At 37.9% G+C, this 61999-nt stretch overlaps 3 protein-coding genes, 1 long non-coding RNA gene and 1 pseudogene across 5 annotated transcripts; 2 read left to right on the forward strand and 3 right to left on the reverse strand.

Annotated features, from left to right (window-relative positions):
- Positions 1-1596: 1596 nt before the first annotated feature.
- Positions 1597-2175, reverse strand: LOC126584373 (uncharacterized). The gene has a single exon (XM_050248775.1). The coding sequence runs from the start codon at positions 2173-2175 to the stop codon at positions 1597-1599; it is 579 nt and encodes a 192-aa protein (XP_050104732.1).
- A 5649-nt stretch (positions 2176-7824) lies between these two features.
- On the forward strand, positions 7825-9911 carry LOC126584812 (uncharacterized). Of its 2 annotated transcripts, none has more exons than XM_050249164.1 (4): positions 7825-8199; positions 8295-8516; positions 8936-9100; positions 9424-9911. In XM_050249164.1, exons 1-4 carry the CDS (start codon positions 8191-8193, stop codon positions 9472-9474), a joined length of 447 nt encoding a protein of 148 aa, XP_050105121.1. In that variant the 5' UTR covers positions 7825-8190; the 3' UTR covers positions 9475-9911. The 2 variants fall into 2 exon arrangements, with proteins under 2 accessions (XP_050105121.1, XP_050105120.1); XM_050249163.1 differs by having other exon boundaries at positions 8020-8199; positions 9421-9911.
- An 11121-nt stretch (positions 9912-21032) lies between these two features.
- On the reverse strand, positions 21033-21636 carry LOC126584374 (uncharacterized). The gene is made up of 2 exons (XM_050248776.1): positions 21582-21636; positions 21033-21448 (listed from the first exon to the last, which is right to left on the reverse strand). Exons 1-2 carry the CDS (start codon positions 21634-21636, stop codon positions 21033-21035), a joined length of 471 nt encoding a protein of 156 aa, XP_050104733.1.
- A 4311-nt stretch (positions 21637-25947) lies between these two features.
- LOC126584759 (uncharacterized) lies at positions 25948-28095 on the reverse strand. Its single transcript, XR_007610105.1, has 3 exons — positions 27571-28095; positions 27004-27053; positions 25948-26006 (listed from the first exon to the last, which is right to left on the reverse strand). It is a non-coding gene; the product is annotated as an uncharacterized LOC126584759 (long non-coding RNA).
- Positions 28096-36895: 8800 nt separating this feature from the next.
- LOC126584375 (MLO-like protein 1) lies at positions 36896-60181 on the forward strand (annotated as a pseudogene).
- The last annotated feature ends 1818 nt before the right edge of the window (positions 60182-61999 follow it).

Here is a 61999-nt window from a genome sequence, read left to right on the forward strand (position 1 = left end):
TGCGGCAGGCGCAAAGCAGGTCCAGCAATTTCAGCTTAATCGTAGGACAAGGCAAGCCGAAGTCACCATGGGTGAAGTAAGGTGGTTATAACTGAAGGCCGCTCTTGAAGCCTTCCTTCATTTGACCCCTTAGGATTTTGGTTTAGGAATATTTTGTATCTTCGTTTGTACGTTTCTTTGCAAAATCAATGAAATGATCTTTTATTCTCGTATCTCCCAAGTGACTAGATAATATTTCTTTAAAAATTTCCCGTTGATTGGTAACTTGTGCATTAAACCAGTTCGATCCTTGAGGTGGTATGCCCCATTACCGATAACTTTGTGAATGATGAATGGTCTTTCCCAATTCGGCGACCATTTGCCGAACCTGGGGTCTTTAATTCCTACGAGCAACGCAGTTTGCCAAACTAACTCGCCCTCTCTGAATGTTTTTTGTCTGACTTGCTAATTATAAGCTCACTCGACGATCTTTTTCTGTGCCACCAATAAATTATAAGTGTCAAGCCGATTTTCTTCCAAATATTCTAACTCTTGCCGCATGGCATAACTGTACTTGGCACTGAACAAGCTACTTTGTTCAATCACTCGCAACTAGTTTATACTTAGCTCGACTGGTAACATAGCATCGTGGCCATAGGTTAATGCGTATGGAGTCATTTCAGTGGCCAATCGGGGTGAAGTTCGATAAGCCCATAATGCTTCCTTTAACTTTAAATGCCATATACCAGGCCTTTCCTTTACCATTTTCTCGAGAATACCGATTAAAACCTTATTACTTGCTTCGGCCTGTCTGTTCGCCTGTGGGTAATACGATGTCGACTGCTCAAGCCGAATTTTTAGATTTGTCGTATACTCTTGAAACCTGCCAGATGTAAAGATCGTACCATTATCTGTTATGATTGTTTCTGGTACGCTGAATCTAGTCATGATGTTTTCTACAAAATTACAGACTTCTTTAGTCGTTAACTCGGCATATTACTTGGCTTCGACCCATTTGGTAAAGTAATCCGTTGCGACAAGTATCCACGCATGCTTTGCCGACCTGGAGGATGGTGCGATTTTGCCAATTACATCCATGGCCCATCTCATGAACGGCCATGGTTTGGTGATCGAATGGAGTGATTCGGTCGGAACTTTTTGTATAGGCCCATGAATTTAACACTGTACACATCCTTTTGCGTACTCGATACAATCCTTTAGAATTCTCGGCCAGAAATAACTATGTCGCCGAAGCAACCAACCTATCTTTTGTCCGGATTGATGAGCCATGCAAATACCTTCATGGACCTTTGTGATTGCTTGATCAGCTTTTTGAGGGCCAAGGCATAATAATAATAGACCATCCTCACCCCTTCAATACAATTCGTTTTGGTACATTACATAATTCTCGGCGTGAACCCTTGTCTTACGGTCGTGTTTGCCATTGAGATTATCAAGATACCGTATAATTGATTTTCTCCAGTCATCCGGCATTGCCTCTACTGCGCAAACTTCTATAGGGTCATTTTGCTCTAACAACGATGGTAATGACATGACTCGTGTACGGATCACGTAATCATGATGGAGAATTTGCTGATTAACCAAGGTCAGGTATGCTCATCGGGTCACAGGTATTTCTCGGCCTGGTTTGCCCCCCAAGAGTTGTGTTCCAGAGGCTATTTGAGCTAATTCATCGGCGTCAGTGTTTCGAACTCGTGAAATGTGTTTGAAGGTAACCCCGTCGAAAGACTCTGCCAAATACCTGGCAACTATGTGATATGGTGCCAGAGTACAACTCATGTAACAAAAAGTCCTATTAAGTTGGTTAATCACAAGTTCGGAATCACCGAGAATAAGGACTCGAGTTGCCCATAAATCGTGCAGGACACCAAGGCCAATGATAAGGGCTTCGTATTTAGCCTGATTATTCGTGTACTCAAACTTGAGCTTGAAAGAAAAATACCAGCGGTTGTGATTGGGGGATTGAATAACGATCCCAACGCCAGCCAAGGCGAAAGTACGAGAGCCATCAAAGTACATTGTCCAGTAACTGTCACGTGTTTGCACCATGCTGATGTCCACGTCATTGCCCCCATAATCATATGGTGAGGGATGTTGGGCCAACAAATCGGCCAATGCATGGCCTTTGATAGCTTTCTGGGTCACATACTGCAAACTGAATTCAGACAGTGCCATTGTCTATTTTCCAATTCAGCCTTTTACTATCGGCTGAGTGAGCATGTAACGAATGACATCGGTCTGGGTGATGACTAGAGTGACCGACAGGATCATGTAATGCCTAAGTTTCGATGTGGTGAAAAATAAGGTGAGGCAAAGCTTCTCGACGACGGAATAATTAATCTCTGGTGGGTTGAGATTTTGGTTGAGATAAAAAATGGCATGTTCGCGCCCAACATCATTGTCTTATGCAAGAAGGCATCTGATGGACTCCTCGGCCGCGAAGATGTATAGCTTGAGAGGTCTGCCATGTCGTGGTGAGACTAGGACGGGTGGAGTTGTGAAGGAGACCTTAATTGTGTTGGGCCAGCTCGTACATATCTTAGAAGTTTACCCTTAAGAATTTCTTTTTATATTCCATATCTAAGTAGTTTAGAGTGATTCTAACGAATTCAACTTCGGGGAGAGGTACTCGACACTAATTTCTGGCCGACTTGAATCTCGTTAAGTATTCCATTGGCGACTCGTCAGATGCTTAAGCCATCTTGGCCAGTGATGAAACTGACATTTCCATCCCTGGCCGATAGAATTGTTCATGGAACTTTTCGATCAATTCCTCCCAACTTTGGATGGAGTTAGGCGGGAGGTTGATGTACCAAGTAAATGCTGAACCTGTTAGCGAGAAGTTGAATAGTCGCAGTTTATGGAAGTCACTATTAACATCTTCGCATTGCACAGTAAACCGAGCCACATGTTCTAAGACAAGGACGTCTAGCCAGCAAAAAGGCTGAAGTCGGGGATCTTAAAGCCTTTAGGATATTCAAACTTTTCCACATAAGCTAGATATGGATGGATGACTTTCGGGAACCTCGGCCCCTTTTTTAAGGCCAAGTCAATCATATTTTGGACCTCGATCATATCGACAGATGCTGTTTCCTTTCTTGGATCAGATCTATCTAATCTATTGCTCGATCCTTATTTTTTTTCCAATTCAATTGTTTTGAGCCAAACAGATCCTGTTTAGGCTTTTAGCGAATTACTCCTAAATAGATGTTGTCGGAGCTGACCAACAGGTCCATCTTCGAAGGCTTTACTAACCAATAGCTCAAGCAATCTGGTATGTGTGTCACCATTACTTCGTATCACATCAAGCAAACTGTTCATTTTTTGGTTGACTGACTGTTCAACCTGCCGAGATTGCTCATCAAGTCATCTCCGAAGAAACAACCTAGTCGGGGGATCAGAGCCTTTACCACCATCTTCATCCCAGTCTTTCATTATCCCTTCAATTAAAATTCTTGTGGTTTTGTCTAGAATTTCTGTGTTGCGAAGCTGACCGTCGAGGCAGACTTCCCTCTCTCGGTGCGTTACACTTGTAGCCTAAGGTGTCGCAGTGATAAGAGGATTTTGTACCTGTGATAAATCTTGTCCAAGGCCCTGAACTGACAAGTTTGTTGTTGACTTTCCCATGACTGTTTTCTTCTTTACTGACCTTGTCTCAATGGTCATAAACTCCAAAGTTTTAGCATTGGGTCTCACTGGGCGTGTCAAAATGTTGACCCTAAAAACTACCAAGTCTACGTGGCGCGTAGGTCGAGTAACTAATGAGCTAACTACCTCCTTTGGTTATGTGCGGGCGTGCCAACTCGTCGGCCGATGAGTAAAATATGTTGATGTTGCGTTAGGTGCACTGTTAACGCCTGATGAAGGAATACTCTCGGCCTTTGGGCTCTAGAGCTTGAAGACAAAGCTGCTAGTCTTGCAAAGTTCATGGATCGTTAGCACCTGGTTCAATCATGGTGATTATATTAGTGAGAGTATAAGCATGCCGAACTAGCTCCAAAATGTACAGACATAAGTACTTAAAGGAAATATATATGTCTTGATAGTAAACGTGGTTTAACCGTCAGAATGCTGAAATCTAAACACTACTTGTGAGTAACCAATCATAAACAACTCGGCGTTCAATGTGCTGAGCCCAGTAGTTTGTAACACCTCACTTTGCTAAGAAGGCTAATGAGATGACCTTTACCAATAAGGATTCGAAAATCCTTCTCAGCCGAAACTTGGATAGGTAACCAGTCGGCCTTGACGCAGTGCTATTTATCCAAACTGAAGATGTTCACCGGTTGCCTTCACAGTGCTGTTTATCCAAACTGAAGATGTGTTGGCGGAAAAGAAAATGAAAAAATCTCAAGGTTGTTGAGAGGTTTCATGTAGAGCGAGAATTTGCGCAGGACAACTTGTGTGTTAAATTGGAGAGGCTGAATGTGTGTTCATCCTCTGTATTTATAGGAGCGAACCTACTTCCCGTCGAGTTAGAACCTCACCTAGACTAGGACTCCTCATCCTGATCTAACTAAGACTCGGCCAATCCTACTTTAATTAGGACTTTGAACACATCTTCACAACGAACCAGGTTTTTTCCGTGCTCCTTAGTGCCTTTAGCTTTAACACTCATGAGGGTTTAAAGATTCATCCTTCATCTTTATCCAAATCAGTCCTTCTCACAAAAGGACTCGATCAACAAACAACTAGACAACCCCCAATATCCAGCTGGCCCATGATCCCCCTTACTACCACTAGATCAGGAGTCTCGGCCCATTTGTTACTTTCGGCCCAAAATATCGTTTTGGACCCAAACAGTGGGTCAAAAAGGGCAATATCATGGTGAATACAGTGTTTCGGCAACAATTCTACACCAAACAAAGTAAACAGAGAGGGAGAGAGAAGAAATCAAAAATTATTTTTAAGAAGATTGTCGCCAATCCCAAAGCTAAGAAAACTCTCAAAAGTGGGATTTTTCATGAAATTTGTGTCATCTCACAATTTTGGCACAATATTTCATAATAGGGCAATGCTAAAGAAATCAAATTTCTAAACAAAATGTTGTCGATGTTAATAATTAGATTATTGCTTAAATGTTGATTAACGTACTTATTTTTTATTAATGACAAATTATTTAATTTAAAATTTTAATCTTTATAATATTATTCTTTATAATATTAACATTTAAATTAACGTTAAATTCTGAAGTGAGAATGAATTCGTGAAAAACATATATTTTGAGATAGTCTCCTCGATATTTCTCAAATAAAAATCTGAATTGACAAGCAAATACCGCCAAAACCATGAAAGTCCAAAATGTTTAGGGACTAGAGTTGAAAAGCCTATTATAGGCCACACCCTCCCTCTATTTCATGTTGTATGTTCCCTAGGCCACGATAGGGTAGGCTGCTAGTGTTTTTTGACCTTTAGACTTCTTATCTGATGTTAATTAAAATACAATACAAAATTAATTGTCCTCAATATGCTGAGAACTGATCAGCTTGTCTACTACTGCATGTGCACCAGCAATCTGCACTCCCCAGGTTTGAAACGTTAAGTCTGCAAGTCCAACATGCTGATGGCAACTGCTTAATGTCCTCAGAAATCTGACAAATGTACTACTGACTTGTCTTAAATCAAAAACTAAAATATTTAAAAATTATTATTTGCATTCTAAACTTTTTATTTTACATTCTAAATTTGGAAAAATGATCATCTTCATATTTCTTCTTCTTAATCCACTAAATTAGAAAATTCGTGCTATTAAAATTTGGTTCAACTGTTATAAAAAATGAGTCACTTTAAAAATTATAATAATTTTAACTGTTTGATTAAATTTCAATGGCACGAATTCTCTGATTTGATAGATTAAAATGAAGGGATATGAAAATGATTCCCTTCCCTAATTTTTTTAATTAAAAAAAGTACACTTTTAAAGAAAGCAAAATAATTTTTTTAAAGCGCCAATACCTATTTCTAACATTTAACAAATCAAAACTATTATTAAATTTATTTACCTTCCTGCCACTTAGTATTACGATCGAGTGATATTTCTTTTTCATTAATAATCGAGAGATTTTAGATTCGATTCTTGCTAAAAGGGAATTTGAACCACATTATTAATTGTCCATTGTTTGGTTTAACTCACTCATTCACTCCTTATACAATCTCCAATCATTAGATTAAAACCTAAAATTTTTAACCCTGAAATAGTTTTTCTCTTCTGACCTTCTGGGTTAAATTTTTTGTCGGAGAGTATTAAAGAATAAATTTAGAATTATTTTTTAAAGTAACTTTAAAAAAAATTATGTAGAATATCCTAATTTAATTTTATGAACATTTTAACTGAAAAATATTTAAATTTCGAGAAATATTGAAAAATCTCTAAAGCGACACCATGAAACTCATAGAACACTATGAGGAATACGAAACACAATTTTTTTCTTTAAATTACTTCAGCCATTGGATTTAAATTTGGACTGTTAGATCTTTTTTTTTACTGTTAGATTTGAATAAATAGATCTTAACCATTAGATTCAATTAATTTATAAATATAAAACTAAAAAAAGTACACGTATATAGTGGACCAGCTCTACTAATTCAAGGGGAAGTTTAGGTTAAATTTGCCTCAGAAATGCGTTTTGAGTTAAAACTCATATTTGATCCAAAGATTAGAATAAGTTAAGATAAATTTAATGTAGATAATATCATTAAAAAAAATTCATTTAGTTTGTGTTCAAAACTTTGGCTGGAGCGTTGGAGGAAGCACCAAAAGTTAATTAACGCACAGAGCACTATGTTCACTCTGGTGCGCGTGTGGGGTTAAAAAACAGGGTAAAGCCAAAGTGCCCAAACCGGCAAACCCTATTGGCATGAGGGTGAAGAATCCAATTGAAAATTCTTGTAAAAAGCGAGAGATTTTTTAATATGATCAGCGCACGAAGTGGTATACCACATATCACTATATATAAATGATGAGACATGTGTTTTAAAAATTTAATAATTTAAAAATTAAAATTTCTCATCACTTACATAAAAACATTAATATACTATCCGTATTTCCGTTACAATAAAAAATTTCTCTTAAAAAAGCAAAACCCAATTGAAAATTCATTAAAGAAAGCAAGCAAGACTCAGTTGAGAATTCTTATTAAAAGAAGAGATGTTTAACCAATAAATTGTTAGTTGAGAGTACAATGAGTAAGATTTAACGGTGAAATTTTTTTTGTAATCCGGTACACTGAATATTGAAGAAATTTCATAAAAAAGACATTTATTGATTTGATTTGCTCCTTGAAGTCTTTTCATCCTACTTTACTGTTAAAATTCGATTTGTCTCAATTTGTCGAAATTGCTAAAATCAAGCTATTTCACTCAACTTCTGTCAATTCTATCTCATATTAATTAAACAGATGGACAATATGGGCATTTCATACTTTACTGATTGAGATGAGCCATTTTGATTGACGAATGAATTTTTTTTAAGACAAATTTAGTTTTAGAAAATAAATATAATTATAAATCAACAAATAAGCCATAAAAAAAACCCAAGTGAAAATTGAAAAGAAAGAAGGGTTCTTTTTCAGGCTTTGGAATATGCGTCATCTGGTGAGAGCAGAGACAAACCGGGCAAAGCAAAAGACCTGAGAAAAGTAAAAGAGAGGGGCAGAGTTCGAAAAATAAAAACCAAAAGGGTAAAAGGCTCACTCAGCAGAGCATTCTCTCATCCCTTACTTCTTTGTCTCTCTGTCTGTTCATGTGAAGCTTCGATTTTTATACTCTATTGGGTTTCATTTTTACCATTCTTTCCCCTCCTTTTCATTTTCTCCCTTCTCTTCTTGCAAATTACTTTTTTTTTTTTTTTTATTAAAAAAATAACACAAAATATTGACGTGATTTAACTTTAACCGTCCCCGTAAGATATGAGAAAGAGGAGACTAGCAGAGGATGAAAAAAAATGACCAGAAAGCATTGACTTGGCTTAATAACCTTTGAATGCCTATATACCCCTACTTTATTACCCTCTCTCTCTCTCTCTCTCTCTCCAGCTTTCCTTTTAAATAGGTTATCAGAAACCCACGCTCACGTTCACCCAACGGCAAAGGAAGAGGAGAAAGAAAGAAATCACATTTAGCAACCCTTTGAGTTTTTGAGGTCAAAATATCTCCTCTTCTGCTTCTTCAAAGCTCATAACTTTCACACTCAATGGATCAAGTAAACCTTGTCTTTAATACCCTTTTGGAGTTTAATCTTGAAGATGTTAAATTTCTTTTTTCTGATTTGATTGTGTGGGTTTTGTGTATAAACAGGATTTTAGGATGATGAGGAGTCAAGTTCCAGCGTTTGGGAGCTGGGATTGGAACCAAGACCTTCCATTTACTCAGTGTTTTGAGTCGGCAAGGCAGGCTGGGCTTCTGCGCTACACTACTTACTCTGATGAACACGATGAGGATCATGATCTGTATGTTGCTGGTGATTTGTACGAGAATCATGTTGTCACACCTACCATGATTGTTGTTCCTCGCAGAAGGGTAACTAATAAACTCCATCCATTCTTTTTTTATACAGCTTGTTTAATTTCCAAGTCCCAATTTTGCTTCAAATTCCGCATTGATCATTCATGACCTTTACGATTTAATATCAACTATAAAATCGTATTTTATCGAAAAAAAGTTAGGGAAATACAGACACAAATAGAACCGGTCATAAACGTCGTAAAAATATAAACAAACATAGAATTGTGGGGACACTAAACAGATTATAAGCCGTTTACAAACCACAATTTAGCGCACTTTATTGACCTCTTACTGACTCTCGTGTTTTATTTTTGATTAACTTTTCTCTTAACATGTTTGCTGTGTGTATAATTTCCAAAACCAAAATAATTACATTGTTTCATGGATGGATGATGAATGATTGATTGTTTTTCTATTGGTGGCAAATTCTGCAGAACAAAATGCGGCAGTCGCATGTGAAAGAAGTAAAAGAGCAAAGTTGGATGGTGAGTGATGTGAAGGAGCCACCAAGCCCCCCACCAAGCCGCAGGCCTACACCAAAGCCAGTGGATGAAGACTTGTACAAAATCTCACCACACCTCTTTGCAAAATCCAAAAAGGTAAAAGGCAGTTCTCCAAAGTCTCTCCTTCTCCGTTTGATAAATTATTAGCAACTTTGAGTTTTAACGATAAGGATAAAATAAAAGATAAAGGAAATAGTATTAAGATTGATTTTTTAGTATAAAATTGTGATTTTTTTTGTTAAAGTGAACAGTATCGAGAGTTTTTCGTTAAAGTTTCCTTATTATTATCATTATTGCATGTCTAAATAAATTTGCACCTACAAATACCTCTTCTTTTTAACCTCTTTGTTGACCTTAATGCATAAAGTTCTTATAATAATTTTGGTTTTCAATTTTTGTGAACCTTTTGGTTGCAGAAGAGAGGATTTGGGTTCTTTTCAAGCTGCTTGCTGCCAACTTGTATTGCTTGATGCAGTAAAGAGGAGAATTTGGGCTCGTTAAAAAACTCTTTTAAGACTGAAAGTGTTTTTTGAAAAAATGTTTTTGAATCCAAAAGGATTTTAACGGTAGAAGAAGCATCAGTTATAGACTTCTTGTAAGAAATACTTTAAGTGTTTTCTCAAGATTTACTTGTATCTTACTAAGTATTGATTTCAAAAATATTTTTATCAAAATCACATTCAGTCATTATAAAGACACTTCCAATCGAGCCCGTATCAGAGTTAGTAAATATTTGAGGAAATTAAAGAGCAAAGTGGTTTAGTGTTTTTATTTAGTGTTCCACTTTAATATTATGAACATATTCAGCTACTGAATGATTATTTTGTCTTTCTAGGCACAGGATTTGGGGAGTTTGTAACTTTGTTTTTACTGAAACTTTATATATATTTATTTCGTTGTGGGATAATATTGTTCGAACTTGGAATTTTAATTTTATAAGATATTGTAAAAGTAAAAGAAGGGCTTTCTTTTTGTGGGGTTTATTTTTTGTCAGTTAAGATATGTGGGGTTTAATATTTGAATATTCCAATATGTCGTGAAAAGAGGGGAATAGGGTTGTTTGGATAAAAAGATTTTACCAAGGAAAAATGAGTAAGGTTTGTTTTTATATCACATTTTTATACCATCTTAAGTGATATCTGAGATGGATAGTCGCATCATTCAAAAAATTTACAAAATTTAAAGAAAAGAAGGAGAAAGACTCATCGTCTATCACGATCATCATTTAATTAACTAGTTTTTCTTAATCAAATGATGTGGCTGTTTATATCAAATATCATCTAAAATAGTATGAAAATATGATTCAAAACATTGTATGAATATCATTATGGCATCACATGTGGGGGTATGGGGATATTTCCTTTTCATGATAAAAGGAAAAGGAAAAGAAAAGGGTGAGGCACACACACTGTATATAACACCCACTCAGAACAGTGATTGATACAAAAGGCACTCAACACACGTAAATTATAACTTCAAGTTTTGGGAAATCGAACAAATATTAAAATTATAATTTAATATGAACTAGTGTTTTTTTGTAAAAAGCATCAGTTAGATGTTAGGTGGTTGCAATAAGCATTTTAAGTGTTAAGGAGATTAGATAGGCATCATGATCTCTTACTCATTATGGTTGCTTTAGAGCAACTCCACCCTTGGAGCCATCCTCCCTGGCAATCCACTATTGAATCCACCCTATTGAACAGTAACTGCCTTTAATGAATAGTAACTACCATTAATGAACAGTAATTACCTTTTGCATCTCCATCCTTGGAACTCTCCCTCCTGGCAATAGGTAATAAAATAGTAGTTTTTTTTGTTTGTTTAAATAATATAAAATAAAAAAAAACAGGGAAATGGGGCTATAGGGCCTTGGGCTGACACAAAAAACAATAAAAAAATGCCTTGGCCCTCGGGCTGCAGGCCTGTCAACTATCCACCCCCTTTGTGCTCGGGCTCCCACTCTCACTTGGGCCCTCCATAGCTGGAGAAGAATCAATAGGCCCTCGGGCCCCTTCCTGCAGCCCGTCCCCCGTCCAAAAACGAAGGCTGGAGTTGCTCTTATAATTCTCCACTTTCTCTCTTTCTTTCTAAAGTAGGATGCATGTGGGGGTTAGGGAACTAAAGGGGATTAAGGAGTTCAAATTCTAAAAGCATCCATCCCTTGTACTCAAATATGTGACTTCAAAATACAGAAAAAAAATTGGGAACTTTAACGAAAAGCACCCAGTACTGTTTACTTTAACGAAAAACCACATTTTTACACTAAAAAGTCAATCATGGTACTATTCACTTTACCTTTTATTTTGTCCTTATCATTAAAATTCAAAGTTTTCAAATCCTTTTTCATTAGTTTTCCTAAAAAAATTAGGTAACATATGTAAAGGTTTGTTTGTAAATGTTTTTAAAATAGCTAGAAGTATTTTTTGTGAAAATATTTTTGTAATCAATTTTTAGTAAAAATACAAGTAAATCTTGAAGAAGTACATAATTGGTATTTATTGCAGAAAGTACTTCAAATATTTTTAAAACCTAAAAATATTTTTCTTTTAAAAACACTTTCAATCATTTTACAAGCCCTTCTAAACAAATTCCAATATATTCACCAGTCACTCAACATAATACAGGTTTCGTTTCCCTGTCATCAAAAAGCAAAATTTTTGTTCGGTTACGTTTGACCACCCTTTAACTATTTAGAAAATCTTACTTGGTCAAACCTGTAGTAAACTAACCACTTGGTATAAATTTAGCACTCCATCTGTGGAAAAACTAATCATTCTTTAGCAACCCCTTTATTTCGACCTTCTCCTTCTATTTTTTTGGATTGGGATCCTCTCCTAAGCCAATGGAGAGGATTCTCCTGACCAAACATTGTAGGTCATTGGATTTTCATCAAATAACTATAATTATTATAATTTTAAAGGGATCTTCCTATTTGTAGTCGTTGAATAAAAATTCAACGGCCCACAATGCTTAGTTAGGAGGATCCTCTCCATTGGCTCAAAAGAGGATCCAATTCCGATAGTTTTTACTCCTTTTTAATCTTGTATTGTTACTTGATATCCAAAATATCGGAATTGGATCCTCTCCTGAGCCCAAGGAGATGATCCTCTTGACCAAGGATCTTGGACTGTTGGATTTTTATCCAATAGCTACAAATAAGGGGTCTCTTTAAAATTATAATAATTATAATCGTTAGATGAAAATCCAATAATTCAAGATCCTTGGTCAAGAGAATCTTCTCCTTGGGCTCAGGAGAGGATCTAATCCCAAAATATCTACTTTTAGGTTACTCTTAATCATTTTTTTTCCATAAAAAAACTAGGCCTAATCGGATAAATGGTCCCCGTAGTCATAAGGTATTCGGATGATAACCCCTGTGGTAAAAAAATTCGGATTTAAACCCCTGTGGTCTAAGTCTGTTAGGATTTATGCCCTTTTGTTAAATAATGTTGACGTGGCTGTCACATATGACACGTGGCTGCCAAATGTCTGCCACGTGGCATAAATAATAATTTTTAATTTTTTTTTAAAAACCTGAATTTTTACAAAAAAAAAAAAAACCGAGAAGCTCCCCCCGCCCCCCGCCCTCCGCCCGTTCCCCCCCCCGGACTTCTTCTTCTTCTTCTTCCCGCCGGAGCCCTCTCCCCGCGCGACCCTCCTCCCTCTCCTTCTTCCTTCTTCTTCTTCCCGCCGGTCTCCCCGCGCGACTCCTCCCTCTCCCTCTTTCTTCTTCTTCTTCTTCTTCTTCTTCTTTCCGCCGGAGACCAGCTCCCCCCCTCGCCGGAGCCCTCTCCCCGCGCGACCCTCCTCCTTCTTCTTGCAGATCTGGGTTTTTTTTTTTTTTGTAAAAATTCAGGTTTTTTTAAAAAAAAAAAAAAAATTATTATTTTTGCCACGTGGCAGACATTTGGCAGCCACGTGGCATATATGTGGCAGCCACGTCAGCATTATTTAATTGAAGGGCATAAATCCTAACAGATTTAGACCACAGAGTTTTAAATCCGAATTTTTTTACCACATGAGCTATCATCCGAATACCTTATAACCACGGGGACCATTTATCCGATTAGGCCAAAAAACTAACTAAATTAAAAACTGTTTAGTATGGAGCGGTTATTTGGAGGCTGCATTTATACATTTCATGACGTGGAAAAACTATCAAAAATTGTAAAAGTTCATAAATAAATGCTTAAAGGTTCATCTCAAGACTAATATTTACAGCTCCATGTGTCTAGCAGGTAGCGATCTATTAGTTTTATAGAGGATCGACTTAGATTAAAAGTAGCGAACTTTAACGAAAATCTTCTGGTATTGTTCATTTTAACTAAAAACCATATTTTACACTAAAAAGTTAATTATGATACTATTCACTTTACCTTTTATTTTGTTCTTATTGTTAAAATTCAAAGTTTTCAAACCCTTTTCATTAGTTTTCCTTTAAAAGTATGGCTGTCTTCTTTAATCTTACTATTTATCATCCATTTTTTTCTTTAAAATATCTTCAATATGATGAATAGTCTTATCCAAATCAATTCTTTCTATCAAACGTGTGATATCAATCTTGTTAACTACCTTTTATTTACAGTAACCTAGCTATGAAGTTTAAGTTTTAAGCATATGTGTGTCTGTGTGTGTAGTGTGTGTAAACGGATTTGTGACATCACTTTTTTACACAATTTTTTATACACGTTTTTGTAGAGTCTACTCCGTAATATATATACTCATTACCTTTATTATAACATGTCAATTAATTAAATATTGAGTAATGCTAGAGACACCAAATTTGTAGACTAAATTAGCAAACCAAATGAGGTGCCACCAATAAAAAATGAGCACGTTTATCAACGATTAAGTAATAATCTAATTATCAACTTCCATGTTATTTCGTTTACAAAATTTAGTTTACAAATTGAGTCTCTCTAGCATTACGTAACATTGTAAGACCCTAAAATATTTCAACACCTCAAACCATATAGACCATTATGCATCAAACTAATGAAGTGGAACAACTATGACTGCTAAACTAACTCTCACTAAAACGTTAATTAAAGCAAGTAATTGTAGCTATGTAGTTTTTTTTTTGTCAACTAAAGGCAGGGACCTTTATTAATTGAGAAAATTAGAACCCCCTACAACTTTTTTATATCTTTTAAACTAAACATTTGTGTCTTTTTAAAATTTGATTAAAGTGTTTTGACCAATAGACACCTCACAATTTTCTGTTAAATTAAATTACATATCATTATTGTATTTTCTTAAAATAAAATGTTAATTATTAATTCTAAATTTATCCTCTTAAGTTTTTAATGCGTTTTCCCCTTATTTAATGGAGTATTAGTTATTAACTCTATTATCCCTTTTTCCAATTATAATTTTTCGATCAAAATATTTTTTTTGTTCTTCAAACATTAATATTATTTATTTTTGTCAAATGGTTGGCTATCCAACAAAGCACTGTGTAATTTTTCCCCTTTTTTTTGTCAAACTATTTTTCTTTGTTTTTTATTTTTTATTTTTTATTTTTACTTATAGTTGTTGACAAACTATTATTAGGTACAACATATTATGTGTATACTGCCGTTAGGTATGTTTTAATTTGTAAAAAACATTGATTGGTACGTTTATTTGCAGTTTTGGTACGTTTGATTTGGTACATATTGTTGATATTGATACATTACTTTTGATTTTGGTACGTTTATATGTTGTTAGTCCTATTTTCTCTTAATGTATTGATATAAAAAATTATATTGGTACATTTGATTTTGTGAGATTTAAAAATATTTTCAACCATTTTGGGAATAAAATATTAAATCGTAGATAATCATTGCTAAATTGTAGGAAGTATTGTGAAAATAAATTGTATTTAACTAGTGTTTTTTTGTTTACAATTATCTCCAAAGGGGGAGAAGGTAATCAAAATGCTAGATTATAGGAAGTTTGGTTCAATACTGTGCACTTTTTTGGCGTGAGATTAAGAAATATGGAGTAGTGGCAGGTCATGTAATTTTGGTATAAAAAATGATTAATTCTAATATATGTAATGATGAGAAGAAAGTTTAAGCAAATCTCTAAAAGGCATATATGCTTAGTCTATAAAATTCAAAAATAAGGCACTTATTATATCAAATCTTCCCTTATTAATTACACAACAAAAATTTACAAACCAAAAAGAACCAGCCCAAAAAACATAGAAAAAGCCCAACCAAAGTTTGAGCCCAAACCAGAAAAAACCAAGAACAACCTAGATCTCTGCTGCAGCCATTTCCACACCAGAAAATCCCGTCCAGCAGCTTGCTTCCATGCTTTTGACGAAGCATCCCCACTCCGGTCGCCTCCATCAGCTGAGAACAGCTCTTCAATTGCAACCACAAGCTGGAAAAACCAGCCATGAAGCCTGTGGAGATCCACATGCAACCCTGCCAAAGGAAGAGAGAGAAGGTGGTGGTGTAGATAACACTCAAACCAGTGAGAACACAAAAATTTGATACACCGACTCCATAAATCGTGACGAATCGCGATGAAAAGTGGCTACATATGAAATTGGAAATGACCCAGAAAAAGGGATGCCAAAGAATTGTGGAGAACTGACTAGAAAGGGATTGGTAGGAAAGGGAAAACGCAGCAGAAAATCTCAAAGGAAAAACATAACGAACAAAGAACAAACTGCCACCGACCCCAGCCAGAGCTAGGATCGGCGACAATGAAAAATGACTAAATTGCAAACACTCACACGAGACGGTAAGAAAGGCTCTCAAGCAGAGAGATAGGAAAGGAAAGTTTCCCCTTGCTGTTTGGGTCGAGAGAAAGTGACCCTCTCCTTACTTTGTTACATTGTAGCTATGTAGTTACGTACATTAATTTTTCAGTGTCGTCTGAATTGTTTGAATACCATTCGATATTGTCTTCTTAAATTTTTGAAAAGTAAAATTTGAGCTACGACATAGTGAAATTGCTGACACTCTTCACGCAGCCAAACTCGGAGAGGATAAGAGCCGAGACCCGGAGAGAGCACTGATTATACTAGAGTTGTTATAGGACCATGCCAGTACTGATGTCACTCTGATCATTCACTATATGCCAAGTACGAGTCTTTGTAACGCAAACAAGTGTTACGTCTCTGTGCATTGCATGCATGAACGTGTTGCTTCTTGATTGGCCTGATTTCATCACTCACTCTCTCACTCTCTCTCTCTCTCTCTAGAAAACCAATCCAAATCATCTAAATACAATCCAGACATCCCTTCTTTATGAGAAGTCCAAGCCATAGCCATATTATTTCAAAGTTTGTGTGCCCACATTCAACAAATCTATTACTTTTGAGCCTTTTTCTTAAGATCTGTCCTTGAATTATTCTTTCTTGGGGTTTCAAGAACAATCTTGATCTTTCGACATCCAGTTCTATTGATGCAATAACAATGCCGGCTGATGAGAATAAGGAGCCCAAGCCCATCCCTCTTTGGTATGTTATTATTATTTTTGTGTATTTTTTTTGTTCTGTAATATATTTTGATGGGAATTCTCATCTATCTCAATTCAACTGCTATATCTTGTGTCACTTTTTCGAAGTTGCAACTTTGTAAAATTGGAAGCCATAAATAAATTTTCAAATTGGGTGTTATTACCCAATTTTTAAGGATTCCCTTAGCTACTATATTAACTTCTGGCCTTCTGGACTTTCTGAATTCGAAGAAATATAAGGTGCTGAGGTGTTTTCAGTCTGACTGATTGTTATGGGTTTAGGCCAAAACTTTTAAGAATTTAGAAACTGGTATATATAAAGCTTGAATCAGGTTATAGCACTAATTTGGTAAAACAAGAACTTTTAGATGGTTCATGATTTCATCAGAGATTGGATTATTTCCTCTTTAGGATCCCAATTGTAATTTTCAATTAACCTGTTTTGCTAATGCAGTTTGTCTATTGATCAAGCCCTTTCAACCACTTGCATTGCTTTGTTTCTATCTTTTTAGTTAATTTGTTCGACAATGTTTGTATCCCAAGCATCCTTAATTTGAGAATGCATGCATCAACTTGGGACACATTTTTTTTCCGATGAAAAAGCTTCATATTCGGGTTTCTTTGCTTCTATATGTTGCTTAATACTACAGAGCTGTGAAACAGTCTAACAGTAACGTATATGCTTCTTGTCCTTGTAATGGATACTCCCAATCCCCCCTATGTGTATGGTTTACTATTACCAGGCTTGATAAAGTGAAGGGTACTCTACCTCGTCGAGAAGATGAATTAGCCAAGGCTATACAAAAGAACATTGGAAGGAAGAATACGACCGAAAGCAAACCAACTAAAAATGCCAGTAGTTCCAAGAATACTTGCATATGCGCTCCAACAAAACACGAGGGCTCGTTTAGGTGCCACCTCCATCGAACAAGCTTGGTAGCACAAAATACAAACAAGTCAAACTTGAATGCCAAGAATGGTCATCATGATGTGGTTGAAAAACACGCAAGGCTATCAAGATTCGGCAGGGCTGCCTCTGCAAGAAATTGCCATGGAAACCTTTCTTTTGTTGGAGCATAAGCATGGCAGCTGGATCAAGCATTCAAGGTTGCTGCAATGTGAAAGAAGAAGAAGCTCAAAAATGTCTAAGTGTTGTTCTTAGCTAAGTTTATATATGTGTAATAAACGGTCAAGATTATATCATTCAATGGTGTATAACTTGACACGTGTCCAGTTTGTTATATGTTAAGTGAATCCATGTGAGTTGCACATAATCATAGTCACTTTAGTGGATTGGCAACGGCTATTTAGCTGGTTTGTAGCCGAGTTTCATGGATCGAATCCAATGTAGATTCAAGGAGCAACGTACTCCTTCTTCCCCAAAAGTTCATCTCTGATATTCAATCTTTGAATACATTTCAATTACTTGTTGAATTGATTACAAATACATAGAGAAATTTAGCTCAAAAGTAGCTCAAACACTAACATGGTCTTAGAGCCGCGTTGGATTTGAATCTGGGAGTGAATCTGTAAGTGTTCATCTGGGCTTTCAACAAAGAACTCAGAAGCATAAAAATGGCTGGATCTAGCACCGATCTTCGTGCGCCAGTATTCATGGGAGTCAATTATGAATTCTGGTGTATCATAATGAAAACAATATTCAAGTCTCACAATTTGTGGAGCTTTGTTGAAGATGGCTTCACATTATCGAAGGAATGGAAGGAGACGGATGAGAAGCAAATTCTTATTGATCAGGATCTCATCTCCAGAGATGCAAGGGCGTTGGGATTGATACAAGGAGTTGTGAGTGATGAGATCTTTCCTAGAATCGCAAATCAAGAGACTACAAAGGATGCTTGGGATGTCCTTAAGCAAGAATTCAAGGGTGATGCTCAGGTCATGGCTGTGAAATTATAAGGTATTCGCCATGATTTTGAATATGCTAGGATGAGAAATAATGAATCTTTGTCTGATTATCTAGCTAGATTATCTAGTCTTGTGAATAAGATGAAGATGTTTGGTGAAACCTTGCCAAACAAGAGACTAGTTGAGAAAATGTTAATTAATCTAACTCCTGCATATGATAATATTGTTTTTGTCATTGAAGGAACTAAGAAATTGGATGAGATTGATCCAAATGAGGTTGTTGCAACTCTAAAAGGATTTGAGTAGAGGTTGAAAAGGCATACTGAAGATGAGGAAGTGAGTGACAAGGCATTTAGTGTATTACCCTAAATTTTTTAAATATATAAATTAATTATACATGTTTATGAATAAGTGAAGGAAATAGGAAAATAAATCAATAAATGGTTAAGGAAATTTTAGTGGGAAAAATGTGAAAAGTCCATTCCTGGATTTGAATATTAAAATAAGTATTTTGTGGTCGTATTCATAATTACGACGTATTTATTGTTACGGCGGATATTTGTATTGATAAGTTAAAAAGACAAAAATGTCCATAGTTGGCTTAACGTAATTATACAAGGACATATTTTATCCTCATATATTATATCGTATTTTTTGATATATTTGGATACAACTCGACCTCACGAGTGTGCAAGCGCAAACCGTTATAACGAAAGAGTTATTAACGTTTGAAGTTAGAGATATTTTATAAATTTAATCTTCACCTTAGAAGGCTCCAGAAAATATAGAACAATGGGTCGTGCCACGTGTGTGGCTGGGATGAAGGGAAAGGAAGAGAAAGGAGGGGGGGGACTGCCCAATCAGAAGTGGGGAAAAGGAGGGGAAAGGAAATAGGGAGAAAAAGGGGAAACCGGCCGACTCGTATACCTATCGGACCCGGTTTCGACCCGGAATATTTCCCGGTGAAATTCGTCGATTTTTCGACGGATTGACAAGAATTACCACCACCAATCATTATTTTGTTGCTCCCTTTTCAATTTTCCACCTAAAATCGACCTGATTTGGTCCTGTTTCACGACAAGGTGGGGTTGTGGGTGTTCCGAAGCCACGACATCGATTCCGTCATTTCTGAAACAAATTCCATCAACCACCATAACCAATAGACTCCCCTCAACCCTAAGAACAAAGCCCAAGCACTGGTTGGGGCGTCAGAACTATTCTGGAGTCGAATCAAGAACACCCAATTCAAGGGTTATCTGGAAAATATGAGTAAAATTGGGGCTTTTCCAGGCCGACTTGGACCTTGGCCCAGGTATGAAAGTTGTTCCTCTCATTGAACTCTACAACCTTGCAAAATTTGGTAATTTTTTGTTATAATTGAATTTTCCGGCGAATCAGAGCGATCGACTACCATCCGCGGCGACACGTGGCTAGTGAGCCGATGTCGTCTTTTTAAGCTAAATTTTGATGTTTTGAAACCAAATTTGATAAGCATTTGGTGTGATTCACTTGTTTGAAGCTAGATGGTGATTGTTAGTCACTTGTAGAAATTTTGGAATTTGAATGAATTTGAATTGGTGAACTACGAGTGGCTTGATCCCTATTTAGGGTACGTAGGAAGTTAAACGAGAAGTTAGATGCAGCCATAAAATAAACGAGGGTAATTAATCTAGTTTTGACCTCTTGTTGGGAATTAGAGTGGAGAGGAGAAATTTGGGCTAAATGAAAAATAATAAACGTATGTTCTTTATAGGTAAATTTAGTGGTAGACTTTTATAAGGAATTAAGGAATTTTAATTAGACAATAATGCGTAATGGTAGCAAATCAAACAAGAGTTTGTTTCGGGCCTATCATCGGAGCTATTTCCCAAAAATAAATATTTTGGGGCGTGGCGTTACATTTAGCAATCTTAGTATTCAAAACAAAAGTGGATCACACACCACTGGATACAAGGGAAATTAGCCTTTCAAATTTAGAGATAAGAAGGGTGATTGTAAGGCTAATGATAGGCCTCAATATGCTGCCAAACCCTGGTTTAATAAGGAGAACACAAAAAGAGGCATGTAAAATCCATGGGAATATACACCATGGTGAATGTAGATTCAAAGGGAAGGTTCTGCACTAAAAGTAAGTACTGAGGGCAAGGTTCTAAAAAGCGCTAGGTGCTAGTCGGCTAGGCGGGGCCTAGGCAGATTTAGGTAAATTTATTGTGTATCGTGTAATGAAGTAGAGATTACATAAAGTACACGTATCCAACAAGCTTACAATTTGAAAACACATTAACCATGTAATCAATCTGAGTGTTTTTGGATAATACATGTATCCATCAAGTTTGCAATCAAAATGAATGTTCTTGGATAATACCTGTATGCAATAAGCATCCAACAAACTTCCAATTTAAAAGCACATTGTCATTAAGCATATAATCAAAATGAGAGTTCTTGGATAATACATGTATCCAACAAACTTACAAATTAAAAGCACATTAAGCATATAATCAAAATGAGTGTTCTTGGATAATACATTTATCCAACAAGTTCACAATTTAAAGATTAAATACACATAAAATGCAAAATGAAAGGGATAAGGATATAAGATACTTGCAAAGTTTTAAAGCTAGGCCTCAATCTCTTCTTCTCCATATCCTTCCAAGACTTTCTCAGTGTCGGACTCAAACTCCATTTCTTCTTCATCATCTCCTTCTTATTCCATGTCCTCATCCGATACAAAATCTTCTTCATGAAGCTCTCTTACTTCAACATTTCTAGAACTCCTCCTAGGCTCTAGGGAACTATCCACCTCTAATTGCTCTCCATCCATTCCCGAACCAAGCTCAATTTCTTCATCAACACGCTCCACAATCCATCCTTGCATCATACTAGCTTCACTAGCAAGTAGTATATCCACTTTCTTCTTGTTCATGATCCTCGCATTGAATTGGACATAGACCAAATTATTCAACCTTGTAATATCTAGTCTATTCCTTTTCTTTGTATGTATCCCCTCAAAAGTGCTCCCATTTCTCTCACACCCGGATGAACTTGTAGTAAATGAGAGAGTTTTGATAGCAATTCTTTGCAAATTAGGCACACCATTGCCATAAGTAAACCACCATGAAGCTAAAAAAGTACAAAGTACACAATTTGAATTAGACTAGTAAAGAAAAACAATTATAATTAGACTAGTAAAGAAAAACAATTACAATTAGACTAGTAAATAAAAACAACTAGAATTACTTAATTAGAATCATACCTGGATCATAGTTGTCATCATTCTCAACGCATCCAATGTCTTCCAAATCCACCATTTTTTTTCTTGTACTTCGGCATCTCTATATTAATAACTCGGTTTTGGACTTCAAAGTCATCGGGGAAGAACTTCTTAACACAAGTGAACATGGCGTCCATGACAAATAAATCATGTTGAATGCTTTGATCTTTGAAGAAGTAATAAGGATTCAAGAAGTAGGCCGTCAAATGTAATGGACCATCAAGCCGATCATGAGCTTTTTCATCAATAATTTGTAGGATTGGTCTATAATGTGTCTCATTATTTTTTAATGCCCCTTTGATCTCATTCCTCGCTTTTTGTAGCTCCCCATACAAAACCCCTATTGATGGATTTTTATCCCCATCCACAAGTCAAAGAACCTTAAACAATGGTTCAAACACTCTCAAGCAAATTGAGATCCCATTCCAAAAATGTGCACGCACCATTGTAACATATGCCGTTTTACCCTTTGTACTCTTGGAATGTTTGCATTGTTCCCATTCATCACTAGCAACCATAATCCTCAAGTTTTTTTTTCTTATCAACCAAACTTTGCAAAGTTAGGAAAGAAGTTGCAAATCTTGTGACTCCGGAGCTCACTGTCTCTTTTCTTTGTATACTTTCTCATCAATGCTAATGTTTTATGATGAGCATAAATGAAGATAGTAAAATCCTTTGCTTTTTCAATCACTCCTTTGAACCTAGGTAGGTTACCAATTCCTAAAGCATGAGGTTCAACGTGTGAGTGGCATATGATGTCCAAAACATGTGTGGCCTATTTTCCATCATCTTGGTTGTTACCATGGAAGAAAATATCGGTGATATCGGAAATATCGGTAGTCCAAAAACACGGAAATATCGATGGAAATATCGGTAAAATATCGATATCGATAAAAATTACATGGAAACCACGGAAATTGTAAGAAAAACTTGGAAATTTTTATTGAAACTTTGTAGGATGTTTATTTAGTCAATTATCTATTAGTTTATCACAAAAAATTGGAAGGAAATGCATTGCATGATGGATTTAACATTATCAAGTTGATTATATAGCGATCTGACAAACATTATGAGTGTAGAAAATATGTAGTAATTAATGAAAGAAGTCTAAACACACCATAATCATTTATATATAATGAATTAGTACAATATTTTATACTTTAGAACCACATAGAGTTCCTATGAGGTTCAAATTTGTCACTATCTTCATCATCTCTATGTGTAGAATGAGTGTATTGTGAAGAGTAGTTATCAAATGATAAATCCCCAAAATAGTTTTGCATGTAATTGTTAATATGCCACCCATATGGATCCGAGATTGGTTGAGGTTGTCCATAAGAAAAATCATTTGAAAATTGAGGCTGGGATTGATTCCATGAGTCGCTCGATTCCATCCCAACAGGAATGGGATATGAAGGGTAGGGAAATGGTTGGTTATGAGTAAAACCATAGTTACTACTTCCCAATCCAACAGAGTCTGAAGTTCTAGATAACGAGTCATCTTCTTGACTTGACAAAATCCCTTTGCCTCTTTCTCTGCGAGTATAGTCCTTCCCTATGGCACCAATTCCTGGTCCTGCCCGCCTACTGCCATGGTCATCATCCTGGGTTGCATGCGTGAAGTTTGCCTCACCAGTGAAGGGGCTCATATATCCGGGAGGTGGTGGTCCATAATAGTTTCCATATCCACCACCACTACCTCCAGCTCCATTACCTCCAGCTCCACTATGTCCTTCATCATTCCCACCTCCGGTGGTAGGTGAGTCTCCTGATCTTGTACTAGAGCTATCATTAGTATCAGCACGATGTTGTGGTTGTGTAGGATTGGAAAAAGGTGGAATTCCAGTGTTGGTTGGTCTTGGGTGCAAAAGTTCTTCGAAAGAGTCAGCGCTGCTAGATCCCACCTCCTCCTCTAATACTCTTTCTACATTTATCCCTTCATTACGTGCTTCTTCAGCAACTCTGGGAGCTGGGCTGCCTTCATCATCATCTAAATGAAGAGGTCTAATCCATTGAAAAAGTTGGTTACCCTCCGTATCATCATCTTCACCAACAATATCAAACACATCTAGTGGGTCACCACGGTCGACATGATCGATTTCTGCTTCCTTATCTCGAATTTGAAGCTTCATGTTGTAGTAGCAATAAACTAATTTTTCCAAGCTACTATGAGCCAACTTATTTCTTTGCTTTGTGTGGATGAGTGCAAATGTGCTCCAATTTCTTTCACAAGCAGATGAGGAAGCTGTTTGTGATAATACTTTTATTGCTAACTTTCTCACAGTTGGTGCATCGGTCCCATACATGATCCACCATTCAGCTACAATGAAAAATAATGTTGATAAGCCTAATAACTCCAACAAATTCTATTATAAACTTATAGTGAAATATGTTTATACTCACTAGGAGACATATTTGTTCGAGCAGCAACTGATGTTGGTTCTCCAAATGTTCTTCTTGCATCTTTAAACCATGTTAGCTGAATACAATAAATTGTGTTAGTTTAATCCAACAAAGTAATTATTATAATTTAAGTAATTGTGTACCTCATTTCCAAATTGGCCAACTGCTGGTGATGCAGGGTCTAATTTAGAGTATACATTATGTACAGCACGTATAAGGTTACCATCATCTCCAACACCGGGTCTGTATTGGTATCGGGGATTCAAATAATATGCTGTTCAAAGAAACACATACTCTAATAAGATAAATAATACTTATGCAACTAAAGAAATGAATTGCAAATTATGACATAATTTATACCTGCTGCATGCAAATCGTGGTATAATGTTTTATACCATCGGTCTTCAATTATTTTTACGACCCACCTTGCACCATGTTTTCTTTCCAATTCATCCTTCACTACACGCATCAACTCATATACAGCCCCCATAGTAGGATACACTTCTGTGTCAACGATCCGTAAAACTTTGTAAAGAGGTTCAAACACTTGACACACATGTTCTGTTTGACTCCAAAAAGCATGATCAAGCACTATACTTTCCACCATACGACCTGTATTTGAGCGGCTGAAATTGTGGTTGGCCCAATCGTCACTAGTGAATAGTTGCTTCAACCCTGCTTTCTTCTTGAGTAGGCTGTTTAATGCAATATAGTTGGTGGCGAATCGAGTGGTAGCTGGACGAATAATTTCTCCTCTGCAAAATTCACGCATCTTTGCCAACAACCAACCGTGATTGTAAATATAATTAGTGATCGTTCTAGCTCTTTTGACCACAGTAGCAACATTCTCTCTCTTCCCCATTGCCTCAAACATAAGATCAATACAATGTGCTGCACATGATGTCCAAAACACATTATGATGCTTCATTAACTTTTTTCCAGCTTTGACAAATGCAGAACCGTTGTCGGTCACGACTTGGACAACATTATGCTCTCCCACCTCCATGATTACATCCCTCAATAATTTGTAAATATACTTGTAATTCTTTATATGGTCTGAAGCATCAACAGACTTCAAAAAAATTGTCTTGCCCTTGGAGTATACCATGAAGTTGATGATAGATAATCTGGTCGGGCCGGTCCATCCGTCACACATGATTGTGCAACCATTAGTTTCCCACTTTGACCTCAACTTGTTAACATACTCGCCAATGTCTTTATACTCCATATCCAAATATTTGTTTCTTATCTCATAGGGAGTGGGAGGTTGTACTCCAACACCGGCCTATTGACATCCCACTACCATATTTTTGAAATGATGTGATGAAGCCTTCGCAGCAGGGACATTTTCATAGATAAAGAACTTGCTAATTAGACGCCCCATTCCCTCCTTCACATTACCTCCCTTGAAATAACTCCAAACACTCTTTTGACGTGCGTTGGATGACTTATATAAACTTGGGGCTATTGGTGGTGTTGGTTGTGATTCTCTAAGACTGCCTCCCCGTCTCATTTGTGCACCACCACTTGTCCCGGAACCTTGTCCCCTATTAGGAATTTTATGAAGGTGTTCTCTTTCCCATGCTGATTGTTTGGAGGCACGTAATGCTTGTTTCAAACTGCGTCGTTCTTCAGGTCCCATGTCATCATCACATTCGTCCTCATCGTCATCATCATCACTGTCAACCGCTTGGCCATAGACTTCTCCCCGTAGCCCAGCTCGAATATTTTCCATTCCTTGTGTCATCTTTTCCTTCTGCTGTTTTTTATTTTTTAATAATGTGCTGATGAATGCCTTCACTTCTGGGGGGACATTATCGCATCGTTGGACATTTTTTGCTGGATCTAATCCACTAAGATGGTACTTAAGTCGTGTCACTCCACCACTCTTCATTACCCGACCACAATATTTGCAAATTGTGCCATGTTTGTTTCCGTCTATTAGGTCGCCATGTTCCCAAGCTGGATCACGTTTACTAGCTCCACTAGACATCTTAAACGTACCTACATTTATTTTTCATGAAAATTAGACAAAAGAATTAAATAATAAAGTTATTCTACAGAACCTAAATAATAAAGTTATTCTACAGAAGAATACAATATGAAGTAAAGAAAATGATTGTAAAAATTTAAGTAATTAAAAAATTAATATGGAATAATAAAACCTAATATTAATGAATAATAATCCAATTTGATAAAAAAATAATCCTAATATAAATGATGAATAATATTCCTTTTTGATAATAATCCTAATATAAATAATCCTACTATAAATGATGATAATTATGTTTCATGAAAATAATCCTAATATAAAACATAGTGAAGAATAATATTCCTTTTTGATAATAATCCAATTTAATAATAATCCACTTTAATAATAATTCAATTTAATGAATAATCCAATTTGATAATTAAAAAAACCTAATATTAATGAATAATCCAATTTGATAATAAAAAAAACCTAATATTAATGAATAAAAATGAATAATTCGTTTTTTTTTCCTAAGTTTTGGACCTTTTGGTTCAACCCAACCCAACCCAAGTGTGGTTATGTTTGAGATTTGGGCCTAAGGTCAAGTTTGGAGACTACATTGAGTGTGCTTTAATGAATAGTCCAATTTGATAATAAGCCAATTTAATGAATAATCCAATTTAATGAATAATAATCTAATTTTATAATAATCTAATTTAATGAATAATAATCCAATTTGATAATAAAAAAACCTAATATTAATGAAGAATAATCCTATTTGATAATAAAACCTAATATTAATAAAATAATAAATAACATTAAACATATTAAAATTATCGTAGGGAATAATTATACAACATTACTTAATTACTTACAAAAAATTAACAAGTAATTGTTAACATTACTTAACTACTTACAAAAATTAACATGCAAGTATTAATTACTTAAAAAAATTAACATACGAGTCCACACAAATTTATTTGTTGTTGTATAAATTACAATAATATAAATATAAGTTTGTAAACTTACCTTAAATATGGAACCCTTTGTGTTCAAGCTTTGGAATGGATCTGGAATGGCTTTGAAAATGGTAAGGGAAATAAAATAATAAATAACATTAAACATATTAAAATTATCCTAGGGAATAATTATACAACATTACTTAATTACTTAAAAAAAATTAACATGTAATTGTTAACAATACTTAATTACTTACAAAAACTAACATGCAAGTATTAATTACTTAAAAAAAATTAACATGCAATTGTTAACATTACTTAATTACTTACAAAAACTAACATGCAAGTATTAACATTACTTAATTACTTACAAAAACTAACATGCAAGTATTAATTACTTAAAAAAAATTAACATGTAATTGTTAACATTACTTAATTACTTACAAAAACTAACATGCAAGTATTAACATTACTTAATTACTTAAAAAAATTAACATGCAATTGTTAACATTACTTAATTACTTACAAAAACTAACATGCAAGTATTAATTACTTAAAAAATTTACATACGAGTTCACACAAATTTTTTTGTTGTTGTATAAATTATAAGAATATAAATATAAGTTTGTAAACTTACTTTAAATATGGAACCCTTTGTGTTTAAGCTCTGGATCTGGAATGACTTTGAAAGGGGTAAGGAAAATAAAATAATCGAAAAGGCTCCTCTGATACTGATACTCCACCTCTTGAAATTTTTTCACAATGACAACTTTGAACGAGTTCACACAATAACTCTGAAACTCCACCTTTTAAAACAATATTGGCACACGGTTTTGAATGAAACCACCGTCCATGGTTTGAAAAGACTACTGATGATAATGGTAAAAGCTGCATAAAATTGTCCAAATAATTGTTCGTGTTGTCGAGAATATGGAGTGAGTCATGTGTCCTCCTGACAGGAGGAACCCACACACACACACACAAATGACCACCATTCATGGTCTGAAAAGAATACAATTGATAATTGTAAAAGCTGCATGAAATTGTCCAAATAATTGTAAAAATATTGAGTGAGTTGTATCCTCCTGACAGGAGGAACCCACACACATCATCACTGTCAAAAGACACATCGCACGCACACACAACGCACGCACGCAGACCACCTCAGTCTCTCTCTCTCTCGATCCTTCTCGTTCTCTCTTCTCCCTTCTCTTCTTCCAAACACACACACACACACACAGAGCTCCTCAGTCTCTCTCTCTCTCGATCATCCTTCTCGATCTCTCTTCTCCCTTCTCTTCTCCCACACACACACTCACACAGAGAGCTCCACAGGTTGACATCGGATCTAAGTCCAACACACGCACACACAGAGATCGGACTCACAGAGATCTCCGATCTCTCTTCTGCCAAACACACACACGCACACAGAGATCTCTCGATCTCTCATCTCCATTCTCCGATCTCTCTTCTCCCTTCTCCGATCTCTCTTCTCCCAAACACCCACATACAAAGAGAGATCTATGATCTCTCTTCTCCCAAACACACACACACACACAGAGATCGCCGTTGATCGTGGCTCAGGCGAAGTCAGAGGTGCGCCGCTGAGCAAGGATCGTTCGTATTCCGCTTCGTCAGGTGAGATTCCATGAAACCCTAAACCCTAATCTCTCCGACTTCACCCTGCCTTGAATCGTTTATGCATGCGTGAAATCTGATGTATATTTGTGAAATTGATGTTAAGATTCGTGTTTTTGCAAGGTTTTTGGGACGAAACCGGCCCGGGAATCGCCCCACCGTCTCTGGCGTTCTTCTCCGACGTCGCCTCGGATTCCGATTCCACCGTCCATGGATATTTCGCCGATAATTTCCAAATATCGCGATATTTGGCCGAAAAGCTTGCGGATACCACTTTTAATATCGCCGTCCCGAAAAACCGATAATATCGGCGATATTTCGCCGATATTATCGGCATTTTCTTCCCTGGTTGTTACCGCCATATTGTTAGAAGCATTGTCGGTTACTACTTAAACAATATTTTGTGGACTAACTTCTTTGATACAGTTGTCAACATATTCAAAGACTTATTCCCTGGTGTGTGCTTCACTAGAGCATTCCTTGGAAGAAAGAAATATTGTGCCTTCTTTGCAATTCACACACAAATTCATTATACTTATTCTTTTTCGGTTGCTCCAAGCATCTGTCATAATTGAGCAACCATTCAAAGCCCATTCTTCTTCATACTTCTTAAGAGACTGATTTACCCTATCCACCTCTTCTTTAAATAAAGGCTATCTCAAATCATATTGACTTGGAGGTTGGTATCCCGGGCCAAATTGACCAACCGCTTCCACAAAGCATTTAAAGCTGTCATTATCAATGGCATGAAAATGAATACCGACTTCGTAGACCCGTTGAGCTAGCTATTGATCAACCTGATGTGTTATATCCTTCCAAATTGCATCATGGAGATTTTATTGCCGCTTACTCTTGCTTCCATCATTTGATTTTGAAGAACCGGGATTGATAGAGGATGCAAACCTAACAATAGGCCCAAGAGTTTGCGACATTTCCCTTGACCCAACAACTTCAATATCTTCATCTTCTTCAATATGTGGAAGTTGAACCTCTTCCCTCACTTCCTCACAGTGCTTATTTCTTTCTTTTCCTCTTTTGCTTTTTCTAATGCGGCTTTACATTTTGCTTAATCTTCATCTGAAGACTTTGTGCATCCAGCTATGTTTCCCTTAACATGGGCTGTGTGTTGTTTCATTCTATAAATGCCACCACTGATATTCTTTTACACAACTTACATTACACTTTATCTGAGTTTGGAGGATCCGCCAACACCCCATATTCCCATCCCACATCGTTTGAAGCACGCTTTAATGGATTATTTGATTGGGTGGACGACATTGGATTAGATACTTCGGATAATACAATGCTTGTCATTTAAAAATAAAATTCTATTATCAAATTCACTACAAAGTTACAAACAACTGAACAAGATTATCAAATGACAAATGTACATATACTTCATTAGTTCATCAACTACACAAATACTTCAAATTCAATAGTTCAAACATTCCATTATCAAACTTTCAAATGCACAAACTTATGAGATACTTGTATTCAGTACCTACTTGAGCACTACCTATAAAAATCATACCATTTGCATTATTGCATATCAATTCATGAGCTTGTATGTTATGCAAGTCGGAAGAAACTGCAAGTCTGCACCTAAGACTAGTAAACCCAATATGACAGATACCATTATTTCATCTTCTACTGTATATATGTCATTTGTAGTTAAGCACAAAGGTACCAAACTGGTAGATTAACCCCCCTTTTCTGTAAAGCTCAGAACCCCACAAACCTTTACTTTGGATTAAGTAAATTTAGTTCCATACACTTATCCATAACCATTTAGACATAGACAATATATTAGCATTGAAATCAATATGGTCATTATTTCTAAATCCCAACTCGACGGTTCAACCCCATCATGTGAAATACATTGTTAACAAGGTTTGTTTCGTTTCTACACATTCCTATCTCAATTTTTGTAAATTCTTTTTCATCACAATTAGAGTTATTGCTGGTGGTATACTAACATATATGCTTCATTCAACCCCATAATTCAATCACATGGACTCATAGTGTAATGAAAAAAATATAGAAGACTTGTCGCACTACCAAAACAAATATGAAAAACCAGTATCCCAGATTCATTTAAGCATCTTGATTCCTTGTAGAGACTCAATATTATATATCAAATTATCAATGCAGAGTAGCAAATCATCGCAATCGACATCAATTAGATTTTCGAATAAAATATGGGAAATGCTAACATGCAACTGCAAGAGGTGGACCGTGAAAATCTGGAAAGGCGAGATGATTTGCTCAATAAAGAAGTCGAGAGATGATGCCTAGCGAAGGATTCGAGACGGCCGACTACTAGGAGATAGATGCAGAATTGAAGAAACTTCAAATGTTTAGAAAATTAGGTTAACAGGGGATTAGACACATGAACCTTTAAGTTAGTTTATTTAATTTTTAAATTAGAATTAAAAAAAAAAAAAAAACCGCCTAGCCTCTTAGCTTTCAGCTGATTTTTCCGAACCCCTTCCCAAAATCGGGGCGAGGCTCCACTACCCAACACCTAGGCCGATTTTTAGAACAATGAAGTCTAAGGGTGATGCTTGGGAATGGCACAAAAGACTCGAGCATTTGAATTTTAATAGCTTGCAATTGTTATCTGACAAGGAAATGGTGTTGGGATAACCAAAACTCAAGAAGTCATATGGTGTCTGTGAATGGTGCATTGCAGGAAAGCAACACATAGATGCTTTCAGTAAAGAGCTGATTTGGAGAGCAAGCAAGCCTTTAGAATTAATTCACTCATATGTTTGAGGACCAATGCAGGTCACAACATTTGGAGGAAATATACACTTTTTTACATTCATTGATGATGCAACTAGAATGTGTTGGGTTTATCTTCTGAATCACAAATCAGAAGTGTTCAAAGTGTTCAAGAAATTCAAAGCCATGGTTGAATTGCAGAATGGCTACAAAATTCTAAAGTTAAGAAGTGACAGAGGTTGAGAGTACAACTCTCATGAGTTTAATCAATCATTTGAAGATTTGGGGCTTGAGAAACAGTTGACAGTGGCTTATTTCCCATAACAAAATGATGTTGTTGAGAGGAAGAACAGAACCATTGTTGAAATGGCTAAAAGTATCAACAGAACCATTGTTGAAATGGCTAAAAGTATCCTTCATGACAAGCATTTACCCTATGAGTTCTGGAGAGAAGATGTTAACACAGTTATGTACTTACTCAATAGGTGTCCAACCAAGGCTGTGGAACACAAAACTCCATTTGAAGCTTTCAATGGCAGGAAGCTAGGTATTCAACTTTTAAAGGGATTTGGGTGCATTTGTTATGGTCACATACTTGGACAAGTAAGACAAAAACTTGATGAATCCTCTATGAAAGGAATCTTTGTTGGATATTGGAAGATGGAGAAAAGATACATGATCTACAACTTGAGTACCAAGAAGATTTTTCTGTCAATGAGTGTTGTATTTGATGAGAAGGGTACTTAGTGTTGGAATGCAGCAAATTGTGATAAATTATGATTTCATGTTAATCTCAATCTACCTGAGATTGATCAGAACATTCAGCTAGACGAGAGCAAGTATGTATTACATGAATTCACTAATTCTCAAACTGAGAGTGGTGTCTAGTACTGCTAAAGCTACACCAGGTAAAGAGAGATCACTGAGTGAAATTTATGCTAGATGTAATGTAAGCATGATTGAACCAGAGAATTTCACTGATGTTGCCACTAATGTAGCTTGGAAGAAAGCAATGGATTCTGAAATTGAGATAATAGAGAAAAACAAGACCTGGGAATTGGTTGATAAACCATTAGGCAAACCTATTGTTGGAGTGAAGTGGATATACAAGACCAAATTGAATCTGGATGGGACAATTCAGAAACACAAGGCAAAACTTGTTGCCAAAGGTTATACACAGAAGCCTGGTGTTGATTTCAATGAAACATTTGCTTATGTTGCAAGATTGGATACCATTAGGACTTTCATTGCCTTAACAGCTAAAAAGAAGTGGAAGCTATTTCAATTTGATATGAAATCATCTTTTCTTAATGGAGTGTTGCAAGATGAAGTTGACATTGATCAACTTGAGGGATTTGTAGTGCAGGGTGTAGAAGACAAAGTCTATAAACTAAAAAAGGCCTTGTATGGGTTAAAGCAAGCCTCAAGTGCATGGTATGAAGGAATTGATACTTATTTGCACAATTGTGGATTCACCAGAAGTCCAAGTGAGGCAACCTTGTATATGAAGTCAATGGGAGAAAGTGAAAGCATCATTGTCTCTATCTATGTAGATGGCATTATCTACACAGGTAGCATCACTGAGTTGTTAGAAGAGTTCAAGTTTGACATGATGAACATATATGAAATGACAGATTTGGGTATGTTATATCATTTTCTTGGCATGAGAATATTACAATTCGAAGATCTTCATTAATCAAAGAAAATATGCAGTTAGTTTGTTGCAGAAATTTGGATTGAAGGACTGCAAACTTGTTAGCACTCCATTGGTGGTGAGTGACAAGCTTAAGAAAGAGGATGAATGTGTGAAAACAAATGAGAATGTATATAGGCAATTGGTTGGGAGTTTGTTGTACTTAACTGCAACAAGACCAGGCATTATGTTTGCAACTAGCCTACTTGCTAGATTTATGCATGGACCATCAAAGAAGTATTTGGGAGCAGTAAAAAGGGTTCTCAGATATATACAAGGCACATTAAACTATGGGATTGAGTATGAGAAATGCAAAGAATCAATTCATAAGCTATTGTGACAGTGATTGGAATGGGGATGAAACTGATATGAAAAGCACATCTGGATATGCTTTCCCTTCTGGAAGTGGGCTTTTCTCGTGGGCCTCAGTTAAACAACATAGTGTTGCTCTGTCAACAGTTGAAGCTGAGTACATGAGTGCAACCGAAGCAACCACTCAAGTTGTGTGGTTGAGGTTTGTGCTTCAAGATTTTGGTGAAGAACAAATTGAAGCTACTCCTATCTAATGTGACAATACATCTGCCATTTCTATGGCAAGAAATCATGTGTTCCATCAAAGAACAAAGAACAAAGAACATCGGAAGCAAATATCATTACATTCAAGAACCATTGCAGTCAAACATCATCAAGCTAATCTATTGCAAGTCTAAAGATTAACTTGTAAACATTTTCACCAAGGCCCTACCAAAATATCGATTTTGCATACTCAGATAGAAGCTTCGAGTTAAACCAGCTACCAGCTTAAAAGGGCGTGTTGGAGCATAAGCATGATAGCTGGATCAAGCATTCAAGGTTGCTGCAATATGAAAGAAGAAGAAGCTTGAAAATGTCTAAGTGTTGTTCTTAGCTAAGTTTATATATGTGTAATAAACAGTTAAGATTATATCAACGGTGTATAACTTGACACGTGTCCACTTTGTTATATGTTAAGTGAATCCATGTGAGTTGCACATGATCATAGTCATGATGCTTTGGTGAGTTGGCAACGACTATTTAGATGGTTTGTAGCTGAGTTTCATGGATTGAATCCAACGTAGATTTGAGGTGCAACGTACTCTTCTTCCCTTAAAGTTCATCTCTGATATTCAATCTTTGAATACATTTCAATTACTTGTTGAATTGATTACAAATACATGGAGAAATTTAGCTCAAAAGTAGCTCAAACACTAGCATCTTTCACAATGGCTGAGCAAGTCAATTAATTAGTGATGTAGTTTTTTTGTTCCTTTAGTGGTACTTTGTAAATGACCAAAGTTTTAGAAACGTTTTGCAAATAGTCTTTCATGCTTGTTCTTTTCTTCTTCTTATGATTAGTTAGTAGAGTTTGAACCGAAGGGAATAATCTCAAAGGCGTCCATCGGAAAAAGTTGTAATTTTGGTCTAACTGAATGTACTAATCTCAAAGAATTCCATCAGAAAGAGTTGTAATTTTGGTCGACAATATCTGAATGGAAGAACAATTATAGTTTTCATTATTCTGTTCTCCTCTCAAATTTAGTTTTGACTTTGTTATGAAAATTGTTAATATTATTTTCAAATTTGTTATGACAATTGTTCATCATCCAGAGGATGAATTAGGAGGTGTAGAAGAGAAATCATGGAGATCAACATACCAGAGAGAAGTTCAGGAATTTCATCAGACAAGTTGTCTCTATATAAATTTACAAAGCTTATATTGCTGGTCAAGAGCATTCATATCTTGCAAAAGGTCATTTGATAGAGACAATTGTCTTACTGTCAAGTCCTTGCACACCAAGTGATGACGAATATTGGACAAGGATAGTTTTAGAGAAAGATCCAGAGGATATAGCTTACTGCAATTAGTGGGCGATATTGTGCTGTGAACTATGGTGGAATCAACGAGGGACTTGTTAAGGGTTTTTAGTTTTTACTTGCCAAGAAAGATACCAACCACTCTCTTGGTTTAAGGATTTCAAGGCGTCATTGAGTGAGGGCAATTGGTTGTTAGACTCCGATGTAAAATCAACTAGGTTTAGGGTTTTCAAGGTGTCAATGAGTGAGGGCAATTGGCGGTTAAACTCGGAGGTAAAGGACTTGGGGAATAGGACCCTATTTTTGCGTGATTATATATAGTCCATTCTCTGTTGAGGGATCCCTCTGCTTTGGATGCAAGGCTAATTGCATAACTCTTTTCCATACCTATCTCATGATCGGAATAATGGACTCAAGATAAAGATGACTATTTTTAATATGAAAGATGGAAAAATCAGCAACTCTCTAGTGGGATACTGGATTCGTGAACTCAACCGAGTTTCTATTAGGGATATCTTAATTCTATAACAACTACTAGAAAAGTTAAAAGATTAATTTTATCATGTAGCAAGTGATGTACTAGTTCACTTTCTAAGAACGTGACAAACGTTTATTGAATAAATGATGCCATTATAATGGTGCATTGATTGCTAGACGTTTATCCCTGATTATAGGATAGGACCTACCAAGACACTGCACCTATTAGAATGAGTTCACCTGCTTTAGGAGGGCAATGGCAAGGCAAGGGCAAGGGTAAAAATTATCCTTACTATTCATTCTAAATAATAATTATCTTTGTGCAAATGTACCTATTTGAAAACAAAAAGGGCAAGGACAGTAGTATTCGCAAATATATAAATATATAAATATATTATTTTGTATGCCTCGTAAAATGTGCACTTAATAGGTTTTTTCTTTTGGAAATCCATCGGTCTAGATGAGAATATCGTTAAAAATCCAATGACTGAGGGCGAGGCTTTTGGCTCGGTGGTTTGCACGTGGGTGGACCCGCTCTGTCTGCTGCCTAACGTCAGCTGTGACGTAGACCACTGCTGGCAGGTGCAAGCCCAAGCTTGAATTGGCACGGCAGCCCAACGGGCTGCTGCCCTTGCTCCAATTTCCACAATGATATTGGACCGGTGGAGATGATTTCTTTGAGTCGAGGGTAATTCAAGCCACATGCTTGAACATTGAGCACTGGTGGAGTTGCTCTAAGGAGCGATGGTTGCATGAATTCTCTCCAACCAAAATGTGCTAAAAGTTAAAACTTTGTGGGCCCAAATGAGGAATTTCCTTCCAGACCACCATCATCTCTCTACCGGTCTTTCATATTCCTCATTTCTCCGATGTATTTTTTCACTATGCCTAACACACATATGAAAGTAAAAACTGAAAACTTGGTAAAACAAAAGCCATATTGGAAAAATCAGTTTTACTTCGTTACTAGGAAATAAGACAAACTAATGAAAATGATAAAAGAGGGAAAAGCCAAACTGATGCACACAAAAATTGAAAATAGAAGGATCAACCACGTTTTTACTTTGCCACTTCATCTTTTCTAGGTTTAATTTATGGTATGTTGATGTGGTGTATTAGCTCTCATGTTTACAATTTTACAAGGTTTTACTTATATATATCACTTGTTGCATATCACACTCGATTTCTATATCTCTCTCGTTGCATTGTTCCTTGTCTCGAAAAACGCAGATAAACCACATCAATAATTTTATCTAGTCCTTCATGATATACAATACGCGTTAATCATTTTATAGTCTATGAACGTGTTAATCATTTTATTATAATCGATTCCTTTGTATTTTTCTCAAACTCTCTTGTATCAATCTCTTACTTGTAACAAAAGTATTTTATATCATAGCATAGAAAGAAATGCCCACGAAATGAGCAATGTTGTTTTCTATATTATTATATCAGTTTATTTTTATGAGTCTCCGCAGTGGATGGAGTATATATATATAGTGTCCAAGAAACCAGTTAACAATATGACTGGAACTTGGAACACGCCAGTTAACAATATGACTAGAACTTGGAACACGCACACAGATTATTTAATCTCATGGCAGAAGAAGAAATAACTTTGGAGTACACGCCAACATGGGTGGTGGCTATGGTTTGTACTGTCATAGTTCTCATATCTCTAACTGTTGAGAGGATCGTTTTCTACACTGATAAGGTATTCATATCCACATATATGTGAATTCTCATCTAACAAGTCACACACATTAATACTGTATCGATAACATATCAATAAGTTATAAATACTTTATTGACGCCAGGTTGATATCACTAGTTCGTTATCAATGCTGAAAAATCTCAAAACAAAGTATAACTAGATCAAGAACTAGTTGGTAGTGATTGATCTACAAATTTGTGTTATCATCGTGATTCATATGATGCCATTCTTAAGATATTGTTGCAGAATCTTGAGAAAAAGACCAAGAGACCTGTGCTTAAGGCCTTGCAGAGACCAAAGGTCCTCCCTCATAATAAAATATTCAAAGTTTATTAAAATAGAGACTATTGTTAGAGATGAGAAGTTAAACTGAGTAGCTAAAATAGTTTTTTTACACTGTTCACTTTTTCTAGTTTAACAAAAATTTAGAACTTCCCTTGAAAATGCTCAACAACTAGTCTAATGTATCAAAAAGATGGATTGTCAACATCATAATAATTATCGATTTAACGTCAACAAAATTGTCGATAACAAGAAATATACACGATGATACAAATTCTGTATGTTAACAAAGAACAGACGTCTATAAATTTCTATATCTGTATGTGTATGCGCGCGTACGAATATTTATAAGTACATGAACATGCAGAGCTGGTTTTGGGGCTAATAGCACTTCTTCTGACGACATTCCAAGAGCAGATCGGCAGAATATGCATAACGGAGGGAGAAACAGGCAAGTTATTTGCTGCCTTGTAAGAAACAGTTCGTGAGGACAAATGGACACTGCGCAGAGGTACTTCTTTCTCCTTTATTTGTCTGTTTATTTGTTTTCTTCTTCTTTTAACTAAGTATTTATTGTTATTATAATTTGATAATCTGTCACAAACAACTAAGTTATTAGTTGTCTAGCAGCATACAACTCTCTAGTGTTACTTCGGTTTTCGTCTTATAATTATTCTTTTGTATTATTTTTTTCCTTCTAACAGGAAGAGGGTATCTTGATACTTAAAAAGATTTTTTTTAAACATAATTGAGACTATTTCGCTTTTTTCTCTTAATAATTTAGAAGGTATAAGAGATATGGAGAAAATATATGAAAGAACGTTCAAAGGGATCGGAAAAGTGTATTGGATTGGTCAGTGCTTTAAAAACCTCGCCTCGGGGCGCACCTAGCTTGCCTTGGAGACGGGGCTTCTACATTTTCGCCTCTGTTTTGTGGAAATGGGCGAAATACTTGCCTAGGCTTTGTCAGGGCGCTAGGCAGTTGAGGTGTCGACTGGGTCCCTTTTTCTTTTTTAAGTTGCAGAAATCTGGAATTTGTTTAGTTACAGAGCTGTTTTTGAGTTGCAAACCATGAAACCAGCGAAAGAGATGAAGAGATGACTAGGGTTTAGGTTGAGTTCTTTATATATATATATATATATATATATATATATTTTCTCTTTAAAGCTTAAATTGACCCCACTTGTTGACATTTATTTATTGAGAAATGATTTCATTTTCATTGAAAAAATAATTAGTTACACTGAGGTATATATATGTACTCTCATATTTAGATTTACATAGGTAAAGAAAATAGTTACAGTGGTAACTTTTCTAACAACTAACCAACTTTTACTAAAGCTAGCTTTTACTAGATTCTTTTACAACAGTAACTTGCTCTTCACACCCCCTCAAGCTAAATGGAGAAGGTTCAAGTGAAAGCTTGGATCTAAGCTGGAGAAATTTAGTGTGAATATCTACTAGTTGATCCGCACTACATACAAACTGAACAGTAAGAAGCTTAGCCAAAACAAGCTAAAGGATGTAATGATAATTGATTTCAACATGCTTTGTTCGAGCATGAAAACCGGATTTAAGGCTAAGGCAATAACAGAAACATTGTCACACCATATTTATGGCAAAGATGGCAATTTGAATCCAATATCACTAAAAAGTTGACAGATCCAAGTAATTTCAGCAATGGTGTGAGCTAATGATCAATACTCAACTTCAGTGGAGGATCTTGCAACTATGTGCTATTTCTTTGCACTCCAACTAACAATGCAAGGACCAAGAAAGATGCAAAAACCACCAATAGATCTTCTATCCCAAGAGCAGCCTGCCCAATCGGCATCTCAAAAGGCTTTGAGAAGTAGGGGAGATGTAGTTTTGGGAAATCATAATCCATAACCAAGTGTCCCTTTTAGATACCTAAGTATTTGTTTCACTGCTTGAAAGTGAGGTTATCTGGGAGAATGCATGAATTGGCACACCAAGTTAACTACAAAAGACAAATCAAGCCGAGTCCATGTAAGGTATTGGAGGGCTCCAACAATGGATCTATATTCCTCTAGATGTGATAATAAAGAACCTGTGAGATCAAGCTTGGCTGAACTAAGTGGAGTGGCACATGGCTTTGCCCCATCCATTTTTGTTCTCTTGAGAAGATCTAGTATGTATTTGGATTGAAGAATGAAAGCCCTTGAGTTAGATTTCTTAACTTCTAGACCAAGAAAACTATGAAGATCTCTGAGATCCTTGATTGGAAATTGAGAGCTCAACTGAGAAATGATGTTGTTGCAAACAATAGAAGAGGGTCCTGTCACTATGATATCTTCCACATAAACAAGAACCAAAACCATAGTAGGTTTGTGCAGCACAAAAAGATCAAAGTGTGAAGCTTTAAATCCCATGGAGAAAAGTGCATATTGAAGTTTCTCGTACCAAGCATGAGGTGCTTGCTTTAAGCCATATAAGGATTTCTTCAAGTGACAAACATGAGTGGGATTATCTTGATCAATAAACCTTAGTGGCTGAGCCATATATACATTCTCTTTCAAATAACCATGCAAAAATGCATTACTTACATCCAACTGATGTAGAAACCAGTTTGATTGTACTGCAAAAGTGAGAATGATTCTTATAGTTACATGTTTGGCAACTAGGCTAAAGGTATCATTGTAATCAATGCCATCTTGTTGATTGTAATCTTTAGCAACTAGCCGAGCCTTGTGTCGATCCACAAAGCCATCTGGTTTCCTCTTAATTCGAAATATCCATTTACATCCAACCAAATTATGAGTAGAGGTAGAAGGAACAAGCTGCCAAGTTCTTGTATTTTGTAAAGCATTGAATTCATCTTGCATTACAACCCTCCACTGAAGATGTTTTGAAGCTTGGATATATGTCGTGTGAATAAACTCACTGTCTAAATGAGATGGCATATCACTGACTTGGATTGTGTTTGCATTGGGTGAACAGATGAAACAAGAGGTGGCTCAAAGTTTAGAGAATGAGGTTTGTATAGGAGAAGATTGAGGTGAGGAAAGTTAAGTAGGAGCAGTAAAAGATGCAGGAGAAGAAACTTGCTCAGGTTAAGTAGGTGAGGAATGTATGGGTGTTGTAACAGGTGAATGGTTAGGTTTAGGAGAATAAATTGGGAAATGTGAGAGAAAATGGTGAGTAAATTTATGTGGTATTTGAATTTAAGGATTTAAAAAGATGTGGATCATGAAAGGGAAAAGTTTGTTCATCAAAATGGACATGTCTAGAGAGATAAGCCTGATTAGTGAAGTGATCTAGACATCTATAACCCTTGTGAGCTAAACTGTAGCCAACGAAAACACACATCTTTCTCTTAGGCTCTAACTTGGATTTGGTGTGTGGTTTCAACCAAGGAAAACATTGACATCCAAATACCTAGAGGGAATTGTAATCTGGAACTCTTCTGAAAAATTGTTCCCAATGAGAGGACTTGTTGACTGGAGGTAGTCGATTAATAAGATACACTGCAGTAAGAAAAGCCTCAACCCAGAATTTATGAGGAACATGTGATGCAATAAGAAGAGTTCTAGCAGTCTCAACAATATGTATGTGCTTTCTTTCAGCACAGCCATTTTGCTGAGAAGTGTAGGGACAACTCGATTGCTACTGAATTCCATGTAAAGATAGATGATGCTTGAATTCAGAAACTCACCCCCTGAGTCTGATCTTAAAGTTCCAATCTTGTGTCCAGAAAGATTCTCAACAAGAGCTTGAAATTGCACAAAAATGTAAACATATTTGATTTATGTTTGAAAGGATACGGCCAAGTATATTTGGTAAAATCATCTATAATATATGACATAAAAGCAATAGCCACTAACAGAACATAATGGAGCTAGCCCCCAAACATCTACATGAGCTAATTCTAGAGACTTAGAAGTAGTACAGAGAGATTCGTGAAATAGTAACTTGGCACATTTGCCTAAAACACAATTTGAGTAGAAAAATTGTTGAACATTATTAGAAATAGGCAGTGTAGACTTTGATAGCAGTGACCGAAAAGTCTTGAACGTTAGATGTCCCAAATGTTGATGCCAAACATGAGAGGAGGTCCTTATTACAGAATGAGCATGAACCTTCATTGAAGTAGAAGAATAAGCATAAAATGGATAGAGACCACAGCTGACTGGACCTCTAAAAAGCATCATCCCCGTAGTAAGATCCTTGACATTGAAGTCAAAAGGATTTAGGGTTAATGAACACCAATTATTTCGCAAAGAAAGAAGATCATGCTTCAATTGTGGAACATGTAACACATACTTTAATTGAAAATTTGCATAAGGTGTTTTAAGTAAAGTAGAACCAGTATGGAGAATTGGCAAACCTTGGCCATCTCCAATATAGACTTTACCTGGACCAGTATAGGGTTGCGGATTCTGAAGATTTTGAATATTGTTGGTCATATGAGAACTTGCTCCTGAATTAAGTAGCCATTGTGGAGGAGAAGAAGTGTTGGAACACACCCTTGAAAGTTTGGATTCATGCGGTTGGAACAATCAATAGCAAGATGTCCAATGTCCTCACAAATTTGACATGGAGTTACTGCAGAGTTGAAAGATGAGAAGCCACGATTTCCACCTTGATCTCCACCACAGTTGTTTGAGTTATTATTGTACCGATTGTATTGACTACGGTTGTTGTAGTTCCTCTGAAAATTACCTCGAATATTGTTATTATAAGAATTCTAAGAAGCATTAGACTGAGTATTGTATGCTTGAAGTTGTTGAGGTGTAGGAAGCAAATAGGAGCATTTGAAGTTGCTGGAATAGAGGTGAAGGCCTGATACGGCTCAGAGGAACCTTGAGTTTGCTTCCGGCGAGCAAGAGCCATTTATTTGCTAAGAAGAAATCCATGTAAATCATCAATAGTAGTATCAGCAAGATGAAATTGAATTGAATCCACGAATGAATCATATTGATCAGGCAATCCATTAAGAATGAGGTGAAGGAGATCTGAATCATCAACTGGTACACCAGCAACAGCGAGAGCATTTGTAATTTCTTCAATGCGTTGCAAATATTCAGAGATTGTGTAAGTTCATTTTGACATTGATTGCAAATTCGATCTCAACTGATGAATGTGAGAACGAGGGACTCCACCAAATCGCTTTTCAAGATTTTGTCAAAATTCACGCGCTGATTGAACACCAACAGTAAAGGGAATCAAATCCTTAGAGAGAGTGGAATGGATCCAAATGATGATGTTCTGATCCTTTTCGAACCAAATCTCAAAGGCGGTGGCGGTTCAGATCCATCAACGATGCCAGTGAGCTTGTAGCGGCAGAAGATCGTATCGAATAGAGAACGCCGAAAAAAGTAATTATGACGCTTGAGTTTTGTTTGAATCATACTCCCGATGTTTTGGATCGTGATGGAGTTGATTGAAGCTTGAAAGGAGAAGTTAGGGTTTGTGTTCATTTGAGAAGAATTGAGATTAGTAGGCAGTGGAGAAGAAGGATTCGCGATCACCGGAGAAGAAGCAGCATATGCGACCACTGGAGAGGAAGAATTAGAAGAATTTGCTGCCATTGATGAACAAGATTGAAGGTTTGCAGACAAAAGCTATGTTGTTTGGTAGGTAGGAAAATAAACAAGAAAATATCCAAAGAGGATCGGAGTCGGTGGACTTAGGCGAGAGATACCATATTGAGAAATGATTTCATTTTCATTAAAAAAATAATTAGTTACACTGAGGTATATATATGTACTCTCATAAGATTGAGGACCGTTTTATTGATTTGAGAGTTGAACAGCTAAAATGTGTTTATGTTGTGTGCTTCCTTCTGCCAAAGAGTGGTCAGACAGCCAACAACTAGGAAATCTGAATATGTTATATCATTTACTCTCTAATTTACTTTGCAGGGGAAGGTCCCATTGCTCACTGCCACTGCGTGGCAACATCTTCAGATGTTCATCTTTTTCCTGGCTAAGGTGCATGCCACTTTCTCTTTTCTAACCATTCTTTTTGCAAGGTTAAGGGTAATTAACTTCTCACCTTTTGGTTTTTCTGCTTTCAAAATCTATATTGCGTTTTTCATGTTCAATATACATGGAGTAGATTAGTCAATGGAAACGTTGGGAGGATTCATCAACAAATCGCATGTGTATTATTCAGATGTAGGTAACAGCTAATGTGTACGTACAATTTTCATAAGTTCAAATCAAATGCTTTATTCTTAGCTTTTATATCTAGCCAACTTCTTATGATTATATTGAACTATTATGCACACAGTTAGGAGAACCCACGCTCATCTTTTTATTCGCAGTCGTGGTGGAAATTATCCGGCCTTTCTACGTTGGTTGGTTAGTCATATACCGTTTAATTGTGGCTTTTAGCATCAAGCTCTATACTGAACTGAAAGTATCAAAATACTCTAAAGTAATGTTGAATATTTCTCTCGATCCCTCCCCCCTCCCCCCCCAAAACACTCCCTCTCTCTCCACCCAAAACTTCTTTTTCAGATGGCATTTTTCAAGCAATTTTTTGGCTCTGTGAACAAATCGGATTATATGATGATGAGAATAGGTCTCATCGAGGTACGTTGTTTTGATGACCATTAGTAGAAATTTTATTTAATTCCGATTTCTCTTTATGCTGTCTACATACTTCCTGTTTCAAAATTTTAAGTGGTTGATGTTCTGTAGGCATGTCCGTTCAATTTCCACACATAACATGATGCGTGCTCTTGAATCCGATTTTAACAGAGTTGTGGGAATAAGGTTAATTACACATCATATTCATAGAACTTCCATTCGTTGCTTCTTTTTTCATAGTTAGCTCACTGCCTCGCTCTTTGAGGATGAGTCACAAGATGCAACCTTTGTGAATCTTATTAACTTTAAAGCTATCATCTGCAGTTGGTATCTTTGGTTGTCTATGGTCATGTAAAATAGATATCAAGGGTATATAAAAAGGAAAGTAAATGAGTAAAGCTCTTAGACAAAGAAACTTCTCGGGTTTAAAGGAGATAGGCAAGCAAAGATGTAGATGGTGATCCACCCCCAAACTTGAATTTTTGACAAGGTTAAGTGGCTTCCCTTTTTCTGCAAAACCACAAAATGATGGGTAAGCTAAACAAGAGATTTGTGAAAATAATTTTTTATTGAAAAAAGAAACTAATAATTAAAATTAAGAAAAACTAACGAAAAGTTCAAAAAAACTTTAGCTTTAATAAAAAAATGACAAATAAAGGTGTAGTGAATAGTACCAGGGAAAGGTAAAAATGTGGTTTTTCGTTAAAAGGGAATAGTACTATGAGTGTTTCATTAGAACTCCCAAAAGCTAAACCAACTAAAAGATGTAACAATCCAATTAAGTAAGCAATAAAATCAAATTCGATCCCTGGCAACGGCGCCAAAAACTTGTTGGTATAATTAGATAACTGAAATTAGCCTCATTAAGTCTCAAACTTTTGTGCTCGCAAGTATATGAATCAAATGATACTATAGCATATAAGCAAGGATATCGTTCCACAGAGATCGAATCGATTCTAAAGTCTTACTAACGAAATTGAAACAAAATATAATTGAAATGCTTTAACAAAAAAGAGAAATGATTTGAATTTAACTAAAAACTAAATAAAGCTTGAAAACAATAAATTGAAAGCATAAGAAAACAAGACCTAAGGCATCCGAATTCACCGTAACCAATTCTACTTAATTCCCTTTGTTTGTACCATACTTGACCAATCCCAAAACCACTGAGCACCGGTCAACGTTATACCGTCAAGGACCTAGAAGAGTTTCCCTCCAACCAGAAGGCCAATCACAACGCGACACGTGTCAACATCAGAAGTCAATCATAGCGCGGCACGTGTCAACATCAGAAGCCAATCACAACACGACACGTGTCAATGTCAGAATGAAACTAGAAACTCTCTTCTATAAATAGAGATCATTCTCTCACAATATTTCTTAATGTCATTTGTACTAAATCATTCACTAGTACTCATTAAAGGAGAGCTTGAACCTATGTGCTTGTGTAAACCATTCACAATTAATGAGAACTCCTCTACTCCGTGAACGTAGCCAGTCTGGGTGAACCATGTACATCTTGTGTTTGCTTCCCTGTCTCTATCCATTTGCATATTTATCCACATTAGTGACCGGAGCAATCTAGCGAAGGTCACAAATTTAACACTTTCTGTTGTACCAAAGTCCTCACTGATTTTGTGCATCAACATTTGGCGCCGTCTGTGGGAACAACTCTTATTCCCACTTTCTTCAGCTTTGTCAAGCTGGTTTCCACCATACGTACACTCTCTTTTGACCAGGCACCCCTCTCCAACATGGGGAGCGAAGGAAGCCACAACACACAAAATGACACCCCTCTTGCACCTAGTGCGAAGCAACGAAAGAAGGAAGGAAAGAGGGTTGCTCTTCAAGCTAAAGTCGATGAGCTATAAGCTCAGAACAACAAGAAAGCAATGAAGAATGAGGTCCTCCAAGAGCAGTATGAGAAGCTCTTTGTGACGCTCCACGAAACTAGGCATACTTAAACACGCGAGCTCGTTGCCCTTGTGGACATCAACCATCATCTGGGTGCCCCCCAACACGGAGGGTTGCTTTTCTTCGACATGGGTATCCTTGATGAGGAGCGAGCTAATCATCAAAACATTGATCAACATGAGACTTCTCTCAACCCAGCTGCTTCGACTCGAAGCAGGAGAAGTGGAGGAAGACACCTCATTACAGAAGGGTTGGAATGATCGAAAGCCGTTTATCGTGACTGCCAAGACTTCCTAAAGTAACGTCGAGAGAATCCCCTTCCACATATGCTTGAAGATCAATGACCCAAGAGTTTCTGAAAAACTCGGTCCCCTCCCACAACCCAGGCCAGCTGGTAATCTAGGGAAAGAACGACATGTCCTAGAGGAACATGAAGGTACATATGACTTTAAGGTATTCCGATAGACTCGCCCTAGAAGTCAGTACGGCGAGTCCAAGGAAAAATCACACGCCCTTGCTCAAACTTTCCTACTTCCAAGAGGCGATGGCGACTTACGAAAGAAAATCCCAGTGGTACATGACTCCACTCAGGACCCCCTTGTCCTACAGCTCCTTGAGGAAGTAAACAAGTTGAAGGTCGAACGTCAGGCCGAGATACCTGACTGGAACCAACCCAGGCCTGGCCCTCTCACAAGGAGGATCATCGACACCCCCTTCAAGCTAAGACAAAACAAAAGCTTGGTTTACAACTCTATACTGGAAGGGAGGACCCAATTGAACACCTTAACCTCTTTGAGTCCACTATGGCATATCGGATGCACACCGACGAAGAACGATGTCTTCTATTCCCCTCCACCCTTTCTAGCGAAGCTCTAAACTGGTATTGTCGTCTTCCACCTAAGACAGTAGACTTATTTGAAGAACTAAGGAAACTGTTTGTCTCTCAACGCATCTTCCAGACCGATCGCTTGCATTCTGCAGATGACTTGTACACTATTCGCCAGAAGCCGGACGAGTCACTACGAGAGTATGCCGGTCGTTTCAGCCATGAGTATTCTCGCTGCGCTGAGGCAGATGACAAGACCGCCCTCAAAGCCTACGTGATTGTTTCTTCAAGTACATGATCAATGCCAACACTTGAAAGACTTACTCTGAGGTAATGGCACATGCTTACAATCATGCCTCCGTCAAAGCAAAGAAATGTCAAGGGAAACCCCCCACAGCCACCCCTTATCAGCAAGTAGGAAGTGGAAGCCAGATCCAACCAAATGAGAATACCTCGACCTTCCAAACTGCAGTGGTGCCTCACTCCGCCTTACTTAATACTTTGCCAAGTCAACAGACATATCAATCTCAAGGAAAAAGAAAAGATTTCCATCTTCACCAGTCTCATTTTAGTAAAAAGAATAAGGGACACTACCGCGATAACCAAGGGTATCGCCATGATAATCCTTGACCCTAGGCAGTCAACACAGTGGGTCAAGCACGTGTCAGGACAGCCCCTACCCCGAGGTATGAGGCATACACACATTTGAACGCCACATGCGTGGCCATTTACCCTAGCATAGCACATCTGATACCGAAGTCAAAGCCGAGGCACCCGTATTACAAGCCCACGAAGAACACGGGCACGTTTTACTGCTACCATGAGCATAACGGCCATGACGGTAAGAAATGTATCACCATTCGTGATCATATTAAAGTTTTGGCACATGAAGGAAAAATTGATTAATTCCTCATTCACCCTCCAAGAGGTAACCGTAACCAACGCCAGGGGAATGCAATATATTCCATAAGTGGTGGCACACCCATATCTAAATCTTCCAACAGGGCCATGAAAAATAGCGAACAAGCTTTAAGGTCTGGCCACCAAGTGTTTCACGTGAAAGACATCAGGGGAGGTAAGCATCAAAAGCCTAATTGGGATCCAATATGTTTCTACCCTGAGGAAGAAAAAGGTATCATTTACCCTCACAACGACCCACTGATCGTGGAAGCTCACATAGCCAACTTTGAAATATGACGAATCCTGGTAGACACAGGGGTTTCGGTCAATATCATGTTTGCTGAAGCTTTCAGGGCACTTAATGTAGCTGAACACTTGCTTGATCGCTCGATTTCCCCTCTTATAAGCTTCTCCGGTGATATCGTGCAACCTTTAGGGAGCATACACTTACCTTTCACCATTGGTACAGGCCCTTACACAGCTACCATTACCACTAACTTCCTGGTGGTTGATTGCCCAATGGCATACAATGTCATCTTCGGACGCACAGGCATCAATGATCTCAAGGCCATGGTATCCACACATATGTTGTTCATGAAATTTCCAACCCTCTATGGCAATGGTTACATCAGAAGAGATCAACTTAGTGCACGATCATGTTACAACACTTCGGTCAAGCAACAGCACCTCCCTATGCCCAAGGAAACCCCTTCTATACATGACCAAGTCATAAAGACCAGCCCAAACGAAGCCAACTTGGATCTTCACGGTTGCAACAGTTAACCCGACGATCCTCGAAATGACTCTTTCACCCAGCAAGCATAAGCCGCTGAAGAGTTGGAGAAGATCTCTATCTCAAAATATTATCCGGATCGCATGGTGAAGATTGGCACCACCTTGTCACCACCCATTCTGTTGGCATTGATCTCTTTTTTGCAAGAGAACACTAAGGTCTTCTCCTGGTCATACGAGGACATGTCAGGCATCTCTCCCGATATCATCTGTCATCACTTAAGTATTGACCCCAAGACCAAGCCAGTGAGACAGAAGCAAATATCTTATGACGCTGAACGGTACGAGGCAATGAAGGTAGAAGTTTAAAAACTCAAAGGCATAGGCTTCGTCCGCGAAGTCAATTATCCAACGTGGGTAGCAAGTGTTGTCTTTGTTAAGAAGAATCCGACCAAGGAAAGTCTCCTGCTCCAAAAGGTCTTGTGAAGAATGTGTGTTGATTACACCGACCTAAACAAAGGATGCTCGAATGATAGCTTTCCTCTTCCTCTCATAGACAGACTTATAGACTCTACGGCAGGGTGTGAACTTCTGAACTTCATGGATGCTTACTCAGGATACAACTAAATCCTCATGAACCCTCCGGACCAAGAACACACAACCTTCACTACTGACAGAGGACTATATTGTTATAAAGTCATGCCCTTCGGCTTAAAGAATGCAGGAGCGACTTATCAGAGACTGGTCAATTCAATGTTCGCCGAACAGATTGGGAAGAACATGAAAGTTTACGTTGATAATATGTTAGTCAAGAGCAAACATGCTGACCAACACAACACCAACCTATCTGAAACTTTCACGATTCTGAAGAGGTATCGAATGAGGTTGAACCCCAACAAATGTGCCTTCGGCGTAGGTTTTGGCAAATTCTTAGGCTTCATGATAAGCCAACGAGGCATTGAGGCTAATCCCGAAAAGATCAAAGCAATCCTCGACATGAAGGAACCGGTAACTTCAAAAGACATCCAAAGCCTTAATGGCACGGTGGCAACCTTAACTAGGTTCATCTCTAAGGCCACAGACAGATGTGCTCCTTTCTTCAAAGCACTTAAGGGAAGTAAGAAGTACATTACATGGACTGATGAATGTGCTGAAGCATTCAAGAACCTCAAATACTACATGAGTAAAGCCCTTCTGCTCTCCAAACCTGAGGCTGGTGACACTCTCATTATCTATCTGTCAGTATCTGCTTCAGCAGTAAGTTCCGTTCTCATTCGAAATGATGGTAATGCCGAACGGCCTATCTACTACGCTAGCAAGGCCTTACAAGATGCGGAGACACGATACTCCAACATTGGGAAATTGGCTCTAGCATTGGTCATGTTTGCTCGAAAACTTCGCCCTTACTTCCAAGCACACTCTATCATCGTGCTTACCAATCATCCTCTTCGACAGATACTCCAAAGTCCTGACACTTCTAGGCGAATGATCAAATGGGCGATAACATTGGGTGAGTTTGACATCTCCTACCAACCAAAGCCAGCTGAGAAGGGCCAAGCAGTGGCAGACTTCATCGTCGACTTCACATATCTTGTTGACATTGTTTCTACGCCTAAAGAAGTGGTTTCATTACCCTCAGAAACTTAGAAAATAGAACCAACAACCCCAGCATGGAGTCTATATGTTGATGGCTCGTCCAACCAATAGGGTTGTGGAGCAGGACTAGTCCTTACGACCCCTGACAAAGTGACGATGGAGTATGCTCTTCGTTTCAAATTCAAGGCGTCGAATAATGAGGTCGAATATGAAGCCCTTCTCGCAGGCTTACGTTTGGCCATACACCTTGGGGTTAAACGAATTGATATCTTCAGTGACTCCCAATTGGTGGTTAACCAGGTCACCAGCAACTTTGACGCTAAGGATAGCTCCATGGCAGCATATCTGGCACAAACATAATTGTTGCTCAAGCATTTCCACTACCAGATCACCCAAATTCCTCGAGCGGCAAACAGTTATGCAGATGCCTTGGCTCGCCTCGCCTCAACGGTGGAAGACAAGATTGGGAGAAAAATTCAGGTCGAATTGTTGGCAGCACCAAGCATCATGGCTGCGGAAATGTGCAACTTACAACAAGGGGATAGTTGGATTACCCCGATTTATAGATTCCTTGCTCATGGCACCCTTCCAAATGACAAAGTCCAAGCTAAGCAGATTTGATACAAGGCTACCCGTTACTTAATCATTAATGACCAACTCTACAAGCGGGGTTTTAACCTACCATACCTAAGATGCCTTACGCCCACAAAGGCGGAAACTGTCATTCGGGAAATACATGAAGGAGTCTGCGGAGATCATGCTGGATCTCGATCCCTAGCATACAAGGCTTTTCGCCAAGGATATTACTGGCCAACACTCCACCAAGATGCCATCAGAATATCCCGTTCATGTGATAAGTGTCAACGCTACGCAACTATTCCTCACTCCCCTTCCGAGCTGCTCACTCCTATGATCAGCCCTTGGCCCTTGGCCCAATGGAGACTTGATTTGATTGGCCCAATGTCTACAGGGAAGGGCAAGGTCCGCTATGCAATTGTTGCAATTGACTACTTCACAAAGTGGGCCGAAGTAGAACCCTTGGCAACCATTATTGAGGCAAAAATAGAAGACTTCGTATGGAAGAACATCCTTTGTAAATTCGGCATTCCTAATACGATAGTCACTGACAATGGGCGATAGTTCGACAACAATAAGTTCAGGATGTTCTGCTCTAAGTTCAACATCAACTTATGTTTTGCCTCCCCAGCTCATCCCCAGTTTAATGGACAAGTTGAAGCCATCAACAAAATAATCAAGCGAGCTTTGAAAACTAGTTTGGACAAGGCTAAAAGTTATTAGCCAGAATTTGTACCCCAAGTTCTTTAGTCATACCGCACTTTGTATCGGACATCAATAGGAGAAACCCTATTCTCACTCGCCTTTGGTACAAAGGCAGTTGTCCCAATTGAGCTTGAGCAAGCAACATTCCGAGTCCAGAACTATGTGCAAAGCCAAAATGACAAACAACTTACCCTCAACTTAGATCTAGTCAAGGAACACAGAAACCAGACTCACTTGAGGAATGTCGCCTATAAGCAGCGCATCTCCAACTACTATGACTCATGGGTCAAACCTCGTTCTTTCAAAGTGGGGGACTGGGTATTGAAGAAAATATTACTCTGCGACAGAGTCCCGAGTGAAGGAGCACTTAGTCCAAACTAGGATGGACCGTTTGAAGTTGTTGGCATCAGTCGCCCTGGCTCCTACAAGCTTAGAAGCTTCGATGGCAAGACCCTTGGCCATCTATGGAACGCTGATCACTTGAAGTACTATTACAAGTAAACTCACATTGTACAAGTGTTAAGCTTCAGCCGTTCGGCATCATATGTAACGAAGACTATTTGGCATGAATTCAATAAAGAGGTGATTTAGACAACTCGGTCCTAATCCTCTTACATTTCTAGCAATGAAACACTCAGATTCAAAGTTTCAACATGAACGCTTCCAACATGAAACAAAGTCTAAGTATATGTCAACAAGACTATACAAATAAACGAACAGCTTCATAGTATATTCGTTCAATCATACATTCCAACACATTCATACATAAGCCAACTGTGCTTTGAAAGGGTTCAACATACTTGTGTCATTCGACGCTTGCTACAATGTGCCTAGACACCTTACCCTTATTCTCACCAACCAGGTGATGAAATGTGAAGAATGAACTCATCTTCATGCCACTAACCAGGTGATGAAATGTACAACCCGTACTCTAATATCATTTGGCAACTTGCCACTCATGCCACCAACCAGGTGAAGAAGGAACTCATCTTCATGCCATCAACCAGGTGATGAAATGTACAACCCGTACTCTCTTTCATGCCACCAACCAGGTGATGAAATGTACAACCCGTACTCTAATATCATTTGGCAACTTGCCACTCATGCCACCAACCAGGTGAAGAAAGAACTCATCTTCATGCCACCAACCAGGTGATGAAATGTACAACGCGTACTCTCCTTCATGCCACCAACCATGTGATGAAATGTACAACCCGTACTCTAATATCATTTGGCAACTTGCCATTCATGCCATCAACCAGGTGATGAAATGTACAACTCGTACTCTCCTTCATGCCACCAACCAGGTGATGAAATGTACAACCAGTACTATAATATCATTTGGCAACTTGCCATTCATGCCACCAACCAGGTGAAGAAGGAACTCATCTTCATGCCGTACTGTTCTTCATGCCACCAACCAGGTGATGAAATGTACAACCCGTACTCTCCTTCCTACCACAAACCAGGTGATGAAATGTACAACCCGTACTATAATATCATTTGGCAACTTGCCATTCATGCCACCAACCAAGTGAAAAAGGAACTCATCCTCGTGCCACCAACCAGGTGATGAAATGTGATGAAAGGTGATGAAGGAACTCACCTTCGTACCACCAACCAAGTGATGAAAGTAACTCACCATTCATTCCACCTACCAGAAGACGAGTGGTACAACTTGAGCTTCATCAAAGGAGTTCAACCATAACTCGTACAAAAGCTTCATACACTCTTGATCAAGACAGTGTGAAGCAAAACCAATTTATGGTGCCAACAAGAGCTTCATCAAAGGAGGGCAACCACAATTCTCAAAAGCTTCACACACTCCTGATCAAGACAGTGTGAAGCAAAACCAATTTATGGTGCCAACAAGAGCTTTATCAATGGAGGGCAACCACAATTCTCAAAAGCTTCACACACTCCTGATCAAGACAATGTGAAGCAAAACCAATTTATGGTGCCAACAAGAGCTTCATCAATGGAGGGCAACCACAATTCTCAAAAGCTTCACAGACTCTTGATCAAGACAGTGTGAAGCAAAACCAATTTATGGTGCCAACAAGAGCTTCATCAAATGAGTTCAACCACAACTCTCAAAAGCTACTCTTGATCAAGACAGTGTGAAGCAAAACCAATTTATGGTGCCAACAAAAGCTTCGCCAATGAAGGGCAACTACAAATTCTCAAAAGCTTTACACTATCTTGATCAAGATAGTGTGAAGCAAAATCAATTCATGGTACCCAACAAAAGCTTCAACTCCAAAGCTTCACCTACAAAGCTTCAACTCCAAAGCTTCACCTACAAAACTTCAACTCCAGAGCTTCACCTACAAAAGCTTCAACCCAAAAGCTTCACCAACAAAAGCTTCATCAATGGAAGACAACTACAAATTCTCAAAAGCTTCACACTATCTTGATCAAGATAGTGTGAAGCAAAATCAATTCATGGTACCCAACAAAAGCTTCAACTCCAAAGCTTCAACTCCAAAGCTTCACCTACAAAAGCTTCAACACAAAAGCTTCACCCACAAAAGCTTCAACACAAAAGCTTCACCCACAAAAGCTTCACCCACAAAAGCTTCACCCACAAAAGATTGACCCACAAAAGCTTGACCCACAAAAGCTTCACCTACAAAAGCTTAACCCATAAAAGCTTCCCCTACAAAAGCTTCACCCACAAAAGCTTCACCTACAAAGCTTCAACACAAAAGCTTCACACTATCTTGATCAAGATAGTGTGAAGCAAAATCAATTCATGGTGCCCAACAAAGCTTCACCTACAAAGCTTTTAAATATATATATATATTTTCGGAAATTCAAAAATTCAAAAATTCGAAAATTCGAAAAGAAAAAAAATTCGAAAATTCAAAAAAAAAATCGAAAAAAAAAATTACCTAGGCCTCATCTTCTTTGGGCCTAACAATTTTCATAACAAATATATATGAATGAGGAGTTTTGGGCTACCACTTAGAAAGGAAATGCCTCATTCGTCAACTCCCTTAACCAGAGACATGGGGGACTCCTACCATATGCTACTGTACCTTGATACTCAGAAGTCTCACGACCACTCAGTAACTTGGATTTTTCAAGTCTCCAACCGAGAAGTTTTCCTCACTTGGGAAATTAAGGGAGCACTACCTCAACATACAAGCTTCAACAAAAGAAAAAATTCAAAGAACTTAGTGAAGAAGGCTTTGGTGTATTTAACACAATACGTTGAAATGAAACAAAGCTTATTTATTGATATCTCCGATAAGTTACAAATATTTACATATACATGAATCAAAATAAACAAACAAGAGGGAGCCATCACAAAGGTTGCTCATGAGAAGTCTCAGCAGTCGGCAGAGCCCCATAAAGAGTAGGCACCAGAGGGTGATCATTCGGAGCCTCAGTACTGGGCAAAACCCCAGAAGGATGAGGCACCGAAGGTCGATCATTTGGAGCTTCATTACGCGGTACAGCCCCAGAAGACGACGTCAATAAATGCCTTTGGAACAAACCCACAAACCTTTGATGATTAAGTAAAATCTGACCATCAGATTCTTGCAGTTGGTCAAGCTTCCTCTTCATGTTTGTAGCATAGTCATGTGCGAGTCTGTGCAACTGTTTATTCTCATGCTTGAGCCCTCTGATCTCATGTTTGAGACTTATTACTTCAGCCGCCAATGATTGAACTCGGTGGGTTCGAGAAAATAAGCGTTGGGCCATATTAGACACAGAACCTGCACACTAAACACTGAGAGCCACAGAATCCTTAACAGCCAACTCATCAGACCGTTTGGAAAGTAGTCTGTTATCTTTGGGGGTGAGAAAGTTCCTGGCCACCACCGCAGCGGTCATATCATTCTTCATCACAAAGTCCCCAACGGTAAAATGACCAGTAGGGGATAAGAAGGATGGGCGCCATATGTTGTCTTGAGAAGGCATGGCTGCCTCTTCACCAAAGTTCAAGCCAAAACGATGGTCAGATGGGCCAGACATTCTCAGAAACGATGAAGGAGAAATGATGTGCAATAAATCTCTGAAGTAAAGGGAAAATTCCTACAAGCAATAACTCTTTGAATGTACTTCTTGCACACAATTGGTGCCCTTATAAAAGAAAGGGCAACAGGGCCGTCGGTTCAAAAATCAAAGAGGCACCACTTTTTGAATTCCGAAGAGGCACCACTTTCGACATGCAACATCAGCTCCTCAGGTACCACAGATAACTTTGCCAAAGATCTCTGACAAAGGTTAGACACATAAATTTTAAAGGTCCAGCTACCCTACTATTACCCACAAGGGTAAAGGAACAACACCACTGCTTGATAACTAGAAAGTCTCAATGTGTGTCAACCTCCGTGCTCCGTGGCAAGGCAGACTGGAAAATATCCCCAACCTTTACTCACATTCGAGAAAACACTCCCAACAAGATTACTTGCTCAAAAATCGAAGAGGCACCGCTCTCCAAATCTCGAGAGCCAGACTCCCAACAGGATTACGTGCTCAAAAATCGAAAAGGTACCGTCCGTCGAATCTCAAGAGCCAGACTTCCAACAGGATTACTTTCTCAAAAATTGAAGAGACACTGCTTTCCGAATCTCAAGAGTCAGACTCCCAACAGGATTACTTTCTCAAAAATCAAATAGGCATCGCTCTCCAAATCTTGAGAGCCAGACTCCCAACAGGATTACGTGCTCAAAAATCGAAGAGGCACCGCCCTCCGAATCTCGAGAGCCAGACTCCCAGCAGGATTACTTTCTAAAAAATTGAAGAGACACTGCTATCTGAATCTCAAGAGTCAGACTCCCAACAGGATTGATTTCTCAAAAATTGAAGAGGCACCGTTCTCTGAATCTCGAGAGCAAGATCCCCAACAAGATTGCTTGTTCGAAAACTGAAGAGGCATCGCTCTCCGAACTTCGAGAGCCAGATTTCCTTGAATAAAGCTTGTCTGCAATCTTCACACGCAACATCAGCTTTCCAGATACCACATACCACTTTTTCAAAGTGCTCTGACAAAGTCAAAACACGTGAAGCTTGCAGCTCCCACTACATTGCTATGACCAAGAAGGGTAAAGGAATAGCACTACTACTTGTTGTTAGGGAGACTCCTATATATGTCGACCTCCATCCTCCACAGCCAGGCAGACCTGCAAATATAAAAAAAAGCTCAACTTTTCTTCACATCCGAGAAGGCATTCTCAGCAGAATCTCTCGAAATACTCAGCTTATTTTCCTCCCGATAATACCTCTGCAAACAAGCCACACTAGAGCAAGAATATCTCATATCATCAGTGTTAAAAGTAAGAGTATCACATATCATGCTTTTTCCCTGTCTTTTCCTTTGGCCTTGTTCTTACCTACAAGACAATGAGAAAGAGAGCAATCAGTCAGCACTTGGAATCAAGCTTCCAATCAGGAACTGACTGCCTGGAACCCTTTACCTAATTACTTACCTGGCATTGCTCTTGAGTACTCATCTTCAACATTTTATGCTTCCACAGAAGATACCACATTTGCCTGAGGAACATATAGGGCAAGTGAGAAGGATACAATAAAGCATGTGGAGACAACCGTAACAGAACACGTGCTGATACATCCACTACTTTGTTAACAGCAAAAGTATCCCATATCATCAGGGTCGAACGTACTCTAAATTTGATAGACTTGTTTTGACCCTCAAATTCTTGAGTCGGCCTTATACTCTAGAGGAAACTAGAAAATCGTCCAGCCCAGTTCAAGAATAAGCCTGTGGAAAGTTACTTCTTCAAAAGCAAAAGTATATCATATTATCTTTTCTCCATTGCTTCTCCTTATCCTTGTTGTTGTTTACGACACAAGGAGAAGGAGAACAATCAACCGGAAGCCGAAGTCAAACCTCCGATCCAAGTTACTTGCTTGGAAGTCTGATTGTTTACCTTGTCTGTTACCTCATTCGGCAAATCTCCTAGCTTGGCGACTTGGGGGACTCCTACTATAGGTTTGTATCGCACTTGACCAAGCCCGAAACTACAAGTAAGCTTCAAGTGAAATTGATACATTACCTTGTGTATCTTCATCGGTTAAAGATACCACCCCTGGATGGAGGAAAAGTACTTCCAGAGAAGATGCCACATCTACATATGAGACAGATAAGGCAAGTGAAAATGATACCACACTTCGTTACTTAGAAGTTTCGTGATTACTCAATGGCTTGGATCTTGCAAATCCCCAACCAAGGAGCTTCCCTCACTCGGGAACTTAGGGGAGCACTATTTGTACCATACTTGACCAATCCCGAAACTGCTGAGCACCGGTCAACGTTATACCGTCAAGGACCTAGAAGAGTTTCCCTCCAACCAGAAGGCCAATCACAGCGCGACACGTGTCGACATCAGAAGCCAATCATAGCATCAGAAGCCAATCACAACACGACACGTGTCAATGTCAGAATGAAACTAGAAACTCTCTTCTATAAATAGAGATCATTCTCTCACAATATTTTCTAATGTCATTTGTACTAAATCATTCACTAGTACTCATTAAAGGAAAGCTTAAACCTATGTGCTTGTGTAAACCATTCACAATTAATGAGAACTCCTCTACTCCGTGGACATAGCCAATCTAGGTGAACCACGTACATCTTGTGTTTGCTTCCCTGTCTCTATCCATTTGCATACTTATCTACACTAGTGACCGGAGCAATCTAGCGAAGGTCACAAACTTAACACTTTCTATTGTACCAAAGTCCTCACTGATTTTGTGCATCAACACCCTTAATATGTTATGCTCAAGTAATTCCCCAATATTGATGATCGATTTTCCTTAAATTCTTCAATTGTCATGGCATATGGTTGCATCAAAAGTATCCTTACATGTTAACCCTCTATGACATCTAGATGGATTAAAACAAGTAAGAACCCATTAAGCTATATGAAAATCGTTAGAAAATCACACAAACCCTAATTGCATGACATCTACAAATACATGTTTATGGTATCAATTGCACGAAGCTAAACCCAAGTTAAGTATGGCATCTACTCTAACTTGCATCAAATCAACTTAATCTAAACCTAGATGGTGATCAAGCATCTAAATAAAAACTAAGCGCATTACAAATAGCAAAATACTCAATAAAGATGAAAAACATGATAATAACCATGCCACAAAAAAATTTAAGTATTCATGATCACGCTCCATCGTAGCCCTAGCAAAGAAAAACCCCAAAGCCCCTCTCCTTTTTCACTTCTTGCCGCAGCCTTATGTGTGATACGATGTGCGTTTTTTTGTTGTTTGGTGGCTGACCTCCTAATCAAATGTAGAATGAATCTCCCTAATATAACACTCACGGCAATAAACATAAATCCTACTAAATTCTAATAAACAAGCCACTAACATTCCAACTAATGGACTTTAGGTTCTTATTAAACAAAAGGGAAAATAAACGGAAATGATAAAACTAGTAATTAAGTTCTCTTTTAAAGTATACTGAATAGCATTTTCATGTCTTTGATCTCCAAAAACCATTTTTGTCGCATCTTCTTACTGTGCATGTCTTTGTGCAGTTAGTTAGCCTCTTGCTCCACTAGAATTACTCTAGACACCCGAAATCGCCATTTTCTTCTCATTTTTCATGTTGTTCCGTTATCAAATGCCTAAATATCAAAACAATATAATTAGTGCATTTAACCCATTCATATGTACAAAATTCAAAGAAAATATTGATAAAAATAAATGAAAATATGCACACATCACATAGTTTTATTGACAAGAATCGAAAGTTGGTAAATGTGGAGTTTAAACACGATCCACAGTAAAGACATGCCATAATCTTCATTTGCATTTTTGACCTGGTTCATGAAGTTCATTATCAACAGTTATGTTCTATGCAGGTTGGCATGCATATTTCTTGATCACATTCATTCCTCTCGTCGTAAGTTTAATCTCTACATCTCTAGTTATAATTCAGTGATTATTTTATCATTTTATAAAACACCTTTGGATATTATAATAAGGGGGTGTGCTATCCACACACTCCTTGTTAATTTCTGTCATTTGATCTTCTTTAATTCATCTGATTCGACAGTCGAAAATTAAAAAGGTGTGTAAGAAGTAAAAGATGGTGTTTAGCACACCCTATGACTACGGTGATTTCTTTGCTACAGCTTTTACTTGCTGTCGGGACTAAGTTGGAGTACGTAATTACTCAAATGGCTAAAGAGTTTGCTGAGAGATACACTGCAAGGGCGGGGGATGCGATTGTTAAACCTTCAGACGATCACTTTTGGTTCCACAAGCCCGAATTACTTCTCTTTCTTACTCATATCATAGTGTTCCAAAATTCTTTTCAACTGGCGTTTTGCTTCTGGAAATGGGTAAGAGTGACCTAAAATTACCACAACTAGTACACTTCTAGATCAAGATGGTTCCAGTACTCTTATGATAATTCGTGCTTCGATCTCTTGCAGTATCAATATCGTTTTGATTACTGCATGATGGGGGAAGTTGGTTATGTTATTCCGAGACTCGCTATTGGGAACCTTGTTCTGAGAGAGTGTGAGTGCATGTGTACTCTATTCTTCTTTCCTTTTCTGATCTTGTTCTGAATGCTAATATCTATTCTCAGAGCATTCATTCAATTACTCTGCAGTTACAGCATCTTCCCATTGCATGCAATTGTCACACAGGTGAGGTGCAAAGTTATAAACTGCTGCACTGTATTCTCTGTTTGCTAAATCCTTTTAAACATTTGTCACTGATATATATATATATATATATATATATGCTTATGTATGATTTGTAACGAAGATGGGAACTTCTATGAAGCCGGCCATATTTGAAGCGTTTGATACTGCAAGGAGCATTGCTCGCTGGCATCAGGCTGTAAAAAGGAGCCGGGCATTGAGAAAAGCTGCTATCAGTGATGAGTCGTTTGATACTGCAAGGAGCATTGCTCGCTGGCATCAGGCTGTAAAAAGGCGCCGGGCATTGAGAAAAGCTGCTAGCAGTATTGAGTTTAGGCAAGATGATGCCGATCAGGCTTCTGTCGTAGTTCGGTGGTTTGAAGTAAAAAATCATGAGTCTTCGCTAAACAATGGCACCGACGTAAGAAATTGAGTCTACAGGAAGATGGCACTAAAGAAGAATCTAAGCCCAAGGAGATTACAGAAGACAGTATTGTTAAAGGAAAGTATATTTGGTTAAACATGATTGTTGGGATTGTAAATACTCAATGATCTGGTTAGAGCTATCATAGGACCAGATTGCAATCAACTTGTAATTAGAGATTGGTTACCTCGAATAGGCTGCATCTGACTGTATAAAGCTTGTATCCTTGTATGAATGAACATACTGGAAAATAAACCATTCAGCAAACACTTCAATTTTCACATGGCATCAGAGCACCGATCCTGGTGACTCTAGGCATCCATTCCACTTCCGCTACAAACACAGCCCAAATTTTTTCCAACACACACAACCAACATGGGTGGTGAAAAACCAGTAGAGATGGTGCCACATGCATCCGACCCTCTCATCCTACACCACTTAGATTCACCAAGTCTCGTCTTGGTTTCACAACTCCTCGACGGACACAACTACGGACAGTGGAGCCGCTCTATGCACATCGCTCTCAGTGCCAAGAACAAACTTGGGTTCATTGATGGATCAATCAAGTGCCCTGCAATTACCGACGCCAAATTTTCAATTTGGCAGAGATGCAACGACATGGTATTGTCATGGATTTGGCAGTCTGTGCAAGGCAACATCGCATGCAGCATACTCTACTGCAAATCTGCATCTGCAGCATGGAAGGATCTTGAGGATCGATTCTCGCAAGGAAACGATTCCAGGATCTACCAAATTCGACAAGAAATCGCCGAACAACGACAAGGACAACTATCTGGTTCAGACTATTACACCCAGTTAAGGGCTCTTTGGGATGAATTGGCTTCGTATTATGAACCAATTGCTTGCGATTGCGAGGGATCCAAGACTCGTGTAGCAAGGGAGGAAACAGAGAAAGTCATGCAATTTTTTATGGGCTTGAACGAGACTTACTCAACCATACGAGGCTCCATCTTAATGGTGAATCCGCTCCCTGATACGCGACGTGTCCACGGGTTGGTTCTGGAACACGAGCGCCAAATGGATGTGGCAAATCATCATGAATCTGCTGCCCACGCGATGCATACACATCGGTCCACCACGCCAAAGGGAGGATCTACACCTAGTAGTTCCAGTTCACGCAAAGCATCCAAATGCAACTACTGTGATGGCTCACATTCCGTGGAGCGCTGCTACTTTCTTATCGGGTTCCCCAAATGACATAAGTGGCATGGGAAACATGTGCTGCCCAGAAACAAACGCCCAAATCCGATAGCCCACAATGTCGAAGCATCTCAATCATAAGCCACCCATACAGACACAACCAAGGCCACATCTTCCAACGGCCCAACGTTCACAACCGAAGAGTACTATTAACTTCTTGCCTTGCTACGTTCTAGAAACGGTAAATTACACCACTTGCGAATGCAACAGGTATTGTCACACCCACATGTAATATGACGGGACATGACTTGCATTCAACCCTTTACTGGATTATAGACAGCGGGGCATCTGATCACATATCACATTCACCATTAACACATAATCAGATTGATGTTGAAAATGATTTTGTGGGATTACCAAATGGGGGAACAGCAGATATTAAGAGCATTGGATCCGTAAAACTATCACATGAGTTATTACTTGATGGAGTTCTACATGTTCCAAAATTCCGTGTCAATTTATTGTCTGTGAGTAAACTCACACGGGCTCTACAATGTATTGTAATATTCTTTCCGGATTTTTGTGTTATACAGGACATGGATACGAAGAGGACGATTGGCCTGGGCAAGCAATTTAATGGGCTCTATTACCTTACGCCAAGTCAAA

Source organism: Malus sylvestris, chromosome 10, assembly GCF_916048215.2.
Source record: "Malus sylvestris chromosome 10, drMalSylv7.2, whole genome shotgun sequence".
Classification (NCBI taxonomy): Eukaryota; Viridiplantae; Streptophyta; class Magnoliopsida; order Rosales; family Rosaceae; genus Malus; species Malus sylvestris.

Excerpts from the sequence above, each read along its gene's own strand:
- LOC126584373 (XM_050248775.1), bottom strand. The coding sequence starts at position 2,175 with ATGGCACTGTCTGAATTCAGTTTGCAGTATGTGACCCAGAAAGCTATC.
- LOC126584812 (XM_050249163.1), top strand. Across the intron at positions 8,517-8,935 it reads TTGTTGTTCCTCGCAGAAGG|AACAAAATGCGGCAGTCGCA; the intron begins GTAACTAATAAA and ends CAAATTCTGCAG. Across the intron at positions 9,101-9,420 it reads TCTTTGCAAAATCCAAAAAG|AAGAGAGGATTTGGGTTCTT; the intron begins GTAAAAGGCAGT and ends TTTTGGTTGCAG.
- LOC126584374 (XM_050248776.1), bottom strand. The coding sequence starts at position 21,636 with ATGGTGGATTTGGAAGACATTGGATGCGTTGAGAATGATGACAACTAT. Across the intron at positions 21,449-21,581 it reads TGATGACAACTATGATCCAG|CTTCATGGTGGTTTACTTAT; the intron begins GTATGATTCTAA and ends GTACTTTTTTAG.